The 72,089-nt window shown below is 37.4% G+C and overlaps 1 long non-coding RNA gene across 1 annotated transcript; it reads left to right on the top strand.

Moving 5' to 3' along the window:
- The first annotated feature begins 18,930 nt into the window (after positions 1-18,930).
- LOC104667074 lies at positions 18,931-70,604 on the top strand. Its single transcript, XR_748634.1, has 4 exons — positions 18,931-19,035; positions 32,751-32,887; positions 44,668-44,766; positions 70,500-70,604. It is a non-coding gene; the product is annotated as an uncharacterized LOC104667074 (long non-coding RNA).
- The last annotated feature ends 1,485 nt before the right edge of the window (positions 70,605-72,089 follow it).

The raw sequence follows: 72,089 nt of genomic DNA, 5'->3' as shown, positions 1-72,089 counted from the left end.
AAAATTGACACCCTAATATCGCAATTAAAAGAACTAGAGAAGCAAGGGCAAACACATTCAAAAGCTAGCAGAAGGCAAGAAATAACTAAGATTAGAGCACAACTGAAGGAGACAGAGACACAAAAAACCCTTCAAAAAATCAATGAATCCAGGAGCTGGTTTTTTGAAAAGATCAACAAAATTGATTGACCACTAGCAAGACTAATAAAGAAGAAAAGAGAGAAGAATCAAATAGATGCAATAAAAAATGATAAAGGGGTATCACCACCGACCCCACAGAAATACAACCTACCATCAGAGAATACTATAAACACCTCTATGCAAACAAACTAGAAAATGTAGAAGAAATGGATATAAACAAGCAAAAAGTAGTTACTTCTGTTGCAAAGTAGGAGAGTTTGAGGGTGGAGAAAGGGACCTTTAAAATTTGATTTTCTCCTTCTATTCTGCACTCTTAATTCCTTTTTCCCATGACTGTGCCTTCTTTATTTATAGAAATTTAAATGAGTCGGGAGCAAGATGGCCGAATAGGAACAGCTCCAGCCTCCAGTTCCCAGCGTGAGCGACACAGAAGACAGGTGATTTCTGCATTTTCAACTGAGGTACCAGATTCATCTCACTGGGGAGTGCCAGACAATCGGTGCTGGTCAGCTGGTGCAGCCCGACCAGTGAGAGCTGAAGCAGGGCTAGGCATCGCCTCACCTGGGAAGTACAAGGGGGAAGAGAATCCCTTTTCCTAGCCAAGGGAAACTGAGATACACAACACCTGGAAAAATCGGGTAACTCCACCCTAATACTGTGCTTTACCAAGGGTCTTAGCAAATGGCACACCAGGAGATTATACCCCACACCTGGCTCAGAGGGTCCCACGCCCACGGAGCCTCCCTCATTGCTAGCACAGCAATCTGAGATTTAACTGCAAGGCGGCAGCAAGGCTGGGGGAGGGGCACCCACCATTGCTGAGGCTTAAGTAGGTAAACAAAGCCTCCAGGAAGCTCGAACTGGGTGGAGCCCACCGCAGCTCAAGGAGGCCTGCCTGTCTCTGTAGACTCCACCTCTAGGTGGAGTCTGACAGCTGTCTGACAGCTTTGAAGGGAGCAGTGGATCTCCCAGCAAGGAGCTTGAGATCTGAGAATGGACACACTGCCTGCTCAAGTGGGTCCCTGACCCCTGAGTAGCCTAACTGGGAGACATCCCCCACTAGGTGCAGACCAACACCTCACACCTCACACGGTGAGGTACACCCCTGAGACGAAGCTTCCAGAGCAAGAATCAGACAGCAGCACTCAATGTTCAGCAATATTCTATCTTCTGCAGCCTCTGCTGCTGATACCCAGGCAAACAGGGTCTGGAGTGGACCTCAAGCAATCTCCAACAGACCTACAGCTGAGGGTCCTGACTGTTAGAAGGAAAACTAACAAACAGAAAGGACGCCCACACCAAAACCCCATCAGTACGTCACCAATATCAAAGATCAAAGGCAGATAAAGCCACAAAGATGGGGAAAAAACAGGGCAGAAAAGCTGGAAATTAAAAAATCAGAGCGCATCTCCCCCTCCAAACGAACGCAGCTCATTGCCAGCAACAGATCAAAGCTGGATGGAGAATGACTTTGATGAGTTGAGAGGAGAAGGCTTCAGTCGATCAAACTTCTCAGAGCTAAAGGTGGAACTACGTACCCAGCGCAAAGAAACTAAAAATCTTGAAAAAAGAATGGAAGAATGGATAACTAGAATAATCAATGCAGAGAAGGCCATAAACGAACTGTCAGAGATAAAAACTATGACATGAGAAATACATGACAAATGCACAAGCTCCAGTAACCAACTCGATCAACTGGAAGAAAGAGTATCAATGATTGAAGATCAAATGAATGAAATGAAGCGAGAAGAGAAGTCTAGAGAAAAAAAGGAAAAAGAAATGAACAAAGCCTCCAAGAAATATGGGAATATGTGAAAAGACCAAATCTACGTCTGATTGGTGTGCCTGAAAGTGAAGGGGAAAATGGAACCAAGTTGGAAAACACTCTTCAGGATATCATCCAGGAGAACTTCCCCAACTTAGTAAGGCAGGCCAACGTTCAAATTCAGGAAATAATAAGAACGCCACAAAGATACTCCTCAAGAAGGGCAACTCCAAGACACATCATTGTCAGATTCACCAAAGTTGAAATGAAGGAAAAAATGTTAAGGGCAGCCAGAGAGAAAGGTCAGGTTACCCACAAAATGAAGCAATGAAGCCCATCAGACTAACAGCAGATCTCTTGGCAGAAACTCTACAAGCCAGAAGAGAGTGGGGGCCAATCTTCAACATTCTTTTTTTTTTTTTGAGACGGAGTCTTGCTTTGTCGCCCAGGCTGGAGTGCAGTGGCACCATCTCAGCTCACTGCAAGCTCCGCCTTCTGGGTTTATGCCATTCTCCTGCCTCAGCCTCCCAAGTACCTGGTACTACAGGAGCCTGCCACCTTGCCTGGCTAGTTTTTTGTACTTTTTAGTAGAGACGGGGTTTCACCATGTTAGCCAGAATGGTCTCGATCTCCTGACCCCGTGATCCACCCGTCTCGGCCTCCCAAAGTGCTGGGATTACAGGCTTGAGCCACCACACCCGGCCATCAACGTTCTTAAATGAAAGAATTTTCAACCCAGAATTTCATATCCAGCCACACTAAGTTTCATCAGTGAAGGAGAAATAAAGTCCTTTACAGACAAGCAAATGCTTACAGATTTTTATCACCACCAGGCCTGCCCTACAAGAGATCCTGAAGGAAGCACTAAACATGGAAAGGAACAACTGGTACCAGCCATTGCAAAAACATGCCAAATGTAAAGACCATTGATGCTAGGAAGAAACTGCATCAACTAACAAGCAAAATAACCAGCTAATATCATAATGACAGGATCAAGTTCACAAATAACAATATTGACCTTAAATGTAAATGGACTAAATGGTCCAATTAAAAGACACAGACTGGCAAATTGGATAAAGAGTCAAGACGCATCAGTTTGCTGTATTCAGGAGACCCATCTCACATGCACAGACACACATAGGCTCAAAATAAAGGGATGGAGGAAGATCTACCAAGCAAATGGAGAACAAAAAGAAGCAGGGATTGCAATCCTAGTCTTTGATAAAACAGACTTTAAACCATCAAAGATCAAAAGAGACAAAGAAGGCCATTACATAATGGTAAAGGGATCAATTCATCAGGAAGAGCTAACTATCCTAAATATATATGTGCCCAATAGGAGCACCCAGATTCATAAAGCAAGTCCTTAGAGACTTAAAAAGAGACTTAGACTCCCAATAAATAATAATGGGAGACTTCAACATCCCACTGTCAACATTAGACAGATCAACGAGACAGAAAGATAACAAGGATGTCCAGGAATTGAACTCAACTCTGTACCAAGCAGACCTAATAGACATCTACAGAACTCTCCACCCCAAGTCAACAGAATATACATTCTTCTCAGCACCACATAATACTTATTCCAAAATTGACCACATAGTTGGAAGTAAAGCACTCCTTAGCAAATGTAAAAGAAGAGAAATTATAACAAACTGTCTCTCAGACCACAGTGCAATCAAACTAGAACTCAGGACTAAGAAAATCAATCACAACCGCTCAACTACATGGAAACTGAGCAACCTGCTCCTGAATGACTACTGGGTACATAATGAAATGACAGAAATAAAGATGTTCGTTGAAACCAATGAGAACAAAGATACAATAAACCAGAATCTCTGGGATACATTTAAAGCAGTGTGTAGAGGGAAATTTATAGCATTAAATGCCCACAAGAGAAAGCAGGAAAGATCTAAAATTGACACCCTAACATCACAATTAAAAGAACTAGAGAAGCAAGAGCAAACACATTCAAAAGCTAGCAGAAGGCAAGAAATAACCAAGATTAGAGCACAACTGAAGGACATAGAGAAACAAAAAACCCTTCAAAAAATCAATGAATCCAGGAGCTGGTTTTGTGAAAAGATCAACAAAATTGATAGACCACTAGCAAGACTAATAAAGAAAAAAGAGAGAAGAATCAAATAGATGCAATAAAAAATGATAAAGGGGATATCACCACTGACCCCAGAGAAATACAAACTACCATCAGAGAATACTATAAACACCTCTATGCAAATAAACTAGAAAACCTAGAAGAAATGGATAATTTCCTGGACACTTACACTCTCCCAAGACTAAACCAGGAAGAAGTTAAATCCCTGAATAGACCAATAGCAGGCTCTGAAATTGAGGCAATAATTAATAGCCTACCAACCAAAAAAAGTCCAGGACCAGAGGGATTCACAGCCGAATTCTACCAGAGGTACAAGGAGGAGCTGGTACCATTCCTTCTGAAACTATGCCAATCAATAGAAAAAGAGGGAATCCTCCCTAACTCATTTTATGAGGCCAACGTCATCCTGATACCAAAGCCTGCCGGAGACACAACAAAAAAGAGAATTTTAGACCAATATCCCTGATGAACATCAATGCAAAAATCCTCAATAAAATACTGGCAAACAGAATCCAGCAGCACATCAAAAACTTATCCACCACGATCAAGTGGGCTTCATCCCTGGGATGCAAAGCTGGTTCAACATACGTAAATCAATAAACGTAATCCAGCATATAAACAGAACCAAAGACAAAAACCACATGATTATCTCAATAGATGCAGAAAAGGCCTTTGACAAAATTCAACAGCCCTTCATGCTAAAAACGCTCAATAAATTCGGTATTGATGGAACGTATCTCAAAATAATAAGAGCTATTCATGACAAACCCACAGCCAATATCATACTGAATGGGCAAAAACTAGAAGCATTCTCTTTGAAAACTGGCCCAAGACAGGGATGCCCTCTCTTACCCCTCCTATTCAACATAGTATTGGAAGTTCTGGCTAGGGCAATCAGACAAGAGAAAGAAATCAAGGGTATTCAGTTAGGAAAAGAAGAATTCAAATTGTCTCTGTTTGCAGATGACATGATTGTATATTTAGAAAACCCCATCATCTCAGCCCAAAATCTCCTTAAGCTGATAAGCAACTTCAGCAAAGTCTCAGGATACAAAATTAATGTGCAAGAATCACAAGCGTTCTTATACACCAGTAACAGACAAACAGAGAGCCAAATTATGAATGAACTTCCATTCACAATTGCTTCAAAGAGAATAAAATACCTAGGAATCCAACTTACAAGGGATGTAAAGGACCTCTTCAAGGAGAACTACAAACCATTGCTCAGTGAAATAAAAGAGGACACAAACAAATGGAAGAACATTCCATGCTCATGGATAGGAAGAATCAATATCGTGAAAATGGCCATACTGCCCAAGGTAATTTATAGATTCAATGCCGTTCCCATCAGGCTACCAATGACTTTCTTCACAGAACTGGAAAAAAACTGCTTTAAAGTTCATATGGAACCAAAAAAGAGCCCGCATTGCCAAGACAATCCTAAGTCAAAAGAACAAAGCTGGAGGCATCACGCTACCTGACTTCAAACTATACTACAAGCCTACAGTAAACAAAACAGCATGGTATTAGTACCAAAACAGAGATGTAGACCAATGGAACAGAACAGAGTCCTCAGAAATAATACCACCCATCTACAGCCATCTGATCTTTGACAAACCTGAGAAAAACAAGACATGGGGAAAAGATTCCCTATTTAATAAATGGTGCTGGGAAAATTGGCTAGCCATAAGTAGAAAGCTGAAACTGGATCCTTTCCTTACTCCTTATATGAAAATTAATTCTAGATGGATTAGAGACTTAAGTGTTAGACCTAATACCATAAAAACCCTAGAAGAAAACCTAGGTAATACCATTCAGGACATAGGCATGGGCAAGGACTTCATGTCTAAAACACCAAAAGCAATGGCAACAAAAGCCAAAATTGACAAATGGGATCTAATTAAACTAAAGAGCTTCTGCACAGCAAAAGAAACTACCATCAGAGTGAACAGACAACCTACAGAATGGGAGAAAATTTTTACAATCTACTCATCTGACAAAGGGCTAATATTCAGAACCTACAAAGAACTCAAACAAATTTGCGAGAAAAAATCAAACAACCCCAACAACAAAGTGGGCAAAGGATATGAACAGACATTTCTTAAAAGAAGACATGCATACAGCCAACAGATACATGACAAAAATGCTCGTCATCACTGTCCATCAGAGAAATGCAAATCAAAACCACAATGAGATACCATCTCACACCAGTTAGAATGGCAATCATTCAAAAGTCAGGAAACAACAGGTGCTGGAGAGGATGTGGAAAAATAGGAACACTTTTACACTGTTGGTGGGACTGTAATCTTGTTCAACCATTGTGCAAAAACAGTATGGCAATTCCTCAAGGATCTAGAACTAGAAATACCATATGACCCAGCCATCCCATTACTGGGTATATAACCAGAGGATTATAAATCATGCTGCTCTAAAGACACATGCACACGTATGTTTATTGTGGCACTATTCACAATAGCAAAGACTTAGAATCAACCCAAATGTCCATTAGTGACAGACTGGATTAAGAAAATGTGGCACATATACACCATGGAATACTATGCAGCCATAAAAAAGGATGAGTTGGTGTCCTTTGTAGGGACATGGATGCAGCTGGAAACCATCATTCTCAGCAAACTATCACAAGAACAGAAAACCAAACACCGCATGTTCTCACTCATAGGTGGGAATTGAACAATGAGATCACTTGGACTCTGGAAGGGGAACATCACACATGGGGCCTATTATGGGGAGGAGGGCGGGGAGGGAAGGCATTGGGAATTATACCTGATGTAAATGATGAGTTGATGGGTGCCGACGAGTTGATGGGTGCAGCACACCAACATGGCACAAGTATACATATATAACAAATCTGTATGTTGTGCACATGTACCCTAGAACTTAAAGTATAATTTAAAAAAAAAAAATAGTAGGTACTCAGTAAATATAACTTTTTAAATTACAAAAAAAAAAAAAATTTTTAATGAATAAAAAACCAAAAATAAAGGACCGGTTTGAATACTAAGATGGTATTTTCTTAAATAAACCATCAGGGCATAGGGATTCAGTACAGGATGTGAAGTAGATATTATCTTCACAGAAATTTTGGTAATCATAAGAATAAATTATATTTATTTTCACAAAAATGGATTATGATTTCTATAATTTAGACACTCTCTTGGCACAGCTGGAAAAATTCTTGGGTGCTACAAATTGATAATGGTGATCATTGATTTATGACAAATCAAGCATTTACCATAATGATGCCCATCAATTTTTGGCTTAATATACCAGTAATCCATCATTTGTGTATAGAGGCTAATTCAGAAATAAAAGGAAAAATATTCTTAAGATTATTTTAGTTCAAAATGAAAAAAATAAATTATTTTATTAGATACTATGGGGAAATTGATTTTTTTTACAACTCTTTATAACGTATTAATGACATTATGAAAATTGACATCATCTTTAGCCTGTAAAATGCTAAAACCTGGTTATGTTTCAAGTGGTAATATATAGGCATCTTTCTTACCTGCTCATCGTTTGTTACATATGTGTTCTCTAGGAAGGTAGAGATTTTTGTTCCATTCAGTACTGTATCCCCATGGACTAGGACAATGCCTGGCACATACAGACCAATTCAATAAATATCTGTTGAATGCTTGAAGTACCTAAAAATATGGTTTATGTAATTGATGACTGAATAATGTCACTAAAGAAATTTTTTCAGGTTATTTGATTCAACAAGTTATAATTACATTCTTCTTAAGGATAATACTGTGCAATGAGTACCATGGTGGGTGGAAGCTTCTTTAAAGTCTTTGGCTTTAAAAAAGATTTGGCACAGAGGAAGAACTAATGTTTGTTAAATATATGTTTTGTGTCAAGTGTCATAGTGAACACATTATTAGTAATCCTTACAAGCCTCCTGGAAAATCAATGAGCCTCACATAATTCAAATGATTTGATAACGTTCACATTGTTGGAAAGTAGTCGAATCCCTCTTCAACTTCCAGTTGGCTTGGACATTACTATTTGCTTTCTATTATCCCAAGTATTTTATATCTGGTCAAGCATATAATAAAGCAAACAATATGTGCAAAAAACAATATTCAACCAAAGGATAAAATGTGTAACTCATGGAGGAATCAAAAGTAGTATGTGAGATCATTGCAGGCTGGAAAAGTTGAAGGTTATTTTTTATTTATCTATTTTTTTTTTTTTCTTTTTGAGACGGAGTCTTGCTCTGTCACCCAGGCTGGAGTGCAGTGGCCGGATCTCAGCTCACTGCAAGCTCCGCCTCCCTGGTTACGCCATTCTCCTGCCTCAGCCTCACGAGTAGCTGGGACTACAGGTGCCTGTCACCTCGTCCGGCTAGTTTTTTGTAATTTTTAGTAGAGACAGGGTTTCACCATGTTAGCCAGGATGGTCTCGATCTCCTGACCTCGTGATCCGCCCGTCTCGGCCTCCCAAAGTGCTGGGATTACAGGCTTGAGCCACCGCGCCCGGCCTATTTATCTATTTTTTAAGAAGACAGAATTTAGCTACACCCCCCAAAAACATGCTAGTATTAATGCAGGTTCTTCTGGGAGCCATGAGAAAACAAATGAAGATTTCTGACTTGATGTGTGGCATGGCGGTGGTGATGTTTTGGGAGGTTCATCTTGGAGCAACAAGGCAAGCTGTAAGCAAAAAGGGAGCCCTTTGGATTCCCAAGATCTAAGGAGTATTTCATTTCAGTCACTGATGTGTAGTAAATTGGAATATCAATGACTACAAGTTTTATTGTGGATTGCTACTGTATTTTGCAATAACTAAAACATAAATAATCAAAACAATCAGAAAAGAGTAGCTAATCACTACCTATGGCATAGAAGTCTGATATAGAAAAGTGATTTTTTTTTTTTAAAGGAAGAGCTGCCCTCATATTCTCTTGGAATTAGAACCCCCAAAACATACTTGTCTCTCTGAACATTCCTATGGAACATACTTTAAAAAACATTTGATATATGCTAAAATATCATGTGACCATTTCTCTCTGGAGACCTCTGGTGGTTTCCTCAAGAGCCTAAGACAAAGTTCGAATTCCTAGGTCTTTGGTTTTCAAGTTCTTTGGCTTCACTTTAATAACAATTTGTACTATAATTCTGATTATAACTGGTAACACTGTTGTGATATGTTATCATCTCATTAAAGATGTGACCTCCAAATCAGAATTTCCAAGAGAATATTGCATCACCGAAAAAATATTGAAATCACAAAAACCAAAATTGAATAAGAGATGTTAGAGGCCTTAACAGGGCAGTAGTCATTGATAATTTCCCAAAAAGTATACGTATTATAGAGTTTCCTATTTTTTCTTTTTTGATCATTGAAACTTTCGTTGGCTACTAAGTTGAAGTACTAGAATTTTTCAAAATGTATTTTAGTAAATACTGCTCTGAATGTAAGTTTTAAACATTGGATAAATTAAAAAGTAGAAAATAATTAGTTATTTATATTCTTCAGGTAATAAATTATTCTCTTCTCTGCCCTTTGTGGTCATAGCCCTTATTCCTTTGTAAGCAAGATACAGTGGGAAGAGCATGGGTTTTGTTATCAAATAAATCTGGCTCTTATTCTTGTTTTATTGTGTGTGTGTGTGTGTGTGTGTGTATGTGTGTGTGCGTGTGTCTGTTAGTGTGTGTTTGTATGTATGCATGTAAAAACAATTAAAATAATTTTTCAGTTTGTTTGATTTTGTTTTGCTTATTTTCTGCTTTATTTTTAATAAATTTTAAATCTTTTATGAATGATTGCTCCATAGTAGAACCAAGGTCCCTACTCTGGTTATATAATGTTAAAATTTAACTAACTGTACTTTCCCCCTTGATGGCTGGCATTTTGGGCACAGATTCAATGCCAACAGCATGCCAAAAAACAGGGATCTAGTTAAAGTGAGAAGACCTGAATTCCATTCTTTCGAAACTCTGGGCTTCCCGCCCCCCGCCCCCCCTTTTTTTAACCAGAGGAATAATTTCCACAGACCTCAAAGAGAGGAGAAATCCAAATAATTCGAAAAAAATTCATCTCCCAGATCTCTTTTCTGATGGTCACGACTCTAGATAATTAGTAACTCAATGGGAAATTCGTTAGTTTGGGCACAAGGCCCAATTCCAGAAACATTTTCTTTTCACCTTCACACCTTTGAGGAAATTCTTCTTTTAGGTATCTGGGTTTTGGATCTGAGTGAAACTGTCATATCTTAATTATATTCAAAGCTACCCTCTTGACTTCTATTTCAGCTGTGACATTAGCCTTCACACTTGGATTGGCTTGAATTCTCTCTGGCTTGAGAGTGAGAATTTCATATGTTTTCTTTTCATCTGCAGACATCTGTATTCTGTTTAACTCAGAACTGTAAAACTCACAGAGCAGGAAGAGCTTGAGCACATTGTGATCACTGTGGGACTTGATCCTTTCAGGCCAAAAGCTACAAAAATCCTTTTACCAGCACTCCAAAGAAAGTTTTTCACACAAAAGACCAAGGATAGAGAACATCAAATTATTATAATTATGATTTTAGAAAACTTTTTCTTTAACTATAGTTTACTCATCATTACTCACTTTGTCCACACCAGCTGTATTAAATGAATTATTAGAAGAAATATATTTTTAATTTAGAGAAGAACCTAACCTCTCTTGATGCTGTGGAGACAGAAACACATTATTAATTTATATGTCGATATACTTACTAAGTGCATTCTTGTGAATAAGGAAGAATCATGGTCCAATAATCTGTACAGAGTTTTTTAATTCTTAGGGTACCTTTCTATTCATTACATCACTTGATATTTTTGCAATTCTATGAGGAATGAAATGGGTATTATTGGTGGAAAATATGAAACCCAGAGATTTAAAGACTTGCTAAGGTTACATATAAGTGAATGAATTAAGACTATAATACAAGGTTTTTTCTTTATTTTCTTAGCTCTTTGTAGTTGTAGGTCTACAGCTTTATGTTGCCTCTTAAAAATGTGGCCACTAACTTTGAGGAAATAATTTAACTGAGGAGAGATGATAAATAAAATAAAACAAAAAAAATTTAAGAGCTATCATAACCTTTCATTTTAGTTAAATTAATGTGTGTTTTCAGTTCATTATTGGACTTGTATTTCCAATTTCTGCCCAAGAATTTTGTCATTAGATTGGGCATTTGACATCTTCACTAATCCATTCCCTATAGAAACAGTTAGAGATATTTTTAGACTGGATTAATAAATAATAATAATGTTCTAACATAAGTAGGAATTAGTGCGTTTTTCAAGCTGATCACATTCCAACAGGAGCCATTTGTGGAATTCATTTGATAAACTAATCAGTGACCTGGATATGGCCATACAGAAATATCATGTTTTTCAGTAAACAACAGAATCTAGGGAAAACCAGCTGTGTGTCTACCTTGGAAAAGAAAGACTCTAGAGAACATAAGTATCACCTAAATTTTTGAATGAGCCTCATGTTTAAGAAAGCATAGATCTAGTCACATATTTTTCCATGTTTGCATAACAGGGATAAATAACGTTTTGAGTATTGTCAGAAAAGAAAGGAAATATAATATTTGTATATGCTAATATCCATGTAATTTATCAAAATTATTCTCTATAGAAAATATCATATTTTGTGATTCTCTTGTATTGTTCGATATTCTTTGCAACTTTGGGGCTTTTATTAATAATTTGAAATTTTACTTTATTTTTCAGCCATTAAGTTTCATTTTCATGAAAAGATACTACCAGAAATGCAAAGTGCATTTTTCTATGAATAGCTTGGAGTCCAAAAGAAAACAGTCATAATTTCAGTTTGGAGTAGGGGAATTGGGACTTCTTGGCAAGTGCTCATGTGTAATGAAATATTAAATATTCTGTGTTGTTTTGGTATTTTCCGATGGGTCAATAGTGCTCCTAACAATAGATTCTGAAAGTCTAGTGGACTCTTGCAATCTTAAAAGTGAGTTATTTTCTACAACAAATTTCCTTGCTAAAGGGAACTGGCAAGTAAATCCTGAAATTGAAAGCCTGAGCATTTCTGAATTTCCAGTGGAGGTAAAGCAATTCGGGATAATATGCATGAAGGATTTTGTGCCTGTATCTAAGAAATGTAAAAGTAATTAAGTTAAAGTGATTAGGAAAAGAATAAGATAGAGATGAAGGACATGATGGAGATGTGATGACATCCAGAGATGTTTACAGTATTGTTCTTGGTCCTTCACAGGACCAAGATACATAATGAGTGAATGAATACAAAAATGAGTGAATGAATAAAGTTCTGCCTTCTCAAGTATTCATTTGAAAGAAACTTTAAAGAAAAGGGAAAGACAGAGAGACTGTGGCCAGTTGAGTGTAACATTGTTTGGCCAGTTTAAGGGTTTTATAGCTTTAGGAAGCATATACAGACTTCTAGTTAAGACAGCACTATTCTACGCCAAAAGTGGCAATGCTGGATAGTGCAGGGCACTGTCTATAGGCAGGGAGTGACCAACAGACATAACAGAACAAAAAGTGAATGTGGATGGAAAGTGAGCAAAACTAGAAGACATTAATAAACGTCAGAATTATTTATCTATCATGAGCAGTTTCTTTCTCTACTTAAAGTCCATCCAAGGCTTCTTTCAACCTTCCTTTTAAGCTTCAGGTCCTACAGCTTTCTCTTGCTGCATTCTATTTATCCTAGATTGCTCTCTCCCAAAATAACTTATAAATATAAATGCTATTCCTTCTATTCCTTCTGCTTGATGCGTGAAATGTACTTTTTTTTTTTTTTTTTTTTTTTTTTTGAGACAGAATCTCACTCTGTTGCCCAGGCTGAAGTGCGCTGGCATGATCTTGGCTCACTGCAACCTCCACTGCCTGAGTCAAGCAATTTTCCTGCCTCAGCCTCCAGAATAGCTGGGATTACAGATGTCCACCACCACACCCAGCTAATTTTTGTATTTTTAGTAGAGATGGGGTTTTGCCATGTTGTCCAAGCTGATTTTGAACTCCTAACCTCAGGTGATCCACCAGACTTGTCCTCCCAGAGTGCTGGGATTACAGGCGTGAGCCACTGTGTTAGACCAAAACGTACTTCTTATCCTCCTCTTCTCACTTGTAAAACCACTCATTCTTTAGGATTCAATTCAACGGTATTGATCAACGCGGATCCTTGTTTCATTTCTGTTCCCCATCCTCCAGCAGAGATAATTTTGTTTTTCTTCAATAGAGCTCCCACTATAATGTTACTAAACTAGCCATATTATTTCATAATTAGATATTCACATCATTTTCTACTAGATTAACAATTATTTGAGAGCCTTTGTATCACATTAATGTTGAAATTTCTAGCACCTACCATAGTCCTTAGCATATAACAAATCTGGTAAATAAATGACTAGATGATGTGAAGACTGGATGGTGAATATGCACCTTTGAATGACATTTATGCATCCCCTAGCCATTTATTTATTCATGCAATCATGCATGCATTTAGATGGCCAAAATAAACAAATATATTGACTAACTCCTATGCTATTATCTAGAAATATTATTTCCATCATGGGGCTGAAAGGGTTGACTTTTGCACAGTTTTAACCTCCTCCAAACCATCCCTGACATTGTGAGCTGTTCAGTCTCGCAGTCCATGATAACTGATAGTTTTCTCCCATGCTTTCTTTACCCCAGTGACTTACTGCTGCTTAGCTGGTAGCTGAGTTCTCTAGGGAACCTGTTTCCAGATTTGATTTGTGCCTGAGCAAAACCCTGGTAGCCATTTGGAGGTAAGGTCAACAGTTCTGCAAGGGTTTCTGCTCTTTGATACCATGGACTGCCAGCTTGTGAGTAATGTGGCAAACTGGATCTAATAGCAGTTAATGAAGCCAGTCCACATTTCCTTGGGAGGAACCTTAGTCCCTGTTCTCCATATACTTGAACTAAGATGTCTCCTGCTAGCTTAGTGTGGTGCAGAGGAGAGGGCATGGCCTGCCAGATGTGAAAGTAAATTCACGGGGGCAGAGTAAATTGGTACAAAGCACCCTGTGAGTGCACTTCATAATAATGGAAATGTGTTTCAATCAGTCACCACCATAACCCTCCGCAATAGGGATTATGATCTTTCTTTTATAGAAAGAGAAAACGAGGTACTGAGATACTGAGTAACTTAAGTTAGAGCCACAGCTACTAAGTGATAGAGTCAGGACTGAAGGCCAGACCTAGTTGATTTCAATGTTCAAGGGTACATTGTTTTTCTGTACAATCAGGTATCATCCCAGGAAGGTTAATTTCAACTCAATATGAAACAAGACTTTCTGAAAAATAGAGCTATCAAATGAATAAATGTCTTCAAAACTCAGTGAACTCATTAAGCCGAATTCAATAAGAGGTCAGAAGAACAAGACAGAATAAAACTGTCAAAGAAGCTGGAAAATGAATTGCTCTATTTGTTGGAATGTTGGTTTATATATTCCCCTTTTTGTCTAAGATTCTGTGATTGCATGCCAATTATAGACAGACAAACACACACACATGCACACACACATAGAAAGCCCTCATGTTAATGCATAAAAGATTAACATACGTAAAACTGTGTGTGCCCCAAATATAAGTGCAAAATTAATAATAGTAGCTAGTATTAATTGCACCTCTACACTACACTCTCCTTTATACTAGAAGATGTGCCTAACACATTTCATGCATTATCGCATTTAAGGGACACAATAATAGTAGGTACCATATGGGAATTTTATACAGATTAAATTAATACATGTAAACTGCTTAGAGCAATGCCGGACATACATTAGGTGTTAAATGTTGTCATTATTACTATTAAATGTTAAATTACTACCAAATGTTTGTTACTATTGCTAAAAACTAATAAATGTTTATTGCTATTACTAATAATTGCTATTAAATGTTAAGTTACTATTAAGTGTTAAATGTTATCATTATTACTATTATTCCTTGCAGCAAGGAATAATAATAGAGCATCAATAAGTCGCATGTTTTGGTAGACTGCAAATTCAGTAAGGAAAGAGAAAAGAAAATGAGAGGAGAAAGGAGCAAGTAAGTTGTCTTACATTTACTATGATGTGGGTAAAGGCAAGTTGGTATTTTAACCCACAGTAAATATTTAGGCAAGTGTCTTAATCTTGCAAAGCCTTAATTTCCTTACCCCTAAAAAGGGAATGTTTATAGCACCTACTTCATAGGGCTGTTCTGAAGACCATATAATATCGTGCAACCAAAGTACAAAATTTGGTGCTTTGAAAATAGATGTCTTTAGAAAAATCTCCAAATACTTAAAATAATGTAAATTCACAAGTTGGCATAAAATAGCTCCAGATTTTTTTTTTCTTTCTGTTCTCACTGTTTTCTCTCCCCTAGACAATTCCATTGAATCTAATAGGGCATATCAATGCCCAGTGTGGTGTCTCAAGCCTGTAAGCCTAACACTTTAAGAGGCCAACGCGGGAGGATCGCTCGAACCCAGGAGTTCAAGACAGCCTGAGTGACATAGGGAGACACCCATCTCCCTTAAATAATAATAATAATAATAAAATTAGTCAGGTGTGGTGGTGCATGCTTGTGCAGCTACTCGAGAGGCTGAGCAATCGGAAAGATTGCTTGAATGCATAAGGTGGAGGCTGCAGTGAGAGAGAAAAAGAGAGAGAGAGACAGGAAGGAAGGAAAGAAGGAAGGAAGGAAGGAAGGAAGGAAGGAAGGAAAGAAGGAAGGAAGGAAGGAAGGAAGGGGAAGGGAAGGAAGGAAATTAGCCATGCATGGTGGTGCACACTGGTATTCTCAGCTACAAGGGAGGCTGAGGTAAGAGGATTGCTTGAGCCTGGGAGGTTGAGGCTGCATGAGCTGTGGTCTTGCCACTGCACTCCAACCTGGATGACAGAATCAGACCTTGTCTCAAAAAAAAGAAAATAAGGCTAGTAGGATTTATTAGAAAACAGAAAACAACACAGAAACAACAATTTATATGGCTCCAAAATGAATTTCATGATTTTACTGAAAATATGATTCAATAAAAATTTATTAAGATTTATGATGTTATAAGAGCAATTGTATTTTTCTCAGTGATGTGAAGGAAACCTGAGTATATGAAAGTGTATAACATGGAAGAGGCATGCCTTTAGTAGTCAGAGAGCCTGACTTGAAATCCCACATATACATTGAAGAATATTTTGGGCCACTGTTTTAACAACTCTTCATCTCAGTTTCTCCATTCATAAAATGGGAATGATAACAGTATCACATAGACAGTTGTGAGGATTAGATAAAATAATCATGGCAAATGCATGGCAAATGTGTGTTAGTCATTTACTGTATGTAAAGCAACAACAATTTCCAAATAAATATTGCTATACATTGACAATTTCATGTACTTTCATAGTAACAAAACAGAATATTTTAAAACTAAAACTGGCATGAAATTTTGTGATTTAGAATCACTCCCACACACATAATGCAACCTCCAAAACTTTATAATTTTGATGAGAATAGAATACTTGCACATAAATAACAACCAAGAATAAGAAACACATGTAAATAATTATATATTGAAATATATAAGATCTCAACTACAGAAGAAAAGTAAGTATAAAATGGTAAGTACAATGGATGCACCCTGCACTAATGGTAAGCTCTATAAGGACCAAGACCACACCTCTTTCATTCTTGATTTTACCTCCAGTCCCTCACATTGGGCCTGTCACACAGTCTTTGTTCAATACTGTACTTATTGTATAAATTTTAAAAGTGCAAAAAATGATGGCTATAAAGTCCACTGTAGAACCACTAGAAATGTTTATGTCATTGTATCCTAGAGAAAAGCACATGATAATATTCTAATTATATATTACTAAATACATTTATTTATTCATATAAACCTGAACTAAAATGATTTTTTTAAAATAAAATCTCACTGATATGTTGATTCTGTAACATGTTTTATTTCAACCCACGAAGTTTGAAGACATCTTAAAGAATTACTGATTCAATCTGCTCAGGTTACAGACAAGGAAACAGAGGTCTAGAAAGGAGAAGTAATTTACCCAAGTTTGTTCAGGATCAAGTATCAAAGACCAGATTTCTCAGTCCCCTGTTTCATTCTACTGGACCAACCACACTGCTTCATTCCTACTCCACCAACACACAGACACGTGCACACACACACATGCACACACACACAGAGTTAAGCACTTGCTTTAAGTAAATTTTATTTTATCTATTTATCCAGTATTTCTCAATAAAGTTTAGGAAAATAATTCATCTATATTACCCATTATAATATAGGGCACACAGAATGTGTTCAGTAAATGTTTATTTAAATATTGATTCCCTCCAATGGAATTAATATAGAGTTTCAAAAGATAACATTTTTCAGATCTGGAAAAGGGGCAAGATGAGAGCCCTTTTCAGTAGATAAGAATTTGACAATATTCTGTCAACAAATATTCATGCCATACTTACATAATAGGCTCTAGGAATAGAGTAAAAAACAAAAACTCATACTGTTCCTGTTCTCACAGTTCTCCCTGCATTGTCAGGGAGGTAACATTAATTAATTAAATAGCTGTACTAGCAACGTATAATTACAAACTGAGAAAAATCTATGGACGTAAATTAACATGATTTTGTGAAAGCATATAATGAAGTAATCTTCCACTAGAAAGTGATACTTGAGTTTGAATGTCGGTTGAAGGATCAGTAGAAGTTAAAGTATGACACCAGTATAACATGATAACTTGAGGCTCTGTGAAGAGGCTATCTGATCAGAGTGATGAAGACATGGTGATGAGAAATGAGATATGGGAAGGATTATTAGAAATCAGAATGAACAGATGGATGGAATCAAGGCAAGATTATGAAAAATCTCAAAGATATAATAAAAAGATCAACGAAAAAGGAGACATTAAATAATAGTAAGAAATAACAGAAGATACAAATAGTAGAAGATACATATATATATATATATATATATATATATATATACACAAATAAAAGTAAGAAATAATGGAATAATAGTAAGAAATAATAGAAGATACATCTTATACGTATACATATACGTATAAGATGAGCCTGATTAAGTACTTTATAGACATTATCTCCTTTGACCTAATTACTTCCATATTTACAGATGAGGAAACTGAGGCTCAGAGATACCAGACAATTTAATGAAATATGTCAATCAGTAAATGCTTACTTCAACCCATGACTGCCTGCATTTGAGTAGAAGTTTTCCAGAAGAGGACTGAAGTAATGACAATTGATGATGCCTTACAGAATAGATTGGAGAAACTATATAACAATCGATTATGGCTTCTAGAAGGGATTGGAGGAACTAGGATCAGGGGGCTGTTTCAGAATCCAAATGGGAAGAAATCTGGGCCTTACGCCAGAGTATTGGTCATGGAAGAGGATAAAGCCAGACAAATTGACAGAATAAAATTGTCTTTAAAAGGAAATTTTAATAAGAAACTGGTTTTCAAGGAGGCGGGTGTTAAATTAGGAGGGGGAGAAGTCTATTTAAATTTTATACATGGAGTGCACTAGTAAGAATATAAAACATTTTTTAAAAGTTAGTAATTCAAAGTCCAAGGTTCAAACTTGTCTGAAATGGGCTTTCGAATATTCATCAGAATTTATGACTCAATGCCAAATGTATTCAACTAATACATATGTTAAAACGCACACTATACATCTTACTTTTGACTAATGAGATTTCAAATCCACCCTGATTCACTCTCGTTTACAGAAGGAAATTAAAAAATTGATTGGTTACTTCCTTCGCTGCATACGGACACCTTGATTGGCCAGCTGCCGTGGCTAGGCAACCAGGCGGAGAATCTTTGGAACAAGTAGCAGACTTCATCACAGCAGGAGCCGTGAGGCAAGAAGCTCTGGGATCAATTAAAATGCCAGGCTTTTCCAGGCTGGTTTCCAGCGCATCTGTGCATGATTCCACATAAATTTAGGGAATTAGAGATCAGACAAAGGTAAACATTTCTGTGCTTTGCTTAGCATTGATTTAGAATGCGAAGATGAAATATACCACAGTCATCCAGCCTGGAGGGGGTTTACACCTTCAGCTGATTTTTTTTCCCTCCTCAATTGCTTCATTATTTTAGGTATGTTGTAATCGAAGGCTGCTTAAATCATCTGTGTGTTCCTTTGGGGAGGGGAGGAGAAAAAGAAACAAAAGAAAAACCAGTTCCTACTTTCATAGACTAAACAGTAGAATGACTCATTCTTTAATTTTATAATCACACCTCTTAAAATAAGAAATTATTAATGATCTTCATTTTCCAGCTATTTGGTTTCCTGAACTTCGGTTAGATAAAAAGCTCACTCGTGTCCTCCTAGAAAATGAAAGACTGTTTCTCCCTTAAAATCTGGAAAGTCTAACCTTTTGTGGAGTCTTCTCTCCCTTTTTTTGCTTGTTTTTTTGTTGTTGGTTTTTTGTTTTCTGTTGTTGTTTTCTTACCTTATCTATCAGTTAAAGTCTAAGGTTTTGTTTGTGTTCTTAGTACGGAAGGTCTTTTAATGCCTGTACGTTGGTGAGAGGTTTAACTTCTGCACTTCCTTTGTACCTGGGGTGAGGTGAGGGTTAGAGGTTTATCTTTGAAGTACCAAGCAGCATGACAAGGACAGTACAGAGATGGGAAAAGTACAGACAAGTGGCTGGAAACAATGACAAGGCAAACAAATATCATGAACAGCAAATTACAGATTTTAAAATCCTACAGAAAAAGATAATTCCCTGATATCACGGAGGTAGTACAGACTTACCCTTTTACTAAGCAACAAGAAGAAAAGCAGAAAACCATCAGGCTTTAGCTGAGTATTAGGAAGGAATCAGAAGTGGGGCTTTAAGCCATCTTCTAAATGAACATCACCAACTCAATATCTCCTACCCTATTTCCACACCAGTAATAAGTGTTACAAAGATGTCCAAAGTTCTTTTCAGCTTTATGGTTGTAAAATTCTGTGAATTAATTCAAAACTTTAGAAAAGCTGAGGAGAAAATTAACATTTATTGAGCTCTTGGGACTGGGTTCAATGCTCAATACATTTATTCTATTTTTTAATTCTGATGACAATCCTGTGAGGGAGACAGTATCTCAATTCTACAGGTGAGGAATCTGATGTTTTCATTCTATTAATCAAGCTCATGTTATTTCTACTTCCTCTACCCTCTGAATTATGTCATCCTCAAGAATTCTTATACAATGAGGACTACCCACCTAAAGTTTGACTTAGGTGAAATAAATCACTCATTCTATATGCATTATAAACATAAGTGCAGTATAATATAAATCTATAATGACCACTTCCAGGAGAACATAAAAGCTTAAGAAAATATCAGTTAACGATCTCTTACCATTTGGTCAGCAGACTGTGTTAGAAATGGCAACCTCCCAACAGAACACAATATACGAGAGGGTTGAGAGTCAGACTCTCAAGTCTGGTATTCCAACTCTAGATACCTTCAGAGTAAGGTGATACAGATCTTGCCAAAGTACATGGTGAAATATTTTAATGCGAGAGTGAGTGTAGGTTAAAACTCCAGCAGCTTGGAATTTTAATATTCTGTCATCCACAAGTGCCTGTAATTAATACCGCTTACATTCAGTTGGCATATTTATGAGTGGAGTTTCCTCTGTATATCCATTCTTCAGTTTTTCCCTACCTATTAGCACTGCTCAGAGACCAGGGAATAACTGACTGCAATTCAGTTGAAGCAGAAAAAATTGCCTAAGAAGACATCAATAAAAGAATGATTTCCATAAAGGAGCAATTACTTCTGCTACATTCTTTGAGCTGATATAAATCTAATTTTAAAAGTTCTTCATTAGTTTAGAAAAATTCTGCTTCTTCTCAAAGGGAGTTTTGCTTTGCTTTTGCTTCTTTAGAAAGAGGAGTTCCTTTGGTGTTTTAGACATGAAGTCCTTGCCCATGCCTATGTCCTGAATGGTACTACCTAGGTTTTCTTCTAGGGTTTTTATGGTATTAGGTCTAACATTTAAGTCTCTAATCCATCTTGAACTAATCTTCATATAAGGAGTAAGGAAAGGATCCAGTTTCAGCTTTCTACTTATGGCTAGCCAATTTTCCCAGCACCATTTATTAAATAGGGAATCCTTTCCCCATTTCTTGTTTCTCTCAGGTTTGTCAAAGATCAGATGGCTGTAGATGTGTGGTATTATTTCTGAGGACTCTGTTCTGTTCCGTTGGTCTACATCTCTGTTTTGGTACCAGTACCATGCTGTTTTGGTTACTGTCGTCTTGTAGTATAGTTTGAAGTCAGGTAGCGTGATGCCTCCAGCTTTGTCCTTTTGACTTAGGATTGTCTTGGCAATGTGGGCTCTTTTTTGGTTCCATATGAACTTTAAAGCAGTTTTTTCCAATTCTGTGAAGAAACTCATTGGTAGCTTGATGGGGATGGCATTGAATCTATAAATAACCTTGGGCAGTATGGCCATTTTCATGATATTGATTCTTCCTATCCATGAGCATGGTATGTTCTTCCATTTGTTTGTGTCCTCTTTTATTTCACTGAGCAGTGGTTTGTAGTTCTCCTTGAAGAGGTCCTTTACATCCCTTGTAAGTTGGATTCCTAGGTATTTTATTCTCTTTGAAGCAATTGTGAATGGAAGTTCATTCATGATTTGGCTCTCTGTTTGTCTGTTACTGGTGTATAAGAATGCTTGTGATTTTTGCACATTAATTTTGTATCCTGAGACTTTGCTGAAGCAGCAGCAAAAGCCAAAATTGACAAATGGGATCTAATTAAACTAAAGAGCTTCTGCACAGCAAAAGAAACTACCATCAGAGTGAACAGGCAACCTACAGAAGGGGAGAACATTTTTGCAATCTACTCATCTGACAAAGGGCTGATATCCAGAACCTACAAAGAACTCAAACAAATTTACAAGAAAAAAACAAACAACCCCATCAAAAAGTGGGCAAAGGATATGAACAGACATTTCTCAAAAGAAGACATTCATACAGCCAACAGACACATGAAAAAATGCTCATCATCACTCGCCATCAGAGAAATGCAAATCAAAACCACAATGAGATACCATCTTACACCAGTTAGAATGGCAATCATTCAAAAGTCAGGAAACAACAGGTGCTGGAGAGGATGTGGAGAAATAGGAACACTTTTACACTGTTGGTGGGATTGTAAGCTAGTTCAACCATTATGGAAAACAGTATGGCAATTCCTCAAGGATCTAGAACTAGATGTACCATATGACCCAGCCATCCCACTACTGGGTATATACCCAAAGGATTATAAATCATGCTGCTATAAAGACACATGCACACGTATGTTTATTGTGGCACTATTCACAATAGCAAAGACTTGGAATCAACCCAAATGTCCATCTGTGACAGACTGGATTAAGAAAATGTGGCACATATACACCATGGAATACTATGCAGCCATAAAAAAGGATGAGTTTGCGTCCTTTGTAGGGACATGGATGCAGCTGGAAACCATCATTCTTAGCAAACTATCACAAGAACAGAAAACCAAACACCGCATGTTCTCACTCATAGGTGGGAACTGAACAATGAGATCACTTGGACTCGGGAAGGGGAACATCACATACCGGGGCCTATCACGGGGAGGGGGGAGGGGGGAGGCATTGCATTGGGAGTTATACCTGATATAAATGACGAATTGATGGGTGCTGACTGAGTTGATGGGTGCAGCACACCAACATGGCACAAGTATACATATGTAACAAACCTGCATGTTATGCACATGTACCCTAGAACTTAAAGTATAATAATTAAAAAAAAAGAAAGAAAGAAAGAGGAGTTCCTCAATAATACAACTCTAGATGGTAAATTGCTATCTTAGTTCCCCACCGGGAAAGGATCATACCCCTGAAGTTTCAGAAATCCCTGCCGCCATGGGTTCTGTTGGAAGCTCTGCTCTGTCAAAACCTGATGCTCTCTGAATTGCCTTTGGGCGATTCTTTTTCTTCTTCTTCTTTTATTTTTTTTCAAGAATACTACAAATTTACAGCTGAATAGCTTTATCATTCTGTCCTGTAGAAGCTAAGAAATTTGAAAATCTTCCTTTATTTCCATTTATTCCACTCTCTCTCCCTTTTAATTCAAATTGGCTGTGATTCCACTCTGTATGTCCCTTTTAATTCAAATTGGCTGTATCTTTGCTGTATAACCCCATCTCTATTTCTGGCTTCTGTTGAGATGGCTGATTAGGTTCATAGTTCATACCATCATTTATCAACTTACCAAAACGTTGGTCAGTTACCCCCTTGGTGTTCTCTTATGAACGTACCTGCTCATTTTTTCAACATAGACAGGCTGAGAATTTTCAACATCTTTAAGTTCTGGTTCCTTTTTGCTTAACAATCTCATCTTCAACTCATTTCCCTCTCCTCTCATTTCACTATAAGGAGTCAGGAGGAACCAAGATGCTCCTTCAACACTTTGCTTAGAAATCGCTCTAGCTAAATATCCAATTCTATCACTCACAGGTTCTGCTCTCCACAAAACACTAGAATACAAACACATTTCAGCGGAGTTCTTTGAAACTTTATGACAAAGAACACCTTTTGTTGTTTGTCCAACAATAAGTTTCTCATTTTCATCTAAGACCTCTCTAGAATGGCCTTTATCATCCATATTTCTACCAAACTTCTGTACGTGATTATTTGTGTATTCTTCAAGATGGGCACTTTCTCTAGTTATTTTCCTTTCTTTCTGCGTGCTTAACAGATTCATCTTTAATATTCCCTTCATCCCAATATCTGCTTTTTCTAGCATGCACCTCAATCTCTTCCAGCATCTACCCATTACCCAGTTCCAAAACTGCTTCCACAATTTTATGTATTTGTTATAGTGGCACCCTATTTCTTGGTAATAATTTCTGTCTTAGTTTGGGTAGTGATAGCAGAATATCATAGAATAGGTGACTTAAAAATATTAATTAATTTCTTACAGTTCTGGAGGCTTGGAAGTCTAAGATCAGGGTGCCAAAATGGTTAGGTTCTAATAAATCTCAGTGGCTCTCTTCCTAGTTTGTATGTGGCCTTCTTGCTGAGTCCTCACATGGCAGGAGGAGAGGAAGAGAAAGAGATAGAAAAAGAGAGAGAGACCGACACAAAGAAAGGAAGTTCCCCCCATGTCTCTTCTAATGAGGGTACTAATTTGATTATGAGAGCTTCGCTGGGATGTCCTAATTACCTTCCAAAGGCTCCGTCTCCAACACCACATCACAGTGGGAATGAGGATTTCAACATATGAATTTTAGGGGAACATACATGTTCAGTTCATGGAAATTATTACAGGTTTTGAATTCAATGAAATAAACAAGCTGATTGTAATAGCATTAGACATTGAGTTTTCAATAATGATTCAGAGAAGGTGCATTGCACTTATTGATAATTTTGCACAAAATGTGTATTCACAAATATGTAAGAAGAGACTTCCTATTTTGGTAACATGAATAACATATCCAACATAGACTCCTCACCCCCTCAAAAACGCACAATAGTAGAAGTTAACAATAGCAACAACAAATGCACACAAATGAATAGGTGTACTCAGGAGAATTAGTAAAAATCCCAAATTTTAGGAAAAAAAAAAAAAAGAGAGAGAACTCAAAAGAAAAAGGTAAGCAATTTTATTAACCCTGTAACATCCTAAGGAGGAGAAAACCCTGATATAGGTCCTATAATCTAGTACTTAGGGTATGTTTCTTAGGGATAGAAAAACAGTGGTTTAAAGCTGAAACTTGGGGCCTTGAGTAAAGCTAGAAGAGCATTAGAGCAGCCTCCTTCATGTAAGTGAGACTAAAAACAATCAGTCCATATAAAAGCAAGAAAACTTGACGCTGATTGGGTCTTGGAGTGTGAAAAAGTCTCAAATTAGCAACCGAAACTCTGAGCCTATTCCACATGCAGGTGTGGAGTCAAATTTTAGCTATCTTCTATTAATCTATATAATTGTCAGCCTGAACTACCACAGCAAAACACTTTAGCCTGCTTAAGCAACAGAAATTTATTTTCCTATGGTTCTGAAGGCTGGAAGGCCAAGATCAAGGTTCTGATCAATTCGGTTTTTGATGAAGGCTTTCTTCCTGGCTTGCAGTTGGGTGCATTTCACTATGTCCTCACATGGTTTTTACTTGGTGCATGCATGTGGGTAGGCAAAGAAAGAATGAGAGATGATCCACATAATTAGGAAATGCAAATTAAAGCTACAAAGTCATACCATTTCACATTCACTAGAATATCTATAATAAAAAAAAAAACAGACAGTATTATTAATGGTGAGAATGTGTAGAAAATGGAACTCCCACATATTGGCAGAAATGTAAAACTGGTACAGCCAGTTTGGAAAAGTTTAGCGGTTTCTTAAAAAGTTAATCATAAACTTACTGAATTAGTTTCCTACAGCCGTCATAACACAATACCACAGACTAAGAGACTTAAATAATGGAAATGAATTTTCTCACAGTAATTCAGGTTGAAAATCCAAGATCGAGGTGTTGGCAGTTTTGGCTTCTCTTGATGCCTTTTTGACTGTAGACATTGGGCTTCTCATTGTGTTCTCACATGGACTTTCTTCTGTGCACAAACCTTCCTAATGTCTCTTCCTCTTTGTATAAAGATACCAGTCATACTGGTATGACTGGTCATACTCTTATGACCTGTGTCACCTTAATTAACTCTTTTAAGATGCTATCTCCAAATATAGTCACATATAAATTTTGGCAGAACACAATTTAATCCATTACAAATACAATCCAGAAATTCCACCCCTACTTGTTTACCAAAAGGAAACGAAATAGATGTTTACACATATATTTTACACGTATAAAGACATGTATGTGAATGTCACAACAACATTACTCTTAGTGGCTGTAAACTTGAAATAATTTTAATGTCTGTGAACTGGTGAATACATAAACAAAATGTGGTCTATCTATCCAATGGAATAATAGCCATAAAAAACTACCGGTCTATGCTACAACATGGAAGAATCTCAAAGCCATGGTGAGTTAAAGCAGCCCCTCACAAAAACCTATGTATTGTATGATTACATTTACATGAAATATCCAGAAAAGACAAATCTATAGAGACAGAAAATAGATCAATATTTGCCTGAAGCTAGTTGTGGTACTAGGAATTAATCACAAAAGTGCACAAAGGAACTTTTGGGAGGGATATAAATGTTTTAATATCAGATTGTGGTAATGGCTGCTCAACTCTATAAATGTCCTAAAAGTCATTGAATTGTATATTTAAAAATGAGTGAATTTTATGTTATAAATTATACCTTAAGCCAGGCACGGTGGCTCATGCCTGTAATCCCAGCACTTTGGGAGGCCGAGGTGGGCATATCACCTGAGGTAGGGAGTTCGAGACCAGCCTGACCAACGTGGAGAAACCCCATCTCTACTAAAAATACAAAATTAGCCAGGTGTAGTGGTGCATGCCTGTAATTCCAGTTACTTGGGAGACTGAGGCAGAAGAATTGCTTGAACCCAGGAGGCAGAGGTTGTGGTGAGCCGAGATCGTGCCATTGCACTGCAGCCTGGGCAATAAGAGTGAAACTGTGTCTCAAAAAAAAAAAAAAAAAAAAATATATATATATGTGTGTGTGTGTGTGTGTGTGTGTCTGTGTGTGTGTGTCTGTGTGTGTGTGTGTATACATATATCTTTGGAAAGCTGTGAGGAAAAAGAAACATTTAAGGAATGAAATAGTGTAGGTGTTCATAATCCTTGCACTTTCTTATTCTCCTTCTCCATATGCCACATTCCTTTCTGAAAATGACCTGCTTATTTTCCAAGTATTTCTGGTCATTTTTTTAAAAAACAACTTTGAAATGAGCTATTGATCATGAGCCCTTGGTCTCAAGAGAAATTACACACAGTGGTGACTTTCTCTTATGGAAGCATTCATTATATGGCATCTTTCTTTTTAGCACTGTTTTGTTTTGATTCAACACTAGACAGTGAATTTCTTTCAAAATGTTAAATAAACATATTTTTAAGCATTACTCTTCTCTGGTGGCAAATTAGAAGTCAAATGCAATATACAGCTCTCATTAATGACCAAGGACACACTAGACATCATAATATAGGTAAGATGTAAATTTGTTTTCTTAATAAATTACATGTTGGCAATTACATTCATTTATAAATTTTCGTCCCAGACGTTTTCCCTTAAAGGAAAAATCATAGACCATGAGATGGTCTTTCACATTCATATTTCAATTAGAGAATTTCAAGTAACTGTGGAAAGGTTAATGCCACTATGATGCTTTCTCAAAGCCCAAAAGTCTTCACAATCCCTTTGGACCTGGCCCCATTTCCCAAGCCAAAAGTCATTTCCATCTGTATTCTGAGAGTTTCATTGAGCTTTTAGATTTGTATTGTGCTACTTACAATTTCATACAATTTGGATACACTTTTGCATCTAGAGGCAGTTTATGTCTTAGGCCAAACCCTGAACTTAATTAACTTACCATAAACCTTCTTACCTTATAGCTATATCAGACCATAACACCAGTGCCCAGTTTGTGAAATCGATGTAAGGCAGGCAGTAGGAATCTCTTTCTGTGTCAGCTAATGAGGCATTCTTTTCAAATGTCAAAATCTTCTAGCAGATAGGCATTTTTAATATTCCATTTTGATAGTACAGGGGTCAAAGTTCAAATTATAATTGCCATAGGACAACAGTAAGAAGCAGATCTTTTCCTAATTTCCTTGAATTGCAAGTTTAAAAAATCAGATATTAAGCGATAAAAACAAAAACTGAAAAACTAGATTTGAAGTATGATATGATTAAAATTGACCAAACTCAGATTCAGGTGGATCTGAATTTAGTTTCAGTATTGCTTCTCATTAGCTATGTGAACTTGGGCAAGTAATTATTTTACTTCTTTATTTATTTTATTTTTTTTAATGATAGAAGGGCATACGAATACTTATTTCTAAGACTTATTCTGAGGAATGAGTGGGAGTTCTTAAACTGAGATATTTGAACTACTTACAGGGTGACTGTGAAGCACTGAAACTGCAAGAAAACATGTGTAGGTTGTTTGAGTGTTCATAGCTTTCATCAGTTCTCAAAGGAATTTCTGTGTTCATGAGTCACTAAGAAGGGATACATAGGTGTTTGTAAATACAACTTTGATAACACTTGAGAATGTGTCAGTAATGTCAATAATCTATTTCCTTCTTCTTTCTGAAACAAATGATCGGATTAAAATTACAAACAATATAAGATTTCATATCAAATACTGTTTTATACCACATGTATAGATGTTTTCAACAGACAATGAGAAACAACACTCAGTTTTGTTCTATACAGACCTTCAACGGATTGTGCAAAGCCCATCTACTTTGGGGAGAGCAATCTGCTTTACTCAGTCTACTGATTCAAATGTTATTCTCATCCAGAAACACTCTCACAGATACACCCAGAGAAATACTTAACCCAATATTGAGTACCCATGGTTCCAGTCAAATTAACACATAAAATTAACACTGACACAATAGATTATGAAATAACTGTCCCTAGAGGTAAAATACATGTTCTTAATATAACTTAGCAGTTATTCATGCAATAGTTTACTTCCAATATTTAGTCTTATAGAAACCACAATTGAAACACATATTTCCTACACTAAATGCTTCCATGTTGACTAAAGATTGCTAATATCTAGAACTTTTGCTTATAACCTGCTTTCTCGTTTTATTTTCCAGTTATTATCTTTGTAGAGTTTTATTTTGTCTAATAGGTTATTTGTTCTGCCCTGTAAAGTTGCACTATTTTTTTTTTGTAGTTTATCAGAGTTTTTGCAAACCATTCAGCAATTTTCTTCAAATTTTTAAACTATTAATAAAGAAAGCCTCAAAAAAGTATACAATGCTTACATTTTTATGCATTGAATCAAGTTCAAAGTTAGTGACATAGAATTTGTAAACTTATTTTCAATGAGATTAAGTAAATAAATACTCAGAAACACACATAGTTCTTACAGCAGTGACTGCGTAGTCGGTTAATCTTTCTAGGCTGAGCATTCCAATTCTGAAAACCCCAAATCTGAAATGCTTCAAAAGCCAAAATTTTTTGAGCATTGATATGACAATAAAGGAAATGCTCATCATAGCATTTGGGATTTGGGATTTTCAACCAGTAAGTAAAATGTAAATATTCCAAGTCCAGTCTGAAATTTCCAAGATTTAACTGATTTGGTGTACAACTTTAGCAGTTTCACTTAGTATAAACTTTAGATTTAAGACTTATTTTTCAGGGTCTTTTCACTTAAAGAGACACATTCTCACTTTTTTATGAAATATTATTTTTCAGGTTCTTTTATGATGATTCTCTTATCCTTTGAGTTTTTAGGTAAAACTTCATTTTTTTAAAATGAGGTCTTTCTTGACCATAAATGTAGAAGCACCAAATTTCACCCGCAGTGCAATTAATACTTTTTACTTCCTCAGACTCATCAGTATCTGAAGTGCTCATTTATTTACTTATTAAGACTTTCCCTCTCTCAAAGGAAAGCACTTAGTACTTTCTATATAGAGACTGAGTATCCCTTATCCAAAGTGTTTGAGACCATAAGGGTTTCAGATTTCAATTTTTTTTTTTTTTCAATTTTGGAATGTTTATATTATACTTACTGGTTGAGCATCCCAAACCCAAAATATTCCAGTAAACATTTTCTTTAACCATCATGTACTCAAAAGGTTTTGGATTTTGGAGCATTTCAGACTTTGGATTTTTAGATTTGCAATGCACAACCTGTAGTAATTACACAATAAACGCTGAACAAATAAATGAGCTAATGAATGCTTAAGATTATGTTGCTGTGTTAGTCCACTTATGTTGCTGTAAAGGAATACCTGAGACTGGGTAATTTACAAAGAAAAAAGGTATATTTGGAGTCACAGTTCAGCAGGCTGCACAGGAAGCATGACACCCGCATCTGCTCAGCTTCTGGAGAGGACCTCAGGGAACTTATAATTATAGCAGAAGGTGAAGGGGAGCCATGTATCACATAGCAAGAAAGGTAGCAAGAGAGACAGAGAGAGAATTGAGGTCTCAGACTCTTAAACAGATCTTGCATGAACTCAGAGTGAGAACTCACTCACTACCATGAGAACAGCGGCAAAACATTCATGAGGGATCTGCCCTCATGACATGAGCCAAATACCTCCCACCAGGCCCCACCTCCAGCACTGGGGATCACATTTCAACATAAGATTTGGAGGGAACAAACATCCAAACTATATTAGTTGGTTGGAAAGATCATACGAAAACTCTTTGGAGTACATTGTAAATATATATATGCCTAAAATGAGTTTTAAAAACTTTTCTCTGATGATAAGAAGAAATAAAATGATGAAAACCCCCAGGCACCTATAAATTAAGGAGAACAAAGGTGGAACTGTGGTGAGAACTGTGTGAGAGAGAAGACTCTGGAGGAATCAGAAAAGGAGAATTCAAAAAGTAAATGCTTTGGGAACATTGTTATCCATGGATCTTTCTCATTTTTATACTGTTTGCAAACAAAGGCACTGGCTGCCATGGTTCCCCACTGTATTTTCAAGGCTGCTTGTATAGCAAATGGCCTTGGTAGATGTAGATATAATATCCCCAACTCCCAGAGCAAAGGGTAGCTTTGATAACTGTCTGGTATACTAAAGATAATGTCTCTTCCTGGAGCAAAGGTCACAGGAAATGTGAATGCTTAGAATCAGACAATCTGTATATGAAATCTGGTTCTGACACTTATTGGTAAGGTATTTTACCCATTTTGGGTATCAGATTTCTAATTTTGCATGACAGTTTTAAGAAAATATGCCTCAAGAACTGTTTAAATAAATAAATAAAATGACATGATGACTTGAACCATGTGTCTTAGTCTGTTTTGTGTGTTGCTATAACAGGATACCACAAACTCAGTAATTTACGATATAAAGAAATGTTTCGGCTCACAGTTCTGGAGCCTGTGAAGTTCAATATCAAGGTGCTGGTATCTGACACATGGTTTCTTAGTGTGCTATCCTATGTTGGAAGGTGGTAGGGCAAAATGGAGAGAGAGAGGGAGAGAGAGCCTACACCTGAGAGCCCTTTTACGAAGGCACTCAACCCTCAATAATTCTCCATGGTCTAGTTATCTCTTAAGTCTGTACAATGGAAATTAAATTTTAACATGACTTTGGGAGAGACCAATCATTCAAACCATAACAGCATGATAGGCATATCTTTTGTGCACAATTGCTTACTATTTCTATCCTTGTTTCACCTTCCTTTTTCTCTGCCTTTCATCCTACCTTCTTTGAACTGTCTTTAGAAAATCAAAATGCCCCCATTTCCTTAGAAGATCACAACCCACCTCAAACTGATAAAGAAACTGACATTTATAGAACACATCCAAATATAATCATCCTAAAACTTTTTGGACAAAACAAACTGACAAACATAAATACAAAGCAGAGATTATAGAGGCTTAGACAATTAGTCAAACTCCTCTATCACAAAGTATGTCTTTCACCCAGTTATCTTTCCCTGACATACCAACCATCTACTGAGCACTCACCAAGTGGGTGTATTGAGAGAGAAGAGGAGGTGTACTAGTATGAAATGAATTCAGCCCAGATGATAGGAAACCCAGCCAACAGTAGCTTGAACAAGTAAAAGGTTTATTTGACTCTTGCAAAAAGAAGCCCAAGATAATTTGGTTTAAGTGTAACAATGCCATCAAAGACCTTTCTAATATGCCACCCTCAACATGCAGTTCTTCAGCTTCTAATATGCCATCCTCAACATGAAGGTCTTCAGCTTCAAGCTTCTCTCTTCTTAGTAACATCAGATGAACTGTGTGAATTACATACGTTCAACTCTAGTACCTCTTGAACTCTCCTTTCAAAGTTCTTTCAAAATTCCCTAACAGCATTTACTGACCAGAGATCTCACAGCCTACTGGTATTTAGCCTCAGAGACATTTTACCCAATGGGGAACGGAGCTGTATTCCATTTCCAGAATGCTGAAGGTTGCTTATACAGCTTTCTTTCCATCAGAAAATCCATGGTATTTTCTGTATCCCAATATGGGACAAGGATCAGGCACCAAGCTCTTTCATGTTCTCTTGCCCTCTCAAGTAGAATTCTTTCTTTCTCTCTCTCTCTCTGTCTCTCTCTCTCTCTCTCTCATTTTTTACCCTAATATCTTTATTATGTTGAAATTAAACAGATTGTTGCAAGTGATCATATCTCAGGTTACATTACTTTTCTTTCTCTGAGAACACCAAGAAAGATTCACCATAATCAAGAATGGCAGTTCCAGTGGAAGGAATGACCCTCCTGATCCCTTGGCACAGGCACAACTAGGTGGAAGCCTGTCAGCTCCTAAGTTGAGGCCATGAGAAGGGTGTAGGTAGGAGGAAAAAACACAGTGAGAGTATTTCTAACAGGCTCAGAATTAGGTAATTGTGTACACATACAAATATATATATGTACACACACACACACACACACACACATTTTAGAAAACAAAAATTTCTGTGCCTGAGTAGTTACATGTAGCTACAGCAACTTCACAATGATTCCAGAATCTAGATCCCTCCAGCTTTCTGTGTGACTAACCATAACTAATGTTTCTTGCTCATAGTTATAAGACAGCTGTTGATGTCCCACTCAGTTATAAGACAGCTGTTGATGTCCCACTCACCAGGTAGGAGGATCGAGAAGAAGCTGCTTTCCAGGAAATCCCAGTCAACTTCCAAATAGATCTCTTTGGTCAAACATGTGTCACAGATCCAACTCTCTTTTTGTAAGGTAGTATGGGGAATAAAATATTTAAGTAGTAAAATTGGGCCTCTGCCAATAAGAAAGAAGGAGAGGATAGATACTGGGTAGATAACTAGCAGCATCCTCCATGTGATAAACTGGAATGAGAGACATGCTAGCTTTGATAAATTACATCTGCCTCCATTTGTTAGCTCTTGTCACATGTTGAATTATTTTCTATTGAATCCAAGCAATGCACTTAAATTACATTCAAGTTTTCAGTTCGAAATGAAAGTACCACATTTGTTCCACTCTACTCTTATTATTTCCACCAAACCCTGAATTTCTCCATTCTTTACCACTATGTTCCATGGTATTACATTCAAAGCCTCAGTCACAGCCCACTGAAATCCATAGCAGTCAAATGGTTAAAAATCAGAGTTCCTAGAAAATCCACCTGAGATGATTAGTTAAAGCAATCTGAAAAAGCAAGACATTTCACTGCCTGCCACATAATGTTTCTCCAGGCCCAGTCCCTGTAAAAATAAAATATCGTTAATGGAAGCCAACTTGTTACCCCATAGAATTACTACAACACATGTGCTTGAAAATGTAAGACAGATATTCTTAACTTGGCAAGCCACAGGGAACCACAGAAACGTTCTCCAAGAAATGATTTCATTTTGTTGGTTTTATATTTAAAGTCACATTTTTGGCAGGCAATCCCAAAGACAAAGTTCCAAGAGTAAACTGGCCTATGGGATAGAACGCAGACTTCTGGTCACTTGCCCACATGTGTTTAAATCACTTACCTGTCCTTGTATACCTGACATAATGATCTGGGAGCCTGGCTCTGTTCCTTCTAGTTGTAGACCTCTTTTTGCCATCTTTTCTTCTACCCTCCATACTGAGTGTAGTTTATTACTTTAGCACACATATGTGGGGTTATAAAACGTCTAGATTTGAAGTGCTACTCTGGCACTTAATAGTAGTGTAACTTAGACAAATTACATAACCACACTTTGCTTTAGTTCACTCATCTATAAAATAAGCATCACAATAATGTCTATGTCATAAAGCTGTTATGAAGATTGAATCAGTTAATGTATTAACGTTCTTAAAATAATGCCCAGCATGTAGTGTGATATAGGTGGTAGCTGTTATTATTATCACCCAGCTGGATAACAGGACATGACCTAAATTAGCCAGCAAAATGACTCCCTGAGGTAAGTCAGCTAAAACCTGAATAAGAAAATTCTGTAGAAATGTGTGTGGAAGCTGACAGATATTCCCCCCAATACTACATATATAAGGGACTCAGCTGAGTGATCAGGGAAAGTTACCTGGGATTCAAATTCACTATTTCCTCTGGATGCTTAAGGACTGTGAAATTTTAGTGAACAGAAGATTCTCAGGGTTTATCTCATATAGTTCCTTCATTTTATAAAGAAAAACTCGATCTATGAGTAAATACAAGGTTACAAAAGTAATTAGTGGACAGCTTCCTGGGCCCTGATGCAGTGACTTTTTTTCTTATATTAAGGTAAGATAATTTCTTTATTCCCTCTGAAGTGATGATGGGAAGAGAAAGACAAGAATCTGAAATAGGTTGTAAATCTCCATAATCTCTGCTTACAAAGAGGTCCATTCCAACTCAGAAATATTTACTTAACACAGAATCTTGAAACTGTATAAGTCATTGGGCTTGGAGCTTTATAACTATTTACTCAGCTGATTATCTCCATTTCTTACAGTGAAATGTGAAACTTGTTTTTTAAGAGTGTATGTGCAGCTTGAAATCTTCAAGACAGGCAAAAAAATGTGAGTTAGGTTTTCCCATTTGGGTGCCAAACTTACAATCTTAACCTTTTCTTCTGCTCATCTTTGCTTCTATTATTCTGATTTCAGAATAATGTCCAGCCCCATTATATACATTTCTGTAGCATTTTCATTTCCCAAGGGTCTTCCTGATTTGACTTATATTTCTCAACAATTGTCATTAGCTTTATTATCCTCACTTGACCAATGAGGAAATCAAACTTAGAAAGGATTCAGCGACACTCTTCTATGATCACATAAGTAAAGGGGAAGCCTGATTAAAAAACAACGACAACAAGAAACAAACAAAACAAAACAAAAAGCAAACAGACAGGTTTTCCGAGTCATTCTCTCTTTCATTTATTCAATATTATCTTGCCAATATGACTGTGTGTTTCCCATGTGCACTGAGGATAAGTGTTTTTTTTTTTTTTTTTTTTTTTAAAGTCACTCAAGATCCTTTCTTAAAGCTTAGCTTATTTCCAGGTCAGTTGTGTTTTATTCTAACACACAGTAAAACTATTCAGTGTTATCAATGAGTTCACAAAGTAGTCAAAAGGTAAACTATACCTGAGATATCAAGTATAAAGAAATAAGAGGTTTTTAAGGTAACTTAATATAAAACAAATTATAAATGTGCTGAGGTCAATAAATCAGTGACCAGATAATTAGAGCCAATCAGAACCACAGACATAACTGAGAAAGACTATCTGTAGGTCAGCTTCACTGCTTCCCTCCCAGCCTTACTGCCCCAGTCACTCTACAGCCCCCAGGTTTAGTCACACCAGACTAGTTTCATTTCTTTGCACAACTCATGCAATTTCATCATGTCTTCCTACAATTTGTATTTCCTTTTCATCTTTTCTTGTGCTTCTATTTTTTTAAAAAATGACTTATCATTTTATATATCCTTCAAAGTCTACTTCAAAAGTGTCCAAGACTGATAAAACTACTGTTGTTTAGGAACGCTCAACCAGTAACTGGGGCCTCCTAGGAATTTAAGAGACTCTAGGAAATAAGAAGGAAAAGTCAGTTAATAATAACTTCTCATCGTCATGAAGTTTCTCATCCTCATGAAGTCAGGAGACTATTAGAGACCAAGAAAGTGATGATGTGATGTTTTCTGCTCATCCCCTAATTCAACAATTTTATTGAGCACCAACCATTTTATTTTTCTAAGTAAAAATGCATCATTAAATAAGACAAAAATTATCCTCTTATGTTGTTTTTATTATGATAGCAAGGCAAACAATTACATATATATATATATATTTAACAACACACATAAATATATAACTTAAAATTGTGAGTGTAAAACCTCAAAAAGACAATAAGATTATATTTGAGGGAAATGTAGACATTTTGGTTGAATCTCCAGCACTTACTTCATCATCTCTTGATAAATAACAGCAATGCATGCTTTGGAGAAGGATTTCAGTTCAAATGCTGATGACTCATATCTCATATTTATAAATTATTCCCATCTACTTTATCAATGATTGGTTCAAGCATAATCATGTGACTCAGTTCCAGTCAAAAAAATGTAAAACCAGTTTACTGCAGGCATCAGAGAAACTTAAAAAAAAATTTTTTTTATGGAAGAACCATAACAAATTAATAGTTTTATGGTATTAACAAGGAGCCTTGTGGCCCAGAATTTTCCTGAAACCATTTTTACCATCATGAAGGGGGAACCAGCTGTAGGAGGAATATAATGATATGGAAGCTGGAGTTAAAAAAGGAACGAACTTGTTAGGGTACTAAGTCAATCACCTGAAACTCACCTGACCTCAGGATCTCCTCTTGTAGGATCTCATATTTCCTGCTGTTAACATAAACTTGAACCACATTTTCTTTCACCTGTTCCTAAAAACAAATGACACAAAAGGCTAGATGGTCAGGCAAGATCTCTCTAAAAGGTGACGTTTGGACTGAAACCTAAATGATGAGAAGTAGCTAACTGGCCAAAGATCTGGAGGAGTTGGAGACAGTCAGGATAAAGAAGCTAAGGAGTAAAGAAATAACAATCAGCTTTTTGAGGGACAGAAGGAAAGCCAGTGTGGCTGGTGAAGTGTGAACCAAAGAGAGAATGGGATAAGAACCAATTGAAACATACACAAGAGTCAGAGTTTTAACTGAGATTTTAACAGATTCATTCAAAGCATCTCTTCTTTGAAAGGTTTAGCAGAAATATAAGTTTTTGTTATTCTTTCTGAAGTCATATATTTGTCATGACATCCAAAGCACAGAACACCTTAAATGCTCTCTAACCCCTCAGCTAGGATCCACGTCTCAAATTTGAAGATCCTAAATTAGGCGATTCTGACAGAATGCTGAGTAATATACACGCTTTTGTTGGGCTATAAAAATCAAAGAACATAGGCAGAAAAGATTTGATGGTAAAAAAATTATTGTAAGACAAATGGGAAGGGGAAAGAGACAATCAATATTCTGACATCCAGGCATACAAACAATTCTGCTTAAGTGATTTTAAATATCCAGAGCCAAATGGAGAATTAGAGACAGTATTAAACTATCACCATTTATCTTCATAGTTTATTATTGCTTCTAAATCCTTAATATATTGTAAAACTAAATGCTCCATACTTTACTCACCTGTATAACACTTGTACATATTCTATTTTAAACCTAATTGTTTAGTTATGTGCGTATGTATCTATGTCTTTCCCAGCAGATTGTGAGTTCCTGGAAAAGAGACAACTTTGAAATCTCTTTTGTATTCCCTCATCCTCTGACAGTTCTATCAATTTAATAGAAACTCAGTACATTTTTGATGAATTAAATGCTCCTTAGTTGCCATTTAACACTGGCAGACAGGTGCTAAGATTCCATTTCTCAATAATTATATTATATAGAATGCATACTAGATAAGCTCATTCCAATAGTTTGTGACAAAATTTTATACAAAAGAAGGATTCTATTTCAGCTTATAAATAATTACAGGCTTTTTTGGTCTAACTTCAAAATTTAACTGATGTCTGAGTTTCTGAAACCACCAATCCCTTCATTTGTTTCATAGAAACAACTGCTCTAAATTGCAAACAACTGTCTAAAAACGTACCCACATTCACATGGTATGTTCACTTCATTCTTCAAATATTGATTTCCTTAAGGAATCAGTTTCTGGCACCCAACATTTGGTTTTGATGTCCTTCCTATGTGTTCGCAGAGTAACCTGGTTTGTATGACTCGACCTATGTAGTTCAGTCTTACTCTGATAGATACACAATACATGTTTGGTTGATTAATCAAGAAAAAGTCTGTGACATCCAACTTCCTTCCCATCTGCAAGCTCTTATCGGGGAGACAGTCAACATAATAATGTCTGCCGTGTGACTGATACAATAAATAAATAAATAAATATTAATGTTGTTGATATTAGCAAAGTAGCATATATTATGCCAAGAGCATTCACACACATTATTTCGTTTCATCCTCAAGACTTCTTCTAAGGCCAGTGATCCTTCCTCTGCTCTTCTCCACTTCCATCTACAGGCTAAGGCAATGGAAATCGAAACTCAAAATGAGCTTTTTTTTTTTTTTCTGAAACTGAATTTAAGTCTGAAGGATTCTAGAAATATATATATATATATATAATGCACTTGTGTTCAATGTACTCTATTCATTGAGTCTAAGAATTCCTTGAGAGCCAGGGGAATTACTTATTTATGGTATTCTTTTCAGCCTCCCACTGTAATGCCCAGCATGTGTTATGTGCCCATTAAAGGCCAACTGAATTTAAACAAGGAGTATCATTTCTTAAAATTCTCAACAATCAGGCTACAAGTGCAAGAAAAATGTACTTTATTTTGTAGCCAAATCAAAGCTTTGCTCACTCAGATATTTCTTTTTTCAATTATTCTGCTTAACCAAGATTTTACTGAAGTAAAATAAGTCATTAAATAAAATCAGTTTCTCTTGCAAACTAACATTTTTTGTTTTGCTTCACATATTCATTAGCAGCCTTAAAGTATGCTATTTTAAATATATTATTGATATAAACTTATATATTTAAAACTGAGTATATTACTATGTTTATCTTGCTATTTGCTGGACATCTTAACAAGTAAACTTGATTCATTTTCAAGCTTTTGAAAGAAAATGTTCCTGCAACTGCTAGTTGATCTTGGTGAATCAGGACTAGCTCCCACAATTAACTTCTGAGATTTTAAATTTGTCAAAGAGAAAGTACAAATGACTTAATGTCTGGAAGAATGTCAGTGTCTACTGTATCATGATCTGCTAGTAAGCAACCTCAGTTCCTCTTCCTGGTTCCAACTGAGGTTAAAATGAAACTTTCTGGGATCTGCTTCTGAATATTCTCTATTTTCGGAGAGAAAAACTACTAAATTATTGACATCTCAGTTGCCTCCATAACTGATATATTTAAAACTGTGTGTTTACTTTAAAGTATTGCTTTACCTTTACAAATTTAATACACTTTAAAAATCCCTCGAAAATGTAAGTTTAGATTTTGTCATTATTGGGTTATTTGACATCGAATAAGGAAAATGAAATATTTTGATCTGTTTCAAACAAATGAAGATATAAAAGATGCTGCCATTTTTTCCCTGGTTTATCATGTAGTTGCTGTTATACAAAGAGGAATGAATTCATCATCAAACATCTGTACTTCAATGTCAACATGCGGTTCAGTAGCAAACAAGTGATTCCATGACTTACATGAAGAGCTAGCAGGTTTTAATTTTAGGTTGAATCAGTTTCTAGAATTTCTTCTAAAGTTTGAGCCAATAATTCTGGGAAAATCATCTGTGATAAGTGATGAAGATAATATGTCATTGTTGTTGTTTGTTTTGTTTGTTTGTTTGAAAGACATCCTGGGATTCCTGAGGAACATAAAACAGCTAGAGTCACTATCAAATCAGGCTGGGATTCTTTAGCTCTAATGCTAGTCCATATCACTGTTGAAGCATTCTCACCACAGGTTACTCTCCTGTTAAAGTGGCAGTTTGAATATTTCCTCCAAACCTTTTGTTTTAATTATTAAATACAGTTGCCCAGAGAGATTTTTGTTGTTGCTGTCAGACTTTATATCAGGTAGGCTGTATTCTCTGCATTCCATAAAACATTTCGGTATCTCAACAATCAGCTACTTGGTTGCCTTTCCGTTTCTTAAGAAGGACAGTCACATGTCACAAGAGAACTTAGCCAGGTATAAACAGACAATGAAATCAAAGCTGTACCAACCCCTTCCACCATAGAATCATGGACTTTAAGAAGTTTCAGGGACCGTCTAGCCCACTGTTTCATTTTACAGATGAAAAATTCTGAAGGTCACGTTAGCTCAAGACTTTTTTAAGATCATAGCATCTACTAGCAGGTACATCTTCTGGCTCCTAGATTTGTTCGTCCTAAATCTCGTAGTCCTCAGATCTTCTCGTTGCCATTCTTGTATCCTCCTGTGAAGGACTAGCATCTTCCAGACTTCTTTTTCATATGACTCCTGCTGGTTTAGGCCACTGGGAGGCACTGGTAGAGGACTGGAGGACTAGAAGAAGAAAGAAGCAAACAGTGCCTTAACAATATCTGTACATGGTAATACCATAATACTGCATTTTTCATATATGAGTATGATTAGAAAATCAAGATTTAGTCTATTAATCACAGATGGAAAATTTCAATGTTTCAAGGGGCTGGTTAGGTCACATAAATGAAGAACTCAGGCACAGTAGACACCATGGAGAACACTCAGCCTATCTAGAGAAGATGGACTAACACACAGCTCCAGAAAACTAGTGCCCTGCGAAAAGCTGGCCCATGCTGCTAACTTCTCTGAATTTTTCATTGAAAGGAAACACCTAGAACTGCATGTGAAATTTTCTTTTTTTCTAAGTGATAGTAAGCATTTCAATTTTAAAACACAACTATATGGACCAAATGCAATTTAACTGTGAGATAAATCTGGCAGGCAGTTTATGATTCTGACTTTGGGACAACAGCTCACCTCTAGAGAGGAAAAGTGTATTTAAATATTCACCAAGAAGTGCAGGGTTAAAGCACTCACTGGAGTAGTTCCTTTCCCCCACTGCCCTGCACGTCGAATACGTGGTTATTTCAAATAATCACTCTATCTTGCTAAAACATCTTAACATAGCTGCTTAAATATTGCACTTTACTTAGTGTGTTTAAACACAGACTAAGCATGATCATACAGAGTTTTGGGGAGTTAAAAGGGCAACATTTGATAAAGACCATCAAACTGAGTTGCCAAAAAACCAAACAAATCCTGTTGTAAGTACATGGCATACCTTCAGTTATTACCTACAAATAAACCCTGGTAATGAGGTTTGGGATTCCTCTCAGTTGCATGTTGATGATAGATTCTCTGTGGAACTGACTCCAACCCATTAAGCAAGCTTGTTCCTGCCACCATGGCTGTTAATTTGACAAGACACTGTCGAATTAAGTAGAACAAACATGTTTTCATCCAGTCAGCCATCCAGAACCGACATGGCTGTTACTCTAACAACTGGATATTGATTGGAATCACTCACCCCTTCTGACCCTCCACTGGGAGGTGGAGACCAGGCTCAAGCTGACTGAAGATTTGCCTCATTGGCACACATGGGTAGCATATTAAGGATAGCCACAAATTTTAAACCATTTAGCTCCTTGTCATGTTCATCCTTCAGGCACTGTCTGGTTCTCAGTTTCTTCAGTGGAGCAATAGGCTCCCAATAAATCATTGTTTATTAATTTTATAGATCTACACATCCATTTGTGAGGACGAATTTGTGCTGTTTTAGCATTTACAACTTCATAAATGCAAAACATCATAAGGCACACAAAGAAATTTTACAGGAAGTCCAAAAGATAAAAAATTAAAAATTTTTATATCCTAAAAGGTAGGATGGAGTCTTCCCTCTCTTTTTAATCTATGTGATTGAGAGACATCCACTTAGTTTTTGAATGACCAATCCATTTAATCCAGATATAATCTTAAAAGGCTATAAATCAAGCTAAGTGAAAAAAAAATGATATTTACCTGATGTTAACTGTTTTTAATCTGGCTATTTTTAACCTGCTTATTAATATGGGTACCTAACATTTAGTAGAGCTTACTTTTCACTCAGTCATTCATTTACCACAGATAAATTTTAACATGTGAAATTGCTGGGGTATCATTTACCTGTGTCTCTATGTCAATCTCAGCATGTGTTAGGCCCTGCTCTGTTCACTAAACTTCATATTCGTGACAGCATCCCATGGTTGAAAAGGACCTTAAAGGACATTTAGTCAAATTGTTCACCAGACTCCCTTGCCTGCTCTGGAACAGTCTCAAGAATTGGGCATTCAATATTTGCTTGAACACCTCCAGTGTTGGTAAACTCATTAAACTCATAACCATCTGGAGAATTCTATTAAAATATTAGACATATATCCCCTGTTTTTTCTAGTATAGGTCAAATCCTTCTTCTGCAGGGAAGTGATTCAAATATCCAAAAATAGTAATGATATTCTCTTTCTGTCTTCTTCAAGAGATATGGTTTGAATTTATGTCCTCACCCAAGTCTCATGTCAAATTGTAATCCCCAGTGTTGGAGTTGGGGCCTGGTAGAAGGTGACTGGATCATGGGGGCAGATTACCCCTTTGGTGTTGTAGAGTTCTCATGAGATCTGGTTGTTTATAAGTGTGTGGCACCTCCCTGCATCTCTCTTCTGCTCCGGCCATGTGAAGTGCCTGGCTCCTTCCCTGCCTTCCACCATGATTGTTAAGTTCCCTGAGACCTTCCCAGAAGCTGATGCTGCTATGCTTCCCCACACAGCTTGCAGCACCATGAGCCAATTAAAACAGTTTTCTTTATAAGTTACACAGTTTCAAGTATTTCTTTATAGCAATGTGAGAATGGACTAATACACCCAGCTAAACACTTCAGTTCTTTGAACTATTTATCTTATAGCAGCAGTCTGCAAACTGTGATCTAAGAGCTGCATCCAGCCTTTCACCTGTTTTTGTAAATAAAGTTTTATTAGAACAGGTCCATTCAATTACATATTTTCTAAGCTGCTTTTAGACTACAATGGCAGAATTGACCAGTTGTGAGAGAGAGTGTACAGCCCCCAAATATTGAATAACCTGGCCCTTTAAAAAATAGTTTGTTGGCCACTGTCTTATACTATGGTGTGCTAAGAACCTTCATCATCTGTATTCTGGATGTCTTTCAGTTTTTCACTACTGCTGTAAGACTGTGATCTGCAAAACTTGAGAAGCTTGTGTCACTTGTTCTGGATACATTTTCTACTAATGTAGAAAAAAGTCCTTTGGCTTACAAAAATTCTCCATCCTAAAGCACAAAGAAATCCTCAGTTAAACCATTGAGATTTGCCTGATTTATAGCAGAAAATATAAAGTTTTGCTGTTTTTCTCCAAGTGTATTCTTATTTTACTGTTCCATCGTTGCTTTAAAATATACTTTTGAGGACCTGCTATTGCAGAGCATTGTTCTAGACACTACATAAAATACTAAGACAGAGTTCTTCCCAAAAGAGTTTGCATCTGGTTGTATGGAGGAAAGTATTTACAAAATACCCGATATATTTCGGGTTTTACAAATCTCCCTTCACTGGATTATCAGCTGCATAAGGTCAGGCTGCTTTGTCTGCTTGGCTCTGTAACGTCTCCCCAGTGCCTAGAATGGTGCTCAGCATGTGGTAAATTATCAGCAAATATTTGTGGGATGAGGGAAACGATTAGAAGAGGGAGACAAAATATAATCAAGTATTAAATTATGTGATAAAGACGATACAAACAACAGGATCTCTGGGAAGAAATAGATCAACATGGTCTGGACAAAGTGCTGAACGGAAACTTCATCATGGAATCTAACTTCTCCTTTAAAAATAGATATCTCTTTTACAATCTGCAGATTGTTATTTCTCACTCACATCAGAATCCTCTAGTTGGCTTATTAAAAGGAGAGATTCTTGATGCCTACAAGGACCTCCTGAATCAGAATCTGGCTGCCATGCCCAGAAATTATTCTTATGAATTCTAAAATTTGAAAACTGCCCCTCTCGACAGAAGGCGACAGAGTCTCTATGTGAATACCTCTAGTGATGAAGAACTGACACTCCCACAAGCTTCTGTATTTGTTAGCTTTAGTTGTTGAAAAATAATTTTTTACTGAGTTGCAATCTGCCTCCCATCATTTCTAATCATTGGTCTCAGCTGCATTCATTAGAGTCACAAGAGACAAATTTATTTTTTCTCTTGCATACGACAACTCTTCAAATGTGGAGAGTTCTATTAAATGTCTTCTCCTAAATCAACATGACTTAGATGCTCTTATCTTTGTAGTTGTTGTTCACTAGCAGAACTTTCCAAGATGTATCAGTTACCCCAACATTCTGCTGAGGTGCCAGAGGAACCCAGCACTCAGAGCCAAGTAAGTGGTTTGGGAATCTGCAGATGAATCTCTTTTCCTTCTATACCAAATGAAACAGTCTACCACAACCCATTCATCATTCACACCTGAAGCCAGAGTATGTACTTCCCCCTCTAGCCCTTTATGTTCAGTCTCAGCAGACTCATTGGAAGGGGTTGAGGAGAGACATGTTCATAGATTGTGGATTCCCATCTCCACACCATTCTTAACACTCCTGTCAAGTTCCATATTTCCCAACATCCATCTTAAAATGTGTCTCCCAGAACAGACTAATGTAGAGGTCAAGGTCTAAGTCAGAGTTAGACTTCACCACTAATTAGCTGTGCAAAATTGAGTGATTATTGTTTAAATTCTTTTACCCTCCATTTGCTTAATCTATAAAATAGAAATAATAGCACTGCCTCATATGGTTGTAAGAATTTAATGTGGTAAAGCAATCAACATAGTACCTGGTGGTATACAGTGAGTTTTCAATAAATGTCAGCCATAATTACTACCTCCTTGGTAGAATGAGACTATTACATCCCAGCAATCCTGTGAGTGTTGTAATATTTTTATTTACATTTCTGTCTCTTTGTGCAGATGGTGAACACAGGCAGGGGCCACATCTGACTTATCTCTAGCTCCAGGTACTAAAGAGCCACTGGTGAGAGCTCAGTCACGTAATCTAATACTACCTAAGTAAGTTTTCAACCTCTCCAGTATTTTGCATATTACCAACCTCCTACTTTGTGCTTCTAAACTAGGCCATCCTAATACATGCAACTCTGTGGGCAACTAATTTTAGAAAGCCACAATCACAACAGCCTCTTCTTCATAATTGTCTGAAATCCAGCTTCCCTGCCCCTGCCCTTGAGCCTATGCTGAGTCCATCTCTCTGTCTTACACCTGATCCCCTGGCTTGGTCACAAATTTTTACTTACATGCTCACTTATGGACATACGCACTAGATTTGAGCTTGCTCTCTGACTTGCCCATATTCTGACCCTTATGAGTAGCCACGCTGGTTTCCTGAGTTGCAAACTCCCAAGCTTAGAGCAGTACCCTGTGTTGGACATCTGGCCAGCACTCCAGTCATGCCTGCCCTATCATCCCAGAGAAAAGCAGTCAGGGAATAAGAAAGATGCCACGATACAGGGTTTGCTACACATCAGACTGATCTGGCTCACCATGTCATTTTAGTTTCAATTCTTTTGCTTTGCAGACAAAGGGTAAGAGCAACACATCATTAATATGTTATTGCATTATCAGTGATGAGGTGCTAATAAAGTTAGTTCAACAAGACATGGGTTACACATAGGTAGGTCCCAGAAAATTTTATCAGCATCAGCTCTGGAAGTCAGGATGATGATGACATCAGGTCTTAAAAGCAAACTGCAGGGGCTGAATCTGACCTCCTTTGTCTTTGTGGCGGTGGCTCAACACCCAATCAATCTTACAACAGCAGTGTGATGCTTTGCGCAAAAGAGGCTGGCGCAATTCAGCTGAGTGGGCGGGTTGATGGAAAGTGACTCTGGCATTGCTGAGTTCAAAAGGAATTAAGGATTCATGAGAACGCTGCACAGGCAGGCAAGCATAGATCCCCGGATGAATGCTGAATGAGTCACAAGGGAGACCTGGCTGGGCTTCGAATCCCAAATAAGCAAGGAATTGCTTTTTGATGATGCTGAACTAAAAATATCATCACCTCAGAAAACCAGGTTCTCCTCTTACAGTGTCAGGAATCAGCAAAGAGGACTACAAGACCAAATGTGTGTGTTATTGACAAACATAATGCTTTACATAAAGAACACTGCCACTCTAAAACCAGTTGTGAAGCAATTTTGAATTTTTCTTAATATTTTAATTGTATTTTAATCAGAGTAAAAAATCATGGGTGGAATTCAAAAAATTTCATTTTTTGGGGCCACTTCACTGGCAATATAATTACAAGCATTTTCTCTGGTCCTAATCTGGGTTTGGTTATGAAATTGCTAATGTCTAAGTATCACATATCATAAAAATGAGTGTGTTTCAGGTTTGCCTGTCCACTTTTTCACTCCAACTCCTTACACTTTTTTGAATTTCTTTCTTTTGACCATGGATGGAAAACAAAGAAACAAAAATTGTATTTTTTTGCCAAAATTTTCCAAAAAGCATTGAAAACAATGTGTCCAAAATCCTTGGGTTTTAAATACTTGTCTCTGTTGTGCTTGTCTTGAGCAGCTCTTGTGGAATCCCTCACTGCAGGACTTGATGAATTAGTGCAGACCTTGCTCACAACTAGGAAAGGTGTTAAGGGCTGTATCCTTGTGACTTATTCAATTCTGCAAGGGTTGATGGACCTTATTGTCAGCAAAGCTGGGCCCACATAATTGTCACAATAGATGAAGTCAATATCCTGCTTAACATCCAATATTGTTCTGTATTCATCAAATGCCTGGGATAGGGTGATATGTGTCAACACTGGAGCTCTATGTATAATTTTTAAAGTATATACAGAGCACATACGTACATAAACCTGATACAACACCATATTCTCACCATTGTGCTTTCAATATAATGTGTCAAACAATGAGAATTAAACAAGACCTAGTTTATGGGTTAATAAATTATGTATGTAGAGACCTGGATCAACATGGCTATACTCAACCGTAATGTTCACCAAGCTGATTAAACCAAGGCAGGTCTGAGCTCTAGACTATGTGACCAGAATTCCATTAACAGGGTCCCTGCATCGTCTGGGAAGAATTCATCTACTTTCCCTGCTCTCTTCCAATTTCTGACTGTTCTCTCTGTAGTTATTTGTCAATTAAAAGGAAGGAGACAGTGCTGCTGCTACACTGTGTTCCTATCTTCACTAACATCTACTAAGAAAATTCCAGCACCTTGCCTGACAAATGCAAATAAATATTGTATCATTTTGATTAATCACAATAATATACACAGACCACTCAACTTTTTTAAAAAAAGAATCACTGGCTTTTCAGAACTTTCTGGGAGTTTTTATTGTTTTCCTTCATTTTATGGTAATGTAAAGGAGAATCATGCTACAAAAATCTAATACTTATCTTTTCCTTGAATGTAATTTATACCATCTAAACTCCTCTTTGATACTTTAAAATTACTCTGTTGGCTCCTCACCTGGGATTTTTATAATATAAATAAAATGTTCTCTGCATTAAGGACTTAGGTATATAAATAAATACATTTATACATTCCTTTCTCTGAAAAGAATGACAGATCGGAATGTACAATACATGATATATTTTTATTCTTACAATCTTCTCTCACAACATGCCTATACATTGTACATTAAAACCAGGTTTGGGCCCTGCTGAACTTCATCTGTGCCTGTCACATATATTAATGTAAAAATCTTATTATTTTCCTCATAATAGAAGCACTTGAAAATTTGCTTAGAATCTCCAGAAGCAAATAATAGAAAAATTGGTATCTAAGAAAGTTGGGGGAGTATCAGAATAGCATTAAAGGCCTTTTTGAGTTTTAACAAAAAATGAAAGAAAGAAAGGAAGGAAGGAAGGAAGAAAGAAAGAGAAAGGAAGAAAGAAAGAAGAGAAGAGAAGAGAATGAGAAAGAAAGAGAAAGAGAGAGAAAGAGACCCTCCTTCAGCAAGGTGTTTAGAGGTTCAAACTCTAAGATACCATTCACCATGCGCCATCTGGCCTCAGCCCATCTTCCCAGTCCTCCCTCTCCTCCTTACCCCTTCCACTAGCCTTCCTCTCCTGTCCTATTGGCTACTGTTTAGTCCCTGAATATATGCACTATCATACCACTATGACTTTGCCCATGCTGCTCGCTATCTTTCCACCTCCTCACTCCTCCTCTACCTATTGGGGTCCACTTATTTTCTGAGACTTAATTCAAATCTCACCTTTTCTGTGAAATCGTCCTCAAGTACACCTTGTTCCACATCTCCTACTCACCCAACTGAAAAGAATGTCAGCCCCTGGTGCAGTAAGTACAGTTTGTCTGTGTCCTTCAGCCTCTAGTACAGGAACTGGCATAAGCAGTGGATTATGAACAAATTAACCAATTGCCAATGAACAAACCTTACTTCAGTCTCTATGACCTTTCCGTTTTGAACCACATTTTGCATTTTATTATTTTTGTTTTTTAACTTTTATTTTAGGTTCAGGGGTACATGTGCAGGTTTGTTATATACATAAACCTGTGTAAAAGGGGTTAATTTACAAACTATTTCATCACCCAGGTACTAAGCCTAGTACTGAATAGCTATTTTTTCTGTTCTTCTCCCTCCTCTTACCCTCCACCCTCAAGTAGGCCCCAATGTATGTTGTTCCTTTTTTGTGTCCATGAGTTCTCATCACTAAACTCCCACTTATAAGTAAGAACATGTGATATTTGGTTTTATGTTCCTGCATTAGGTTTCTAAGGATAATGGACTCCAGCTCCATTTATATTCCCACGAAAGGTGAGATTTTGCTATATAGTATTCCATGGTATATATGTCCCACATTTTCTTTATCCAGTCTGTCATTGATGAACATTTAGGTTGATTCCATGTCTTTGCCATTGTGAATAGTGATGCAATGAACATTTGCATGCATGTGTCTTTATGGTAGAATGATTTATATTCCTCTGGGTATATCCACAGTAAAGGAATTGCTGAGTTGAATGGTAGTTCTGTTTTTAGCTCTTTGAGGAATCACCACACTGCTTTCCATTATGGTTGAACTAATTTACATTCCCACCGATGGTGTATAATTGTTCCCTTTTCTCTACAATGTCACCAGCATCTGTTATTTTTTTCCTTCCCTAATTTTCCAGTGAACTCTGCTGCTTATTGGTGTTTCAAGTGTCCTTGTCAAGCCCTGGATTTCTTCCTGTTGATATAATATTCACATTATCACCAATATTAGGCCCTCTACAATTTCTTTTGGAGATTTCTGACATGTCTTAAGACTATAGAACACCATACTGAGTAAGAGTTAAGAAACTGACAGTCTGGACCTTAATATTTTACTTACTTACTCCAAGGCCTAAGACAACCACTATTTATTTCTGGGTCTCTGAATACTCACTTGTAAAATTAGGAGGATACACTGAGTGTCTAAGGTCCTTTGCAATGCAAGAAAAATCTGTGACTGGTAAGGTTTTCAAGAGTAGTGCCTCTGGTAGGAATAATTTCAGCTTGATAAAGATTTAATTTATTCATGTATTCATTCAACAAATATTCATTAAGTACCTATTTCATGTCAAGCATTTTTTCTAAGATCTGGGAATACAGCAATAAGCAAAATGTAAATGTAAATACCATCTATGTAGCTTACATTCTGATAGAAGTAGAGAAAATAAATTATAACTCATCTATGTATGTGAATGTGTGAATGAATATTTATTCTATCTTTCTATAAAATCAAGCAGTTTTAAATGCTGTAGCAGGAAAAAGTTTAAGAGCAGTTTAATGTGGAGAGAGAGAGAGAATATTGTTCAGGGCAAAGGTAGAAAGACAGATGGACCTATGATTTCATTCAGTATATCCAGTGAGAGAGAGAAAGAGAAAGTGTGTGTGTGTGTGTGTGTGTCCCAGGCAGATGGGACAGCAAGTGCAAAGGGCCTGTGGGGTCAGAGTACGACCACTTGTTCAAAGAAGATAAAGAGGTTAAATTGCAACAGAATTAGAGAGTGAATGAGAAATGAAGTTAAAGAGTCTGAGGTAGAAGAAATAGGTCACTAGGGCCCTGTGGGCCATTGTAAATGCTTGACTTTGAGTGCTGAGAGACTGTTGGAGGAATTAAAACAAAGGAGTGACAAGCTCAGATTCAACCCCTTGGAAAGATTACTGTAACTGTTGACTTGAAAATAGACAAGATATGGTCAGTGAAGAAGGTAAAGATAATTAAGAGGTTATTATAATACTCTACATATAAAACTACAGATAACTTGGACTTGGAAAGAAACCATGGAAATGGTGAGAGGCTGTTGGATTCCACTCATATTTTGAAGACAGAGCTGACAGAATTTCCATAGATTATTTATGTGCAGTGTAAGGCAGAAAAGGAGTTAAACATTGCAGTATTTGTGGCTTCAAAAGGGTAAGGAGACAGTTGGCACTCAGTGAAACAGGGAAGAGTGCAGGAGGAGCAGGGAAGGAATTCAGGAGGTTAGTTTGGGACAAGGTAAGTTTGCAATGCCCCTCAAATATCCAAGTGGATGTTTCAAGTAGGCTGCTGGGTAAGAGTCTGGAATTCAGGAACAAGTTCTTTGCTAGAGACACAAATTTTAAAATGATTAGGACAGAGATGGCTTTACAAGATCTCAGAATGGATGATATTACTCAGGGAGTGACTACAGATAGAGAAGAGAATAAATGCCTAAATATCAAATACAGTCCCAGGACACTCTGAAAATAAGAGATTAAGATGATGAGGAGAAATTGGAAGGAGTGATGAGTGAGGTAGCAAGGGAGCGAAGCCAACATGTCCCCAAAACCAAGTGATAAGTGTTTCAGGAAGCAGATGGTATACTATGTCCAACGCAACTGAGAAGTAAAATGTGGTAAAACTTGAGCCAACTCTCAATTCCCATTGAATTACTGAGAGTCTTTCTAACTGTGGTCGTTGTAGATCCTGAGCAGATATACATGGCAGCCTGGGCCAGATATAAAGAGCCAACAGATCCTTGCCTCAAGGCCTCTTAAATTAGCATCAGGCAGGGGACTAGATAATAGCCAGCATATAAGCATTCCTCTCCACCATCATCACCACGACCACTACCACATACGCACACACAAACCTGTCATATGTAATTCTAAATGCAAAAAGCAAGTGAACTTTGTAACAACAAAGTGTAACTTTGGTGTGAGTTATAGCACATCAAATGTTTGATGAATTACAAAGTACAACTTTGTAGCACTAATTGCTAATGTTGCTATTATGTTATTACTATTAACTGCTTTTTTGACTGAGTGATTAGCAACTATCTGGCATTATTTTAATCATTTTACGTATATAATTTTGTTAAAACCTCATGATGCCTTCTGAGATTATTATTGATATCACTCTGATTTTCAGATGAGAGTATGAAGCCTTAGAGAGGGGAAGTGGCTTGTCTAAGGTCACATGGCAAGTAACTGGCAGATTCTGTTTCAAAACCAAAAGTCTGCTTCTAGGTCTCTCAGCCAAGAAATAAGAATGGGAATGTTCAGTTCTCCTAAATGCCCTGTTCTTTGGATAATACATGTATTTTCAACTGTCTATTACCAAGTTTTCTTCTTTGTGATTCCCAATAGGGATGGGTAATCTGGAACTAACTCCAGAAGTTTCCTGATGTTTAAAATACAGGCAATAGCTAGCTTTGCCATCCTTTCTTAGACAGTTAGTCATTGCTGAAACAAAGTATTCCATGGTTACACTGACCCATGAGTGGCCAAGAGACATTTGAGTGGTAGCCTTCCATTCCCTCAAGACTGTAAAGCTGACCCAAATAAAGTTACTAGCTATCATTTCTAGAATTACATGACCATGTTTCCCAGCCTCCGAGTTTACTTTTAAGAAATAATACTCCAGAGGTTAGATACCAGACCTCTAATGACTGGGCAGCAGCTGGAACTTTACTATTATCAAGTATTGACTTGGTAAGATATGATAGAATCCTTTTTTTTTTAAGTGATTAGTGGTTGAGATGCCTACTTTGAAAATAAACAACAATCCATACAGCAGAAATGCCAAGCCATTTGTTAGAGAGGGAAAGGAATCACTCAAATCCCTTAGTAGACAGAAAGAACTTCAAAATGTCTACACTATTTAAAAACTGATTTAGAGCACCTTTCCCCCCAAAAGAGACATATTTATAAGTTCAGACTATCAGTTTACCCCTTTGTATGCTAAAAAAATATATATTCTTGGAAAATCTTATTTCATGGAGAATATAGTGAAATGACACTAAACTCCATGTTTGATGACTGCCAAAATGCCGTTCTTGGACTGTTTTCATTATTCTTTATGCTCTTCCATTTCCTATGACAACCTTGTTCAGGTAAACCTTTGAAGTATTAGAGAAGATAAAGAACAACTGACTCATTCTCAGCAAGGCAAGTATGGCCTGAAATTGAATTTCCTAACAATGTGATAGGTTGTACTGAGTCATCCATATGCTCATCTGGTCTCCTCTATTCTTCATCAAGACCTTCCACATACCATTGGAAAAAGTCTCACTGGGATCAAGCCTGTGATGTCTAGCTATAATTGTGTGTGTGTGTGTGTGTGTGTGTGTGTGTGTGCATGCACAGGGACGTGCAGAACCATTGGCCTTTACTAGGAACAAGATTACGGGTCCTACTTCATTAACAGAACAGTCTAACTATGAGAGAGTTGCCTGATGCAAATTTGAATCTGGGCTCTGATTCCATCTTTCCTTCCTCAGAGGTATAAGGTAACCAGAACACCAGATTTAAAGTCAGATACAACCAGGTCCAAATCCTCATTCTGCGGTCTTATTCTTGTAGCATCTTAGAAACTGATTTACATTCTCTGAGCTTTGGGGCTCTCATTTGATCAAAGGGAATAAGTAGACTCATGGCATGTGAAGTGTACTTATATATAGCAGGTGAACACATGTTCACCTCTTTATTTTGGACATCGGTGAAACTTGAGCAGTAGTATCTTTTGTCAATTTCTTTAAAATTATCGTCCTGCTCTAGAAAGTAAAGTTATCAAGCTGTTCTTTATACAGTAAGAGCATTTAACTCATAGCTAGTTCTAAATTTAGAAATCACCTCAAAATCCGGTCAAAGCACTTACACAAAAGGATTTGTCCAGCTTTAACCAACTGGAGCTTTATGGAACTCGAATTAAAAGATGGGTGTGCTCAGGTGCCTCAAAACAACTACTGAGAGTGAAGGAATAATAATAATGACTAACAAATCTTAAGTGCTTATTACATTAATCATCATCTGCTGCTGTATAACAAACAATGCCCAGACATAAAGCTGCAAATACGTATTATCTCTCACAGTTTTTGAGGGTTATGAGCCCAGAACTGGGTAGTTCTAGCGCTGGGTTTCTCATGAGGTTGCCGTCAAGATGATGACAGTTTAGTCATGTGAAATCTGTAGGGTCTGCTTATAAACTCGTTCACATGGTTGTTGGCAGGATTCAATTCATTGCTGGTTATTTACTGAAGACCTTAGTTCCTCACCACATGTGCCTCCCAATTCAGCAGCTAAGTGCCCTAGTTACGTACAGTTGGTTTCTCCCTGGAGCAAATGACCCAAGAGAGCAACCAGGACACAGGAAATGACTAGCACAGGAAATGGCATATCATGAAAACTTCCATAGCCTATTCATTGGAAGTAAATCACTAAGTGTAGCAGCTGTCAATGGAATGCGAACTAAGCTCCACTTTGAAATTCACCACACCTATTATATGCTCTGAAGCCATTCCAAGTATGTGATGTAAATTATTTCTATTTAGTTTGTACCATAATTCCATGAGGTTAGAAATTATCATATTCCCCATTTTGTAGATGAGATACACGAAGCTTAGAAAGTTTGATATTCACTCCAAGATGCAATAGTGCTGGGCTCCTAAACCAACCAGTCTGAATCTAGAGATAAAACATTTTGAATAATCAAAAAATTTATTTACTTCAGTAAAAAGTTTAATATTTGTCTTTGAAATTGATAATGTATATCTAGAGTATTTAGCATGCTTTAGTAAACAGCATTTTTGATTAAGCAGAATATATCATTTTCTGACAATGTCAAGTAATTAAATATTTACTGTTTATGAATTACAATGTATTGTGACAGTTAAATCTGAGTCTACAACATTTTTCTATATGGCTTATACTTCATTCTCAAACATCTATCCCAGAAGACTATTATTTAACATATAAGCAGTAGTGAAGAAATTTAGCCACATATTCAGGTACAGAAGTTAAAAGTTCTAAGAGATTCTAATGGATTCTGGTATAAAATTATCTTAGTATCTTTTCACTCCCTTTTTGTAATGCTCACAGATTTATTTCCAATTATCTCATAAACGTGAGGGGGGAAAAGAGCCCCAGTGAGAAATAACTTACACGGTCATTTAAGAGCTGCTTTTCTGCCAGCAATTACTTGAGTTTAATTTACCAGGAGACAAAATTGCAGTTGTTGAGACAGTCAAAGCAGAAGGGGGAAGAGCCAATGATCCAGATCAAGGCTTCAGTAACGGGCAAGAAAAATGTCAGAAAGATGTTAATAGGATATGTAGAAGAAATGGGAGGGGAGAGAGAGGGAAGGGAAGGAAGTAAAGAATGGAAGGGCAGAAAGGAAGGAAAGAGGACAATGAACAAATGAATGAATGTATAAAAAAACGGATGACGGGAGAAACTGGGGCCTGCTATGATCTGATTTGTCCCCCAAAATTCATGTGATAAAATGTAATGGCCAATGTGATAGCATTAAGAGGAGAGGCCTTTAAGAGATGATTAAGTCAGGAGGGGGAAGCCTTCATGGATGGAACTAGGTTCCTTACAAAAGCCTAGAGAGAGTGGGTTCAGCTTTTTTTTTTTTTTTTTTTTTTTTTTTTTTTTGCCATGTAAGGACACAGTGTTTAATCTCCAGAAGATGCAGCAACAAAGTAACATCTTAGAAGCAGAGAAACTTGACTCTATTAGAATCTCAAGGTGCTGGCACTTTGATTATAGACTTCCCCATCTCCAGAAGTGTAAGAAATAAATTTCTGTTGTTTATATATTACCCCATGTCAGGTATTTTGTTACAGCAGAAATAATGAATGAAAGGAAGGCCTGAAAGTAAAAGAAGAGAAATAATGGTGTAGGCAAAATGCCCTGCGGTGTCATGGAGAACAAACAAGTTTTGTGCAAAAGCTTTCAATGGGCCTCCATTGTCTAGAGCAAGTATGAATGAGCAAACTACTGCCTACTGCCTGCTGCCTGTCCCCAAGAGGGTTAACAGCTGAAGGGTGACAGCCAGAGCTTGACAACAGCCTGGGGAATAAGTTATTTATTTCTAAAGTGGGAACTTGTAACTGCCCAATAGGTTCTTCCTGCCTGCTGCACAAGTAAAGACCACAGCATTTCAGTAAAGAAAGAGTTTAACTGACATGAGGCTGGCCACAGCACGTGGGAGATGGAGTTATTACTCAAATCAATCTCTCCGAAAATTTGGGGATGGAGTTAAGTACAATTTGGTGGGTAGGGGGTTGGAAAGTGGGGAGTGCTAATTGGTCATATCAAAGATGAAATCATAGGGAGTGGAAGCTATCCTCCTGCACTGAGTCAGTTCCTAGGTGGTGGCAAGAACAGAAGAGCCTGTTTATTGATTTGGTTGGTGCCAGCTGATCCACTAAGTGCGGGGTGTGCAAAATATCTCAAGCACTGATCTTAGGTTTTATAATAGCGATGCTATCCTGAGGAACAATTTGAGGAAGCTCAGAATCTTGCAGCCTTCAGCTCCATGACTCCTAAACCATAATTTCTAATCTTGTAGCTATTCTGTTAGTCCTACACAGGCAGTCTAGTCCCTAGGCAGGCAGGGGGTTTGTTTTGGCAAAGGGCAGTTACTATCTTTGTTTCAAAGTTAAACTATTAAAACTAAGTTCCTTCCAAAGTCAGTTTGGCCTATAGGCAGGAATGAATGAGGATAGCTTGGAGGTTAGAAGGAAGATGGAGTCAGTTAGGTCAGATATCTTTCACTGCAATAATTTTCTCAGTTATATTTTTTGCAATGAGAGTTTCAATCCTGAGGTCACAGCATAGAATCCTTCCCCATTCAATTATCCTTTTCTGCTTTAGACAGTACCATTTTTATGCTCCTTTATCAATAAAGGGAAATATTTTAATTCAGAGAAGATACAAGACTCAAATCTCAGTTGTTTTATCTGAAAGCTGAAGATAATACATGATTCATCAAAACTAGTATAATGAAGATTCAATGAGATAAAACAAGTAAAGTATTTACCACAGTATCGATGTCAGCTGCAATTATTATTATTACTACCTATATTGCAGGCTTTTGAAATACATTTGTCTAGAAAATGCTCCAAAGTTAAAAATGAATATATAGCTCACAAGATATCCAAATGCCGGGTTTACAGCTATTAACATTTTTAAGCCTGCTCAATAAATGGCACGTCTGTAATTTCCCCAGGATTTGAACAAATTAAAAAAATAAGGCCAAGGAGTGACAGGTGGTTGCCCATATATCTCATTTTGACAGATAAAAGCTGAGGAGGGCCAGTTGATGTGTGTATCTGGGAATTAGGCAGACTTACCAATCTAATCTCAGCCTCAGGGAACTAGGATAAGCCCCCCCTTCCTGTCCCTCACAGGTGAAGAGCCTAGCCTTGGAGGAGCAGAGCAGGAAGATTATTTCAAAAACTAGATGAAAGTAGGAGAGCTGAGCACGCCTATACCCTGTTCACTCTTTTCAAATGTACTAAGCAGATAAGTCACTCCTCCTCCTTCTCTAGATTGAAGTAACCCAACACGCAAGAAAAATGTCAGAAAGATGTTAATAGAATAAATAGAAGAAGTGGGAGGGGAGAGGGAAAGAAGGGAATAAAGAAAGAATGGGAAGGAATAAGGGAGGGAAGGAGGACAATGAACAAATGAATTAATGTATTAAAAGAATGGATGAAGGAAGAAATGGGGGCCTGCTATAGCCTGATGTGTCCCCCAAGAGATAGACTAAGGTCTGCAGATTCACTGAGTTAGTTCCCTTCATATGGAAGAAAACAACTAGCATGCTAGGTAAGTGTTCCCCAAAACAGATTTTCATAGAGAAATTCTGAATATTCCCACCCCTGGGTCAGGCCTCAACTAGCCAGAACATTGGACCTTGGAACAAAGACACCAAAGGGAAATTCAAAAGTTCTTAAATTCTCTATATTTAATACATTGTATACTCTATAACTTTTTTTTTTAATTTTAGTAATGTACTTTCATTTTTTGCAACATACTTTTATTGGAGAGATCATTACTAGTTTTAAAGCCTGAGGAATCACTTTATTCAAAAAATTCTAAAATATATAACCAAGAAAATAATTGCATTAACAATTACCACAATCAGGGAGGGCCCTAAACTAGTACTGCAAATATCTGATTTTCTATCCCAGTTCCACCACTTCCTAGCTAAATACCCTTGACTAGTAATTTAAACTCTAAATCTGTTATCGCATCTTTAAAATGCAGAGGATACCAGGATGCATAAGATTTTTCACATGCTTCTGAACAGATCACTAAAGGATATATGAGAAAGCACTTTAAAGGTGTTGCAAATGTAAATATGGCATCTTCAAGAATGCCAAATGTATTTTAATATAACAGAAATTTTTTAAAAATCTGGTATATTTGAAACATAGACCAAGAAAAAGCATCAGTGTTTTAGCAGTATGTAACAACAAAACACAAAGAGAAAAGAAAAAAAAAAGATTCCATTTTCTCCCACTCATAAATCCATTAATTTTTCATGATGGGCTCAGCCTTGGAGAGATTTTACATAGAAGAGGAGTTTTTCATTATGTTGTTCAAGGACCAAATATTTGGGAATCAACAAATAGCCAAACAATTGGATATTTCACATAAATGTAAAATCACTGTATTTATCCTTTTTAAAAAAAAAAAAAAGTCGGACTGAATCTACCACGAGCTTCTTCTTTCAAATGCTTTTCATTCAAAAATGAAACAAAAGACATGCTGCTGCTAAGAGCTTCAAGGTCTAGAATGCCTATGTGCTCCTTATTATAATTCCTTTCTTCAAAATAGGCATCTTGTGTCCCAGAAGGACAAGCCTTGTGTTCACTCAGCTCTAGGAAATGATTAATGTCTCGGGATGTGATGTATATTTAAGCCAAACTCGCAGCCTATTAGCAATTCACAAACCATGACTTGCACAGTGCTGTGCTCAAATCTATTTTGCATTACAAAATGTTTATAAATCAGCCTCTACTCCCAGAATGTTATATAAACACGTCAACAAATCACATGTGTATTAAGGGGAGAGAGGTAGAAGGTTGGGAATTTATCATAGCCTCAGGCTGTTCTGGGACAAATTAAATACTGCCCTGGCCACCGAGGTCCCCACTAGGCAGTTGTTCAGAATGAACTGTAGATAAATTGAACTTCTCTTATTGGAGACAAACCAGCAGCTCACCCAAACATGAAAAATTGTATCCCCACACTAAAAAAATTAAACCATGCTAAACACAAGCTTTTCATTTCTGCAAGACTGCAGTTTTCCTATTTCTTTAGAAAATGAAGATATTTTATGGCTCAAAAATAAAAGTCACAAGAGGTAGGTGAATAACAGGGAGAAAGGATGGTGAGGACATTACCTATTTGTATTCCCAGCACCTGAGACATTTTTGTGGGGAGATCTGGGAAGGGGGCTTCAGATTAATTAAATATATATAGTCAACTATATATATACACACACACACATACATATGTAATCACATAGCTTAAATGTAGAGGATGCCAGTTTGCCTAATACATATATATTACGTTTCTAGCAGGTGAATCATTTTTCCTCTTATATTTGGAAACTTAAAATCATTTCCTCTTATATTTCCTCATATATTTGGAAACTTAACTTAAAATCATTTTCCTCTTATATTTGGAAATTTAACAGGCAACAGAAAGTGGATAGAAGAGAGGCCCCAAGCAAAGGCTCACAAATTGTCCCTGAATCCACCCAAGAGATAATTGCATAGATTCTGGTCTTCAATGGGATTTAGTCTCACACAACCCTCATTTTTCTCTGTTAATCTAAAAGTATGCAATTGGACATAAAACATAAGTGGTTTCTGTGCAGTGACTGGTGTGAAGATATGCTTTGACATGAACCAGCTCTCCTAAAAGTTCTTTTAGTCAATTCAAAGGTTCATCTGATATAACACTTTAGCTTATAAAATAAGGTGTGTTCATTTATGTTATACATATTTTACCACAATTTTTCAAAATAAGAAAAACTGGTTTCTCCTGAAGAAGCACACACACTAACTTACAAAGGGGGAAATGTTTTGTGTAATTGAATCATAAAATTGCAGACTTTCAGAGCTGGAAGGGCTGGAAACTCATCTGCTGAAGTTTTCCAGAATGTAATTCTACAAGCTAATTATAGCTTTTACAATAATAAAGAGTTCCACAGTTGTAGTCATTAGTCCTGTTCATCGCCATCCAATTTGTCTGTCCTCTAGGCTCTTCCTATCTTTCTCCCTCTTAGTAGACCACAGTCATGTGACTAGTTCTGACCAAAGAGTTGTGTGTGGAAATGAGATGCATCATATTCGGGAGGTAACCTTTAAAGACGGGTTTGAGACTCCCTTAAACTTCTTTTCTTACTAGCAAAATGACCTGCAAGTTTCATTATGGTGTCTACTCCACCAGCTGGTATCCCTAAGTAGCTATGAAAAAAAGAGCTCTTCTCCATGGTAGTTAAACTATGTTAGACATATAATGGGTAGGGGGAAACTTTCTTATTTTAATCTGATGAGATTTTCATGTGTTTTTTTATTTCAGCATAGCCTAGTCTATACTGACTTATACAATGGTCAGTTAAGTTTGAAGAATACAGATTTACACAAGTTTCTTTACTATGTAAATCTATAAGGCTTCAAAATGCTAATAGGAAACATAAGTCTTCAAGAGAGGAATGTATTAGGAAACATTCATCACACCTGTTTGACTATGAGAATTTTTTGCTTTGCTTTATTTTAGTATTTGTGTGTTGTGCAGAGCACGTGTTAGGATGTCAATGATCACAGTGTTCCAAAGAGCAATTAGGGAAATCACTTTTGGTCCAATTTCAGCACTTTACAAAATAATTTAACAAAGTTCTAAGGAATGAAGGTCTTTTCCAAGGCCATCCTCAGTGAGGTAATCAGTGAGTGACAGACATGGGAGCTAATGTCTCTTGGTCATTCCCTGGACCTAGTAGATTAGCTTTACAACTATACCAGGTGTTTGCTAATGATCACTTCTTTTTTTTTTTTTTTTTTTTTTTTTTTTTTTTTTTTTTTTTTTTTTGTTTAGACTGAGTTTTGCTCTTATGGCCCAGGCTGGAGTGCAATGGCGTGATCTCAGCTCACTGCAAACTCTGTTTCCGGGTTCAAGAGATTCTCCTGCCTCAGCCTCCCAAGTAGCTGGGATTACATGCACCACCACACCCAGCAAATTTTTTCTATTTAGTAGAGATGGGGTTTCTCCATGTTGGTCAGGCTGGACTCCTGACCTCAGGTGATCCACCCACCTCGGCCCCCCAAAGTTCTGGGATTACAGGCATGTGCCACCACGTCCGGCCAATGATCAAACTTTTTACAGAAGTCTTTAAAGAACCACACCAGTGAAAAACATTCATAACACCTTACCACCCAAATTAACATCAACTCAAAGTTATGTTTTGCCCACAGAGAATTAATATGAAGAATTACCTATAAGAAAACCTCAAAAATTTCACATCAAAGACAAAAGCCAGAGATCACAGAGTGAATATATTTTTGGAGCTGAGGGGGAAAAGTCTCTCAGCTAGATCTTCTGAACCAGAGCTCCACAACTTCTTGCAAAAGATCATTTCCCCTGCTAAAAACCTGGCAATAAGAACCTCCTTTTTTATGGCAGAGGTCAGGGGGGAATATTTGACCAAAAATGAGATTTCAGCCAGAAACAAGGGGAAAAATTTCTGATTCACTGAACTTGTTAAGCCACTGAAGACACTGCTTCCCTTTGAAATAACTTATTTTGACTGATGCTACAGGCACTGGTAGAATTTCCTTCCCTTCATAAAATCACTGTAGTTGTAATGATAGCTCTGAAGTTGTGGGAGTAAAGATCTGCTAAAACATCATTTGGATTTAATCACAATACCAGAGGAAAAGAATAAAAGCTGTTTTGTTTTGTTTTTTTTTTTCAACAACAACAACAAACTGCTGGATGGATATTGCCAGAAATTAATTGATCAAGAAAAGCTCCTAGAAATCTTTTTTTTTTTTCCCCAAAAAAGTACCTTTTGTGACAGCTTCAAACTTGATCTCTGAGCTCCAGTGAAGCACAAATTACTGTGTGGCATTTTATCTCACAGATTAGAGCAGGTCCTAAATAGCATGCTTTGCCTTTCTTAAAATGCTGTCCCCAATGCAGGTTTTTTTTTTTGTATTTTTTTTAAGCTTCTTTGAAATTTCTCATATTGCATTGGGTTCTTCACCCAAGGGAAATGACATTTTTAGTTAAAAAGTAATAAAGTATAATTAAAACATAAATAATTTAAAAAGATTTTGAAATAAGCCTGAAAATGGGCATGTGAATAAATTTGCACCATGTCCCAGGAAGTATATTGGTAGACATATTTGGGAAGGATGAATTCCAAGTACTGCCTGAGGGGTCCAGACATAATGGCTAATACCCCAAGTTCTCCAAGTACTCTCTTGAGGTTTCCAGACAAACTGCTTTTTTAGTCACAGAGCCTCTACAGAAGGCCTGCTACTGCATTACCTCATGGAGAAGAGAGAGTCCCACCACTTCTAGTCAGCTGCAGAAGCACTCTCTCTGCCTCAGCAAACACAAATAACTGCAGTATCTAGCCAGAGAGGTCCTTCCCACAAAACAGGAGGTGAAATTAGGATAAACAGGACTTGGGGAAATAATTGATTTTACAGAATATGGCTGCTGTAATAAATGGTTTCCTTGGAGGACGTAAAATACAGACGGAAGCCACAACTAGAATACGGACAGAAGCAGTAGACCTGAACCTGGAAGCCTACAAACCCTTTTTCTGTTATCATTCATTCATATATCCACCTCCTCTCCTCTCCCCGCAATAGGATATACACAAAAGGGCTACTTGTCAAATAGCAACAATTATGCAATGACTAAGCATCGTTGCCTGCCTTCCACATTAAAATGTGATTTTAAAATAAAATCAAATTGGAGGCCCTTTTTTTGCTCCTGAGTTGTGTCCAAGCCTTGCACAGAGGTTCATTTCAAAGCTCATTTTGCCTTCCTTTTTTTCCTTGTGACCCAGTTCTTTCATTTTCTCTTTGTCTCTGAGTTGATAAATGTATTCTCAGGAAAATATCCTGAATTTAACAGTTATTCTTTCCAGACCTGTGGCTTCTCAAGAGATAATTAGTCCACAATAATATGAAATAATGAATCTCTAATGGTGAGCTTTTTAGATTCACTGCTATTGATTGATAGAGAGAGAAGGTAGACCTATCTACTAACCTAGTCATGAGTATTAGGTATTCACCAGTTTGATTCAGTCTCTCACACACTCATTTATTTAACAAACATGTTATGAACTCTAGTAAACCAATCACTGCACTCATTACTGATACAGAGAATCTTTAAAAGACACAGATCCTGATGTAAAGAACTTCAGACTGGAGAGACAGATAGCTAAACAAATATCTATAACACAAAGCAAAAAGACACAAGACATATGATAGAGGTAGCAGCAACATACTATAAAAGACAGAGTGAAGAAATAATTCTGATTAGGATGATTCAGGCCTCATTAGAGCCTTGAAGTAGGAGTAGCAGCTTCATACATGGAGTAGGACGGTAGTGCAGATGCACAGAACTGAGAAAACAGCATAAATGATGAACAAGAAGCCTAAACATAGTCTGGTCAAAGCACAAAAGGTCAGATCATGGGAGTCACTGTGTGCTGTGCTAAGTACTTTGTGAAAGTCTATTAGTAACTATATTAGTTTCCCACTCATGCTGCAACAAATTACTACAAACTGGTTGACTATAAGCAACAGGAATTTGTCTTCTGCTGTTCGGAAGACCATAATTCCAAAAGCAAGGTGTTGGCAGGGCCATATCTCTGAAGGTTATAGACAAGCATTCTTTCTTTCCTCTTTCTAGATGGCAATTCCTAGCATTCCTTGGCTTGTAGTTGAATTGCTCAAATTCCTGTCTTCTTCTTCACATGGCTATCTTCCTTCTGCTACTGTCTCTGTATATCTGTTTTCTCTTATCAGGACACCGGTCATTGGATTGGGGCTTACCTTATTTCAGTATGGATTCATCTTAACTAATTCCAACTGCAAAGACCCAATTTACAAATAAGATCACATTCTCAGTTCTGAGGTTCCAAGTGGTCATAAGTTTTAGGGAAACACTAATTAACTCAATAGAGTAATCAATGTCCTTTACCATATTTGAGGCCAGTGGTGGAATAACCTAATTGTTACAACTTCAATCAGGCAAATTTTGTGTCTAATATCTCTAATAAAATTTCCCGGTAAAGACAAGTAGGAATAGGAACAGCTCCAGCCTCCAGCTCCCAGTGTGAGCAACACAGAAGACAGGTGATTTCTGCATTTTCAACTGAGGTACCGGGTTCATCTCACTGGGGCATGTCGGACAGTTGGTGCTGGTCCATGGGTGCAGCTCGACCAGCGAGAGCTGAAGCAGGGTGAGGCATTGCCTCACCTGGGAAGTGCAAGGGGGAAGGGAATTCCTTTTCCTAGCCAAAGGAAATTGAGACAACACCTGGAAAATCGGGTAACTCCACCCTAATACTGCGCTTTACCAAGGGTCTTAGCAAATGGCACACCAGGAGATTATATACCACACCTGGCACAGAGGGTCCCACGCCCACGGAGCCTCCCTCATTGCTAGCACAGCAGTCTGAGATCTAACTGCAAGGTGGCAGCGAGGCTGGGGGAGGGGCACCCGCCATTGCTGAGGCTTAAGTAGGTAAAAAAAGCCGCCTGGAAGTTCGAATTGGGTGGAGCCCACCACAGCTTAAGGAGGCCAGCCTGCCTCTGTAGACTCCTCCTCTGGGGACAGGGCATTGCTAAACAAAAAGCAGCAGAAACCTCAGCAGAGGTAATTGCCCCTGTCTGACAGTTTCGAAGAGAGCAGTGGATCTCCCAGCACAGAGGTTGAGATCTGAGAACGGACAGACTGCCTGCTCAAGTGGGTACCTGACCCCTGAGTAGCCTAACTGGGAGATATCCCCCACTAGGTGCAGACCAACACCTCACACCTCACACGGCGGGGTACACCCATGAGACGAGGCTTCCAGAGCAAGAATCAGACAGCAACACTCGCTGTTCAGCAATATTCTACCTTCTGCAGCCTCCGCTGCTGATACCCAGGCAAACAGGGTCTGGAGTGGACCTCAAGCAAATTCCAACAGACTGACAGCTGAGGGTCCTGACTGTTAGAAGGAAAACAAACAAACAGAAAGGACACCCACACTAAATTCAAAAAATCAGAGTGCATCTTCCCCTCCAAAGGAATGCATTTCATCACCAGCAATGGAACAAAGCTGGACGGAGAATGACTTTGACGAGTTGAGAGAGGAAGGCTTCAGTTGATCAAACTTCTCAGAGCTAAAGGAGGAACTACGTAACCAGCGTAAAGAAACTAAAAACCTTGAAAAAAGAATGGATGAATGGATAACTAGAATAATCAATGCAGAGAAGACCTTAAAAGAACTGATAGAGATGAAAACCATAACATGAGAATTACATTACAAATGCACAAGCTTCAGTAACTGACTCGATCAACTGGAAGAAAGAGTATCAGCGATTGAAGATCAAATGAATGAAATGAAGCAAGAAGAGAAGTGCAGAGAAAAAAGAGTAAAAAGAAATGAACAAAGCCTCCAAGAAATATGGGATTATGTGAAACGACCAAATCTACATCTGATTGGTGTGCCTGAAAGTGACAGGAAGAATGGAACCAAGTTGGAAAACACTCTGCAGGACATCATCCAGGAGAACTTCCCCAACCTAGTAAGGCAGGCCAACATTCAAATTCAGGAAATACAGAGAACACCACAAAGATACTCCTCGAGAAGAGCAACTCCAAGACACGTAACTGTCAGATTCACCACAGTTGAAATGAAGGAAAAAATTTTAAGGGCAGCCAGAGAGAAAGGTCGGGTTACACACAAAGGGAAGCCCATCAGACTAACAGCAGATCTCTCAGCAGAAACTCTCCAAGACAGAAGAGGCCAATATTCAACATTCTTAAAGAAAAGAATTTTAAACCCAGAATTTCATATCCAGCCAAACTATGTTTCATAAGTAAAAGAGAAATAAAATCATTTACAGACAAGCAAATGCTTAGAGATTTTTGTCACCACCAGGCCTGCCCTACAAGAGATCCTGAAGGAGGCACTAAACATGGAAAGGAACAACCGGGACCAGCCATTGCAAAAACATGTCAAAATGTAAAGTTCATCGATGCTAGGAAGAAACTGCATCAACTAGCGAGCAAAATAACCAGCTAATATCATAATGACAGGATCAAGTTCACACATAACAATATTGACCTTAAATGTAAATGGACTAAATGGTCCAATTAAAAGACACAGACTGGCAAATTGGATAAAGAGTCAAGACCCATCACTTTGCTGTATTCAGGAGACCCATCTCACATGCACAGACACATGTAGGCTCAAAATAAAGGGATGGAGGAAAATCTACCAAGCAAATGGAAAATAAAAAAAGCAGGGGTTGCAATCCTAGTCTCTGATAAAACAGGCTTTAAACCATCAAAGATCAAAGGAGACAAAGAAGGCCATTACATAATGGTAAAGGGATCAATTCATCAGGAAGAATTAACTATCCTAAATATATATGTACCCAATACAGGAGCACCCAGATTCATAAAGCAAGTCCCTAGAGACTTAAAAAGAGACTTAGACTCCCATACAAAAATAATGGAGACTTTAATACCCCACTGTCAACATTAGACAGATCAACGAGACAAAAAGTTAACAAGGATATCCAGGAATTGAATTCAACTCTGCACCAAGTGGACCTAATAGACGTCTACAGAATTCTCCACTCCAAATCAACAGATCTTCTCAGCACCACATAGCACTTACTCCAAAACTGACCACTTAGTTGGAAGTAAAGCAATCCTCAGCAAATGTAAAGGAACAGAAATTATAACAAACTGTTTCTCAGACCACAGTGCAATCAAACTAGAACTCAGGACTAAGAAACTCAAAATTAACAAATGGGATCTAATTAAGCTAAAGAGCTTCTGCACAGCAAAAGAAACTACCATCAGAGTGAATTGGCAACCTACAGAATGGGAGAAAATTTTTGCAATCTACTCATCTGACAAAGGGCTAATATCCAGAACCTATAAAGAACTCAACCAAATTTACAAGAAAAAAACAAAAACCCAGAGTGGGCAAAGGATGTGAACAGATACTTCTCAAAAGAAGACATTTATACAGCCAACAGACACATGAAAAAATCATCACTCGCCATCAGAGAAATGCAAATCAAAACCACAATGAGATACCATCTCACACCAGTTAGAATAGCAATCATTAAAAAATCAGGAAACAACAGGTGCTGGAGAGGATGTGGAGAAATAGGAACACTTTTACACTGTTGGTGGGACTGTAAACTAGTTCAACCATTGTGGAAAACAGTGTGACGATTCCTCAAGGATCCAGAACTTGAAATAGCATTTGACCCAGCCATCCCATTACTGGGGATATACCCAAAGGATTATAAGTCATGCTGCTATAAAGACACATGCACACATATGTTTATCGTGGCACTATTCACAATAGCAAAGACTTGGAATCAACCTAAATGTCCATCAGTGACAGACTGGATTAAGAAAATGTGGCACATATACACCATGGAATACTATGCAGCCATACAAAAGGATGCAGCTGGAAACCATCATTCTCAGCAAACTATCACAAGAACAGAAAACCAAATACCACGTGTTCTCACTCATAGGTGGGAAGTGAACAATCAGATCACTTGGACACAGGAAGGGGATCATCACATACTGGGTCCTATTGTGGGGAGGGGTGGGGAGGGATAGCATTAGGAGATATACCTAATGTAAATGACGAGTTAATGGGTGCAGCACACCAACATGGCACATGTATACATATGTAACAAGCCTGCACATTGTGCACATGTACCCTAGAACTTAAAGTATAATAATAAAAAAAAACCCCACAAGTATACTGGCTACTTCAAATGGAGCACAGACTGAATAGTCAATAAGACATGGAAGGATGAAGCTGAAAAGGAAAGGGTCAATGATAATGAAGGTTTCAGGTGGGAGCAATAGGATGATGATGACGATGATGATGATGATGCTGATGGAACCTAAAATTTGTTGAGAGTTTCCCATATGCTAGGCATTTTTCCAATTGCTAGTACTTTATTCATGTTCATAACAATCCCAGTAAGAAATATTTTATCATTTTGCAGGTGGTGAAGTGTTTACCATTTTTCAAGTGATAAAATTGAGGCACAGAGCAGTTACAGAGTCTCCCAAGGTCACGTAATAATCAATGTAAGTGCTGGAAATTGAAGCCAGGTGATCTAATTCCAGATCCTGTGACATTAACCACTACAGTAGAACTGCCTCCCTGGGAAACACAGTGATACTACATTTAACTAAGAGAACTCAAGAGACACCCTTTAGGGCAGAAGATTAAAAAGCGGGGACATACATGAACTGGAAGAAGATTCAAAGAAATGTGTGTTTCCTAGCACTTACTTCACTATCACAATTACATTTGATGCATTAGCGTGAGCATTATCTCCCTAACAAAAATGTAACATGGGTAAAAGATCCAAATGTTCAGAATGAACACTGTGTTATAGCACAGCAATACAACATATCAGGAAATTTTAACATATTATCAGAAGCAGAAATAAAATGATAGAAAACATTTTTCTGAGTTTCCCTTTGGACTTTCTTTTCAAATCTTTATCTTCACATTAGTCCATGGCATAGATTCCATGTTTTGCTCCTCTGCAACTTGCATAGGTGACAGCAGAGGCCTTGGCCAAGGGATGAAGGACTGCAGTATCACATTCCACATGGCTTTTTTTTCTTCTTTGTTAGTTATCCTACAGAGTCACCTTATCATCAGAAAGGGTTTTGTATGTTGCATCTCTTTCTTTTTAAAGTCTCTTTTAAGCACAGATCACCTCTATTTAGCACACACTCTTCTTTCATCACAACAGGACTCTTTTGAAAAAGTCACCTGTTCTCACTATTTTTACTCCTTAACTTCACTCTTCTATCCACAGTAATCTCCTTCCACTCCCCTATAGTAATGCAATTGCCCTGCCTAGATTACCAATGACACTCTCAGGGGTGGCTTCTGATATTAGTATAGTATTTGACATTATTTCCCAAAACTTTAGTGGTTTTTGGAAGCCCCTTCTGGCTTCTCTCTTGCCTCTGTAGTTTCTTATGTCCCAGTTTCCATTTTGAGCTCTGATTTCTCTGCCCATCATTTAAATAAGTGGTTTTCAAACAGGATATTATGGTGTCCTAAGAAAAGGATGCCATGGAATAAAGACTTTGATAGGTGGTCTTAAAGATGAATCCCACTGATCTCTATAGTATTCATGTCCTTGAGTAATCTCCTCTTCATGAGGGTCAACTGGACTTACTAACTCTGATGTAGTTTGCCTCTGTGTCCCCACCCAAATCTCATCTTAAATTGTGCTTCTATAATTCCCACATGTTGTAGGAAGGATCTGCTGGGGGTAATTTGAATAATGGGGGCGGTTTTCCCCAGACTGTTCTTGTGGTAGTGATCAAGTCCCATGAGATCTGATGGTTTTATTAGGGGCTTCCACTTTTGCATCTTTCTCATTTTCTCTTGCCACCACCATGTAAGAAGTGCCTTTCACCTCCTGCCATGATTCTGAGGCCTCCCCAGTCATGTGGAACTGTAAGTTCAATTAAACATCTTTTTTCTTCCTAGTCTCAGGTATGTCTTTATCAGCAGTGTGAAAATAGACTAATACAAACTCCCTTCTAATAATTGGAATACCACAGATGTGATATGATGTCACTTCTGAGATTAGCCTATAAAAGGACTGTGGCTTCTATCTCTTGGATTGCTCATTCTGGAGAAGCCAGCCATCATACTGAGGTCCATGTGACAAGGGACAGAAGCCTGACAAAATGCATGTGAGTGAGCCTGCAAGAGGGTCCTCTGCAAGATAATCCTTCAGATGAGACCACAGACATGGTTGACAACTGGACTGCAATATAATAAAACACCTTGAGACAGAGGCACTTAGCTAAGCCTAACCCAGATTCCTGACCCATGGAAACTGCAAAGTAATAAATATTTGTTGTTTTAAGCTGCTAAATTTGGGGTTGATTTGTTATGCAACAATAGACAATAATACAGGACCCTACATGTTAGGCTTCATCATTCAGGTCATCTTTAATATCTTACTTTCACTCCCCACTATTCTTCCAATAGTCATTTAAGATTCCCTAAAATTTACTTTCTTAATATACCTTGGATTTATATCCCTTATTTCTACTATCACTCTGTTAGTTCAGGCCACCATGACTTCTGCCTTGATTATTTTAACACACCCGTAGATAGTCTACCCACATCTATACAATACAGAGGTGAAGAGCTCAGGTTCTTATTTCAGACTACCAAGTCTGAATTCAACCTCTGCTACTTACTATGTAAGTAATATTAGACAAATTATTTAACCTCTCTCCTTAGTTATATCATCTATAAAATGGGAATATTAATATTAACAGTACTTACTTCATGGTGTGGTTCTAGCATATTAGCTTTTGCTTGTAACATGCTTAGAACACTGCCTGGTATAGTGAAAGTTCTCAATAAATGCTGTAGTTATTGAAAGGGAGTCTAACGTAATGGTAAGAACATGGACAGCCAGCCTGCTAGATTTGAGTTGTTATTCTACCATTCATTATCTGAGTAAACCTGGAAAAATTGCTTTATAGCTCTGTGTCTCTATTTCTTTATCTGTAAGACACAGATAATAATAGTACTCAAGAATAAAATTGTTGTGAGGATTACATGAGTTAGTGCCTAAAAAGCAGGCTGAAAAAGACTGGCATTGAACATTACCAAGTGTTTTCAATTATTACTATTGCTGATCATTCTGCTGCTTTTTGATTCATTCATTACCTTACAAAAGTGATATTTCTTAACATCAGATCTGATTATGGCATTCTCCTGTTTAAACCTCTGTGATGGTCCATCCATTAGCCCCTACGTGGCCTAACAGAACCTTCAAAATCTGGCAAAACTCTCAAACCTCACACGTCTCCGCTCTTCCCCACTAAACCTTAAACTCCAATCAGACTAAGCTGCTTGACCTTCCTCAGATGAGCCATGTTCTCCTATATTTCTCTATCATTGCAAATGCTCTTTTCTAGCATAAATACCCTTTCTACTATACTGCCCTGGCTAACTCCCACTCATTCTTTCAAAATTCCATTAATAGTATTATATTTCACAGGAATCTTCTCTAACCATCACTGACATTCTTTGCAATACACATGTATACACACACTAACACATACGTAGGTGGATCCTCCCTTAAGCACCCATAGTTCTCTGTGCACACCTCAATATCTAATATCTAAGAGATTGTAACTAACTATGAACATTTCCATTTCTCTCCACTAGACATGAACTACGGAGTCCCCATCCAAGGCAGTGAACAAGAACATCTGGAACATTGTAGGCACTCAAGAAATATTTCACCAACAAATAAATGAGGGCTCTAATTTACCATTTCCTTTGAGAAGCCATACGAACTTCCTTTATTGTGTTCCTACAGTTGACTTTTGTGGCACTACTTTGATATGGGGGTGGCAAAAACTAAAAGGGTTCTTCGTAAAGGTCAAATAAGAACATGCTTTCTAGACAACTAAGAACCCTGAGAGGCTCCAGAGACTTTGCACCCATGTGTTCAACCCAACTCAGGGGAATGAAGTTGTAACAATCTCTTTAAGCCCGTATGTTCCATAGCTTTGAGAAGGTGCATACCTGGCTAGAGTCTCTTATTTTAATTCCCCATTCCCACAATATGCTACAAGAATTTGGGGCAAGGAACAGTGGCTCACGCCTGTAATCCCAGCACTTCGGGAGGCCAAGACAAGCAGATCACGAGGTCAAGAGATCAAGACCATCCTGGCCAACATGGTGAAACCCTATCTCTACTAAAAATATACAAAAATAAGCTATGCGTGGTGGCAGGTGCCTGTAGTTCCAGCTACTCAGGAGGCTGAGGCAGGAGAACCACTTGAACCCAGGAGGCAGAGGTTGCAGTGAGCCGAGACCACACCACTGCACTCCAGCCTGGCGACACGACAAGACTCTGCTTCAAAAAAAAAAAAAAAAAAAAGAATTTGTATGAAATTGAAAGTGTTTCAGTACTTCAAACAAAAGCCTCAGACCAAAAACTCCAATGTGGTAGGTTTTGTATCTCATCTTTCAACAACTCTCTAAGTAGGCAGGTGGCCTTATATTAGTACTCCATTAGCCAGGCAGTGTATTGATTTCCAAATGTGGGGAGGGTCAAGGTCTGAATCACTTCAAAAGTACCAAGAAAAATAAGTAAAGAGACCAAAGAGTTTCTTGTCTTTTTAGATTTAATCAAGGAACTGCTAAGTCCCTCGTTCTTAAGAACTTATAACAATAAGGAAGTTATGCTTTTTTCTCTCCCAATACCACTTGCTCTTTTTATATATCCTGAAAAAGGAAAATAACTGATGAGAAATGACATGCACTGCTGACGGAAATGGGAAAAACTGTCGAGGTCTCACCAAAAAATGAGCAGTGTCGGTGTTACTAATAAGATCTCCCACTGAATTCCCTCATTTCATAAAGGTTCTATCTATGTGAGATGAGCAAAGATTTTTTTTTTTTCAAACAGAGCCTATGTTCTATAACTAGGATAGAGAAATGAAGGGAAAATATACCTATAAAACTGACTTAAAAAATAAAGAAAAGCTCTCCCTAAATTTGTAATACAGAGAAATTGAATCAATTTTTAAGAGTGTATTTTCACTACTAGAGTAAGTAGATCAGGGTAAGAGTGACAGACAGTATTTGCATTTTTTTTGCAGTATATACATAGTGAGATCTCTGGCATTTCCTTTGACACAAATAATTTTCCCACAGATGTTTGCTTGAAGTTTCTATGCTACTGCACAAATGGAAAATAGAAGTAATAAACAAGTGATTGGAATGTTTTATGTAAGAAAATACAAC

This window comes from Rhinopithecus roxellana, chromosome 15 (genome assembly GCF_007565055.1).
Source record: "Rhinopithecus roxellana isolate Shanxi Qingling chromosome 15, ASM756505v1, whole genome shotgun sequence".
Classification (NCBI taxonomy): domain Eukaryota; kingdom Metazoa; phylum Chordata; class Mammalia; order Primates; family Cercopithecidae; genus Rhinopithecus; species Rhinopithecus roxellana.
This window is presented reverse-complemented; position numbering and strand designations above follow the sequence as displayed.